This window comes from Cibotium barometz, chromosome 41 (assembly GCF_041138505.1).
Source record: "Cibotium barometz isolate CiBa-2024 chromosome 41, ASM4113850v1, whole genome shotgun sequence".
In the NCBI taxonomy this organism is placed as follows: domain Eukaryota; kingdom Viridiplantae; phylum Streptophyta; class Polypodiopsida; order Cyatheales; family Cibotiaceae; genus Cibotium; species Cibotium barometz.
This window is the reverse complement of record NC_141086.1, coordinates 1,489,456-1,561,544: the sequence shown is the minus strand read 5'-3', so window position 1 is coordinate 1,561,544 and position 72,089 is coordinate 1,489,456. Positions and strand designations below refer to the sequence as shown.

Here is a 72,089-nt window from a genome sequence, read left to right as displayed (position 1 = left end):
TAAACAGATCGTCACTAAGTCATCTCATCACTAAGTCATGGTCTTCCATAAAGACATTAATAGATCTAGGAGATTAAATAATACCCTTGATCTTCAAACACATCGTCACTAAGTCATCGTCTTCCATAAAGACATTAATAGATCTAGGAGATTTAATAATACCCTTGATCTTCAATGCATACTCATTGATAGACATGTTCTTCTTCTCCACTATAAGAAAATCCTATTTTAGTTGTGACTTCTTTGCCTTTGTGCTTGTTTGGAACATCTTCACAAAGTTTTTCCATAATGATATAAGGGACCTTAACCTAAGGGTCTAGATTTTCAAAAATTTCTGGATTATGGTCCAATTAAGGTTCCTATGGGCCAATAGGATTAATCCAAGTGTTGGGATGAGAAAAATCAAATGAATAAAAGAAAATACCCAAAAATGAGTAAATGCTCACATAAGATGAAGAGTTGGCTGAGTACAAGGTTTATTAGTTAAAAATTAAGAGATATTACTAAAAAATGAAACTGGTCCAAATCTTGTCCAAATTCAGTCAAACTGAACCTGGAAAATTCTAGAGCCCAGTTGGACTCAGTTAGTGGCCTCCCTCGCCTATAAATAGACCCTCACTATTTTGTTTCTCATCTGCGAGCTATACCATGCCAGTATTACATTAAAATAATCATATTTTCTATTATCCCTTAAAATCCTTTACTTTTGGGGAGCTTGGAGCTTCTTTATCTCTCAACAGAAACTAGGGAGATGAACATCATAGGGAAACAAAGGTGGAAATCTATGTTCCCATCCCATACACTTCAAAAGGCTTAAGAAAAAGCAAACCCAACCTTCCTCAAAGGACAACCTATGTTCCAAGAGACATTGCAGGTCTCTCTTCTTTCCTCTCATCTCAGGTCCAAATCCATATCGGCACCTTGCTCTAAGGTAGCCCAAGTCTATGGAATGACCTAAAAGATTGGATGGAGGGATGTCTCAGAGCAAGCATGTATACAAAACCATAGAGCCTGACAGATCTGATGAATCCGAGGAGGAGGAATTTCATATACCTCATAAGGTAAGAGGAACCCCCATGGTTCGAGTTAATAAACTTGGACAGTACTTCAAAGGCGATGAACTCAATGCAACTTTACCAACAATAACCTTTGATAACCTCCAAGTTAGTGCAATATTGGATGGGGGAGCCAGAGTGAGCATTGTTACCAAGCAATGCTGGGAGAGGAAAAATGGGGAGCACCTGCCTTGGATGACACCCGATTGCTAGTTAAACTTGCTGATGGAGCCACGACCCATTGGTCTATTAAGGGATCTTAAAATTAAGATTATGGGAACCACCTACTGCCACACTTTTGTGGTGATGAATTTTGGACATTAGCCAGTTTCATATGACTGCATCCTCAATAGACCCTTTATGAGATAATCGAAGATGATCCATGACTGGGACACCGACCACATTTACATTCGAAGAAAGGTTCTTACCTTCAAGATCAATATATGCATGTGGAAGGTACACCCCATGAGTGGTATACCATTTGCAGAGAGCACTTGGTGTCACAACTACACGAGCTACTGAAGTTCATCTGTGCCAAACATGCCATAAAACGCTGGAAGATGAAAGGGAGAGTGAGGATTGCACACTGCCCCCCCAGAGCCAGAAAACTCTGAGAACTAGATGCATATCCTCGCTACTCTGGATATCTTACCTCAATGGGCTGGTACAAGGTTTGCCACGATAGATGGGCAAGATCTTACGTCATTATACATGCTTAGTTCAGCATATTTTTGCAATATAGCCAACCAAGAGCTTGAACAGTCTATTGGAGCAAATCCATCAAGGAGTACACGCTCCCGTAGAACTCATAGGCTAGAAGGATTCCTTGGGCTGGAAAGGTATGTCTTCCCAAACTACTTAGAAACCCATTGATTGAAATATGTGGGTGTTGTGGAGGCACATGAGCATTTCAATGAAATGTGGCAAAAAGAGTTTGCAAACCGCTCTCTTTTGGTCCACGCTATTGTCCCACAGCCAGTTGAACCCATTCAACCCACAGTCCCCAAAAAGATTTTTCCGCTCCGCACATAAGGCACGCAATAAAAGTTAGCACTCGTTGAGAAAGAAGCCAAATAGACCAATTAATGAGGAAAATGTGAAAGGAGAAGAGACAAGACACAGGTGCCCAAGCACTTTAAGACCTTCCAAATGGTCGACCGATTTGTCCAATATGACTCGGCTCAAAGGTCTGCTTAGTGGGCAACCTGGGACCTCATGTGACGGTTCAGCTAAGGTCAAGGAAGTAAACTTAGCAGGCCCGGGTGAAGACCTGAGGTCGGTATTTATTGCAGAAGACATTTTAAAGGAAGAAGAGACCAAGATCATCACACTCCTGATAGACTTCCAGGACTATTCCACTTGGAAGTACACGGATATGAAGGGTGTACCTCCAGAAGTGGTCCAGCACACCATTCCAATGGTTGATGGAGCCAGGCCGATTAAACAACGAGCTTATCCCATGAACCCTAAGTACACCAAGATAGCCCGTGAAGAGATTGAAAGACTTACGATGTCAGATTTATCTATGAAATCGAGCACACGGAGCCAATCGTGATAGTGCCCAAAAAGAATGGAAAAGTTAGAGTGTGTGTTGACCTCAAAAAGGTCAATGCTGCCACCATTAGGGGCCACTATCCCCTACCATTCACCGAACACGTGCTAGAAAGAGTAGCGGCAAAGGAAGCTGATTGATCCTTAAGGACCAGCACAAAACAACCTTTGCCCACCACTGAGTGGGGTACATATGCATACTGAGCCATGTCCTTTGTATAAGAATATGGCACAATGGAAAGAGATAGCAAGACAAAGCACAATAGACAATGCAATAGATACACAATGGAGAGAATTTAAAATTCTAATTATACTAAAGAGGTACAAGTGATGGTGCTGTCCACCCTTCGCTCTTAAGTAGAGCTTAGATGACGATCTAGACAGACTCTGGAGGATGGAGTATGTACAAATTGTAGAAGGGGGTGATACTCACAAGCATTGGTGGATACCTTAGCTCATGGCAACCATGTCCATATATAGTACTGTAGGCGGTGTGGTAAACACGTATACGATGAGGGTGGTTACATTGCTAGACATGGTCACCACCTGTGTATCAAGAATGCGGCCCACTGACCATCAACCGCTGCCCACTAATGATGGACCTGGTATCCGAGGGAATATTCTAGAGAATATTCCTCATACCATCTCATCGGGGTATTCTGCCCCCCCCCCCCCCCCCGAACCCCCGCCAGGGGGGCTGCTAGTCCCCTTGGGAGCACCCAGTCAGGGCGATGCCCCAGACCCCAACTAACACTCGTACCCGTGACCATCTCCTAACCAATGGTCACAATAATCACCCCATCAGCATCGAAGCCGAGGCTCCCACTAAAGGCATATGCACCATGGCTACTCCTCATAATGGTGGGGCCTAACAAATGTGCATTATACATCAAAGTCAGATACATGGTTAGAGGCAGGCATTGAGTGTATACTAACACCCCCCCTCATTATACATCAAAGTCAGATACATGGTTAGAGGCAGGCATTGAGTGTATACTAACACCCCCCCTCAATGTCCACCTGAAGATGAACTAGGTTTTTGGTCCAACGCCAAGTTGATGAAGATGCCGAGTGAGCTGATCCTTCCCAAGAGCCTTGGTGAAGATGTGGTGCATTTTTTCTATGTAGAGCAATACTCCAGGTCCACTATCTCATCCTCTATCAGCTATCACACATAATGATACTTAATCTCAATATGCTTCGTGCGAGCATGAAACACAAGGTTCTTGGAGATAGCCATGTAACTCTGAGTGTCGCACCACAAGATTGTAGCCTCCCTAATCAGAACTACCATGTCAACCAAGATTCTCCTAAGCCATACTACCTCACATGTAGCAAAGCAAGGTGCCTTATACTCAGCCTCTGTGGAAGAAAGTGCCACTGTAGGTTGCTTTTTGTTGGTCTAAGAGAAAGCACTGGAACCAAGCAAAAAACAATATCCAAAAATTGATTTCCTAGAATCACAATCTCTTGCCCAATTTGAGTCACAATAACCTATCAGAGTGTCACCCATGTTGTAAGTGATGTCATACTCAAGAGTACCTCTAATGCACCTAAGTACCCTCATCCCTTCCTTCCAATGACTCTCTCGTGGCTTGTTGGAAAACCTGCTCAACACACCAACTATGAAGCTGATATCAGGTCTAATGTTAGTGAGAAAAATCAAACTCCTCACCAACTTCCTGTACTTCCTGATGTCAACAAGTGATGAAGAATCTTTTTTGCAGAAAGCTTCATGTTTACTTCCATTGGCGTAGACACATGCTTATAGTTTGTCATCCCAAATGCTTTAAGAATCTCCCAAGCATACTTTTGCTGCGAAATGAAGATTTTACTTGACTCTTGCAAGACCTCAATCCCCAAACAGAAATGTATAAGACCCAAGTCTTTCATCTCAAACTCATGGCTCAATATATCCATTGTCTTCTAGATCATCTCTTCATGTCATCTGAAATGTTTAAGTCATCTACATACAAGACAACCAAAACAATCTTGCCATACCTTTTTAGAACATACAAGTTAGCATTAGAAGCACTTCTTATTATAAACCCAATCTTTTTGAAAAATTGGCCTATCATGTGATACCAGGCCCTTGGGGCCTGTTTCAACCCATACAATGCCTTCTTCAACCTGTAAACTTTGTTTTCTGATGTGGGCATCTCAAAACCTAGTGGTGGCTGAGCTACATATATCTCCTCCTTAAGATGGCCGTTCAGAAATGCTGATTTGACATCCATGTGAAAGACTGGCTACTTTTTGTGAAAGACTGGCTACTTTTTGTGAGAATCCAAGGCAAGTACCACCCTGATAGTTGTTATACAAGCTCTGGGAGCAAAGGTTTCATCAAAGTCGAAACCCTCTACCTGTGCAAATCCTTGTGCAAATAACCTAGATTTGTATTTTTCAAGTGAGCCATCAGCCTTATACTTAGCTTTCCAAACCCATTTGGTACGAATTAACTTTATGTTTAGTGGTCAGTCAACTAGCTCCCAGGTGTTGTTCTTTATGATGTTGTTATACTTAGACTACATCGCAGCTTTCCACCTTGGATTTGCTAAGGCTTCATCCAAGGTGGCTGGCTCCTTCACTATTCCCATTATCTCAACCATCAAGGCCATATGACAATGAGATCAGATGCTCTTCTCTGCTCTTCTATTCTCCTTGAGATCTGTGTGTTCCATCTGCTGAAGATTATGGCTTCTCGAGTACTTGATTACGCTCATCAAAGAGCTGTTGTGGCCACTTTAGAAGTGGCTTTCCTTGTGGTGCAGTAGCAGGCTGTTGTGATATGTGAGAGTTCATCCTCTCTGAAAACTCCTCCTCCTTGAGAGGAAATTTGACTGGTGGGTTGGGCTCATGGTGGACTATTTCTTTGGCTAATAATAGATTGGACGGACCTCCTTCCTCCACTGAGTGTGGTTGTTCTGCAAATACCACATCTTGGCTGGCCATAATCTTCTTTGCCTTTGTATCATAGAGCTGATATGCCTTCGACTCTTGACTATATCCAAGAAAGATACACTTCTTGCGTTTGGCATCTATCTTGGTCCTAGATGCACCTGGAATATGCACATAACATTCACAGCCAAATGTTCTGAAATGAGAAACTGAAGGTTTCTTACAAGAGTAAGCCTCTTGAGGTGTAACATCTATGAGTGCCTTTGTGTAGCTTTGATTGAGGACATAAACTACTGTGTTGACTGCTTCAACCCAAAATGTATTGGGCAAACCCTTTGCCTTCAACATGCATCGAGCCATCTCCACCACCATGACAGCTCGATTGCAACAACACCATTTTGCGAAGAGGTGTGTGAGCAGTGGTGCTTAATGCCATTCTCCTTGCAGTAGAGCTGTCAAATTCCATTGAAAGGAATTCCCCTCCTTGATCTTTACAAAACTTCTTCACCTTCTTTCATGTCTCATTTTCCACAAGCTTATGCCACTGTTTGAACTTGCCAAAAGCTTTAGCCTTATCTTGAAGGAAATAAACCCACATCTTCCTACTGTAATCGTTGACTAATAGCATAAAGTAAGAAGATCCCCCTAATGCAGTAGTAGACATTTTACCACAAAGATCAACATGTACCAGCTCTAGAGGAGTCTTTGCCCAATTGCTGCTTTCCTATGGAAATGCCTTGCGTTGTTGCTTGCCCATCATACAAGCTTCACATGGTTCCTACAATTCTGAAAATGTAGGTAAATTGGCTATCATACTCCTTTAGCACGGCAAATCCAATGTGACCAAATCGTTCATGCCAAAGCTGGCTTGTGCTCTTATCTGTAGACACTGTAAGGGCACTCATCTCCTAGAGATTGTTGCACCTTACTCCTTTGCTGACTACCTTGCCCCAACAACATCTAGAATTTATGCTTCAGTTTTCTTGAAGCGTACTTCAAGTCCACGATCTATCATTGAAGCAACTGATAGTAGATTTCTCTATATCTGTGGTACATAGAGCACATCTAACAACTTCTTCTCTTTACCTGTAGCTACCACAAAAGATATGGCTCCAAACCCTTCGGTCGGACATTTAGCATTATTCCCAATAACAACACTGATGGACTAGGAACTATACTAGCCCTTCTTACTGGTCATGTTTCGGGATGCTCCACTATCCCACATCCAAGAATCATCAACTGGAGCCTGAGTAGATGAACGTACCTCTTCAATGGCAACCCAAAGTTCAAGATTGGTCTCATTCTCGAGTTTCCCCCACCAACAAACTTTAAAGGTGTCCAACGCGTCATGGGACATGTCGGCTATTATCGACGATTCATTTTCATGTACGCTGATATTGCTAGACCACTTTACGGCCTCCTTATTGTTTTCGAGTGGACTGAAGAATGCCAACATGCTTACACAACTCTCAAAAAAGTCTTGGCAACGCTCCAATCCTCAGATTCCCCAATTGGGATCTCATCTTCCATGTCCACATTAATGCCTTAGAATTTGCTATGGGAGGCATGCTAGCGCAACCAAGCGAACACAAGATGGACTTTCCCATTATTTTTTTCCAGTTCCGCCAACTCAAAGAAGCTGAGAGAAATTACATCACAACCGAGAGGAGGGATTAGCGATGGTTTACATGGTTAAGAATTTTTACCATTATCTTTCGGTGACCAATTTTGTTTTCTTTGTAGACCATCAAGCCCTTTTGTACCTAGTAAATAAGCCCTATATGACAGGTAAAATCAGTAGGTGGCTCCTTATTTTGCTTGAGTTTGACTTCACTATCACGGTAAGGAAAGGCTCTCAGCATGTTCTTGCAGACCACATGTCAAGGATCCCCAACAGTGAACAACCAGTGGGGGTAGATGATGATTTATGCAAGATTCTCATAGCTAGGTTATGGTGACTCACTTTAATGGATGACGTTACTAAGTATGTCAAACGATGTGATGAATGCCAACGTGTAGCAATTCCTCGTTTCAAGGATCACATGCCCCTAAACCCCATCGTGTCTTTACAACCATTTGAGAAATGGAACATAGACTTCGTAGGACCCATTAGTTTGGCAGCCAAATACACTCAAACCTCGTACCTGCACCTATATAAACCCCCAACACCCCGTGGTAGAGACACTCAACACTCTGTTCTACCCATGCCCGACACTTTGTGTAGTGACTGTACCTGAGAGTCTATACCTAACACTTTGCACAGGACTGTACTCGGCAGCCCTCTGTACCCTCTTCTAGCAAGCCATTTTTACCCATCTCCAAGTAAGCCCTTTTGCAGAAAATTTCTTGCCTCATCTCACCCTTGTGAGTAGAGTGTCCTTAGCTGCTCTCTCCCCCCCGCATGTGAATAGACTTAAGGGAGGACTTCCCTTTCTCTCCCTCTAGTTGCAACCTCCTTCCTTGAAAATTCAATTTAAGGACACCTTCCCCCCCATTAGTAGTGGCTTTAGTAAGGGCTTTTTGGCTCTTAAGAGGTGGTTCCGACCTAGGAGTTTTTTGCTCATAACTTGAGAAAATGAGCTCGGATTTGTGATCCCACTGAAGCATTGGATTTGGAGCAAGGTGGGCTACAAGAAGGCGGGTAGAATGACTCCTTCACAAAAACGTCAAAATATCACCTCAAGAGACGTGCACAACGGGGAGTTTAGAGAGAGGTCACTCTAGATGCAGCCCCAACTCTCCCCTTGGGGACCCCACAAGGAATTAATGACCAGGCTAGCTTGGTCATCATTTAAAAAAGAGTTTTCTCATTAATCTTTAATGATAAAAATTAATAAATTAAGAAAGAAGATGCCACTTTCCTTTATATTAAAAATTCTATGAAATTATTGTTTTCTCATAAAAGTGATGTTGTCTATCATGTTCCATGGTTTAGTTTAGAAACTGTTATCTTGATTAAGTTAAAAAGTATAGGTACATCTTCTCCTCGCCTTAATGCTAACCCCGTTTCCATGCTTGTGTAGCCGAGCAACGACGTTAGCAAGGCTCGGAGTCGAAGGTATCCCTCATACCATTGGGAAAATGAGGTTTGCCGATGGAGTCGAGTATTGTGATGCTGCCTAGTTCTGCGGGCCCAGGCTAGTGCGGTGAATAAGCCCTCCTTAGCACGTAGACATCCCTTTGAGGGATGGGAGGATCGAGCGATGGAGCCTGAGAGGGCGACAGGCCGCCGACTTGGGTCCTCCGCCAGCTATCGAGACGATTAGGTGTATGATCCCATAGGGATTGCCTAGTCTATAGAGGTTGGAAGGCTGAATTCTAGATCGTTCGCGGTAGAATAAAATAAAGAGCCTAGATTTGGCTATGAATAATTTTGAACATTGTATCTAATTTTTTTAAATCAAATCCTTTGTTTGCAAGAATTGTTGTATTATTGATAAAGACATTGATAAAGACTATTTAAACAAACAATGTGCAAGGTCATTAATTAAGAAACTTGTTTATTTATGTCAAATAGTGTGGTAGGATTAACTAGAAAACAAATAAACGTGTGAATTGGGTGGAAAGTGGGAGGATGGAATGCCTTGATAGAAACATCCTATGGACGAGTGGACCTAATTAGTCGGGTAGCTTTCCAACAAATTAATTGAAGTTCCATATTAGATAAATAGGTCCCTGGTGGGCAACCCTACTCTAGAGAACTAGGTCAGTGGGGTTGTGCCTTGCATATATGAGGAAAACAGCATTGTTTCTAGATGTCAAGAATAGAGGCTTCCTAAGTTAAAGTCGATCACTCTATCAATGGTTTGATTTTAGGAATCATTTAGAAAGACCACGCTCCCTCTTGCGCGATAGAACTAGGTCTTATCTACTAATTGTATCCTTGTATCTTTACATGATCAAGGTGTCGATGAGTAGGAAACTTCTCCAAGTTAGACTTAGTAGACTACCTTAAAGGTTTTTCTCTATTTAGAAAGGGGGGGACCTTACAGAAAAATAGGCACATTGTAGAGATAGCACGAGCATTGATGAGACATAGAAGAATATGCCGCATAGCTATTAGATTGAAGTTGTTTCTACAACTGTTTATATCATGATTAGGACTACTATTGTAGCCATACATGATGTAATACTAGAGGAGAAACTCAATGGCAAGAAACCTAATTTATCCCACTTGAAATATTTTGGATGTATTACCTATGTGCATGTGCCAGATGAGTTGAGTACAAAGCTAGATCCAAAGGTTGAAAAATGTGTGTTTATTGTATATTCCCTTGAGAAAAAGGGATATAGATGGTATAACCCTACTACATGTGGGCTGAGGGTAAGTAGAGATGTTGTGTTTGATGTATTACCTATGTGCATGTGCCAGATGAGTTGAGTACAAAGCTAGATCCAAAGGTTGAAAAATGTGTGTTTATTGTATATTCCCTTGAGAAAAAGGGATATAGATGCTATAACCCTACTACATGTGGGTTGAGGGTAAGTAGAGATGTTGTGTTTGATGAAATGAGTAGCTAGTATTTTGCTAAATAAGATGTTATTGGGGTTGATGTAACTGGAAATGTGATTGCACAGAATGCATGTCAGCAATCACAGAGTCATTGATTGGATTTGGAGAGTTCTCTTCTGTTGGGTCTGTTGATAAACCATGGAGTGGAAGGCTACGTCATAATAATCATCATGGGAATGTAGTTGGTACATCACATAAAGGTAAAGAGAAAGTGGTTGAGTCCCTTGGTATGCTTGATATTTCTGCAGGCCATTCTTTTGTTGATGGAGAGTCTAGTGGCTCAGAGTTGAGCCTTGAAGAGGAGCTTGGCATTCTAGCAATGAGGAAACCTGGTGTAAAGAAGGCTTTGGAAGCCATGAATGCAAAGTTACAAAGATGTGGAAGAGTCAAAAACCATGCGCAAAGGTTGACTTATGATGGTTATGTGTGGCACATCACTATGCTTACATGGAAAAAGTTGTACAAGTTGTAGAGCCCACACGTTTTGATGAGGTGAAACATAATAGTGATGGTAGCATAAGTAGGTACAAGGCTAGATTGGTAGCCAAAGGATATGTACACACACATGGTATTGATTATGAGGAGACATTTGCCATGGTTGCAAAGATGTGTGTAGAAGGTGATAAAGATTAAGGTTCCATCCCAAAGAGACCCAAGCAATGGCCAAGAGACCTCCGCCAAGAGAATCTAAAGACCGCTAAGTATCTCAAGGGCGACAGACCCTTTTTCTTTCTTTTATGACCTAAGGAGTACCCCATGAAGATGAGGGCATCGATCTCGAGGACCCATAGTGTACCCCAGAGTCCTACCAACATCCATCAAGGTGATAGATTCCTCAAAGGTCTTTTTCTGAAGCTTTTAGACATCAGTGTTCACCCCATGGAGACCAAGGCATCGGCCCCAAGGTGCTAAGACAACCCCAGGTCCTACCAAGCATTTCTCATGGCTGTAGACATGTCATGTCTCAATTTACTTTGGATATATATTTTTTTAGGGTATAATTTTTTTATAAATTTTTATTACTCCTAGCACCCAGCTCATATCTAAGAGGTAGCTACCACTAGGGATAACTAATATACCTTGAAAGCATAAGAACTTGGCATATTCCATTGGTATATATCCTACACTGTCTTTAGATAGAAATATCTTTTCCTAAGTCTTCTAAGACTCTAGAATTCACTCACCATATTTTAACAACTAATCAAAAACTTAAACCAGCCAACATTGTACGAACATGCAAACTATATATTCAAAAGATAAAGGCACTTAAAGAAATAAAGATTAAGATTTGAATACACCTGTTGTAGTGCCCTGTTGATGTTGTTCGTTTGCATTGATGCATTGCTGATTTTGTGCAGATTGCTCCTCCTTGATCTTTGTAAGCGTAGCATGTCTCCCCCCTTCCTAATTTGTTTGCACGATAGGTGGACTATTGGGGCGTGGTTGATGCTCTTGTTTTTTTCACGGAGATCTCTGCAAAATTTTTATTAACAAACAAGAAAAGAAAAGAAAAGAATAAAATTTGCCATCGGTGCCAAACACCGAATATAGCCGAGGGGAAAAACCCAGTGGGAGAAAAGTGCCCTGGCTTGTCGATCTTATTGTGGAGTCACTGAACTTACCCTTGCGCTGGTGGTGGATTCGTGTCCTCGTCTGCTGGAAAGATGATATCAATTTCCTCAGGATGCAGAGATAACCCCTCACAAAAACCTGCCACTGGAGAAGGTGGTAGAGGAAGGAGTGCTTCCTCACTAAAGTATGGCATTGGTTCTATGGGAAGGTTAATCAGACAGTTTCGATTTTGGAACTGTGCAATGTAGGTACTCATATTGATCCAATATTGACATGTGGAGGCTTGGGGAAGGAGGGCTTGCAAGATCGGTGGTTGCAAGTCATTTAGGCTTGTATCCCTCCATTGTTGTGCTTGAACCTCCTCAGGTAATCTACGTTGATTTGGTCCTCTCTCTGGTATTCTCACATTAAGAAGATTATGGCGTTGGGGTGTAACTCCCACAATTTGCTTCATTAAGCCCGTGCCATATCGTCTAAAGTAAGAGCGGCATATCCAACAAATTTGTGAAGCTTCTTCTAATACAAGCCGTGCACACTCTTGACAATGTGGAAATGGGTGATGCTGTTGATAGAATAATGTGACAAAGTGATGCCCACAGCAACTTTCACCTAAGGGAGCATAGAAGTACCTAGAATGTGTTTGAAATGGAGGAGCACTATAACCCCCGCGATGATCTGGTCGAGTACTATCAGGGTCAATGCATGGTGGACATGTATCTCGCCAAATATCCATCAGGAGTTATCTGGACGTAGAACAATGAAATTTAGAACACTCATATCCATCATGACAATTCCAATCAAAAACAAGATTATCTCAAAGAAAACACATCTTCTAAAGGCATAAGGAACTACATTATTCAAACATTGATTTACCAAAGAGTTTTAATTGTAGTGTTAATGCCTTATCTTTGGTTTTTGGTATATCCTTTTTAAGCGGTGGAAACTTTAGCAATTGTCTTGGAATTTGAGCAAGATAAGAGGATTTAGGCATTGAAATGCTAGAATCTATGCTCAAATGAGACTCATTTGGACTTGACGTAGGTACACAAGTTGATGGTTGAATTGTGTAACAAGGAGAAATCGGAACAACCGGTGTTTCAATACATGTTGTAGGAAGATCAACACAAGTAGTTTTGTAGGTGCTATCACAGCCACCTTTTCTTTCTTGAAGAGTTTGTGTTGATTTCTTTTGCACCCATTGATATGGACAATCAAGGGTGGCTTTTGGAATCTTTCTGAAACACTCTTTTACCCCTATCAAAGCATGGCATTTTGGAAGCCAAATTGCTGTTGCACCCTCATAATAGCCTTGTGCTTTGAGCACATTTTTTGGGACCCATCGAGTAACAATCCGAGGTTTGGGCTTGGAAATGATGTGCTTCTTAAGAGGCTTAGCAACTGGACTAGATGTTACCAATTTGTACGCAGCTTTGGGTAGCCACATTGATAATTCCTTCTTACCTGGCCTTCTTTGAGCAGCAACTAGAGTAGTTGGAACATGCCAGCCATGGCCCTCACTTGAGTACTCATCAATTATCCACATCATTTGTTTTGGAGCTTCAAGAGCAGATTTTGATTGTGCTTTGTGTAAGGTAGAAACACCACTCTTTTTACAAGATAAAGCTCGTGGTGTAGCAGATCCCAAGATGTAATCAGAATCTATTTGCAACTTGTATTGTCTATTCTTCCAATCTAATGAGCAATTGGTAGCACTTAACCACGATCTACCGAGAACAACCTCTACTACTGCCTTGGACTTACGTGCCACATAAAAGGACACTGACATCTGGTGATTTTGAATGGTCATCATAATGACACATTTTCCCTCTATAGGGTTATCTTCCCCTGAGAAGCTTCGTAGGTCCACAGGAATTTGCACCAGTGGTGGTTGACCCAAGGCTATCCAGGTGTCAAACGAGAGAACATTATAATCTGCACCAGAGTCAATTAAGGCAGAGACAAAGTAGGTAGTCTCATGAAGATGAAGGCACACTTGAATATTGAATGGTTCGACATATGGCTCATCAGTAGCCAACTGTATGGCTAACATAGAAGCTTTGCGACGCTCCTTGGCTTTTGCAACTCTAGCTTTAGCCTCCTCTTGAGCCTGACGTTTGAGTAGGTCAAGTGCTTCTTTCCGTGTTTGTGCAGCATGCATCTGTTGAAGCATGGCTTCAGTTAATGGTTCATTGTATTTCTTGAGACGACTTCCATTAATGAAGTTAGGCATTTGCTCACCTTCTAGTGTCTCTAAACGCACTGCACCACTTGGGGTAAGCTCATTAATCACAAACGGTCCTAAGCCACGTTTTTTGAGCTTTCTCTTATGCTTCTTAAGTGTGTACAAGAGAACCAGGTCTCCTTTTTTGAATCGGCCAGTTGTTACATTTCTATCATACCATTGCTTTTGTCTCCTCTTCTCGGCATACATCCCCATTACCGCCAATAAGCGGGTCTCATCAAGCTTTTCCAATTCGTCAACACGTTGTGAAAGCTCATGACCAGTCCAATCCAATTGTTTAGCTACTCGTAGAGTAGGTACAAGAAATTCAATGGGAAGAATTGCATCTAGCCCAAAAGCAAGTTCAAATGGGGTTGTGCCCACAGATGTTTTATAGGCTGTCCTATATGCCCAGAGAACTGAGTGCAACTTTTGCTCCCAATCAGTCCTATGTCCCTCAACAATCTTTGTGAGTGCTGTGCAGAGAATCTTGTTAGTACTCTCAGCTTGTCCATTGGTCTGGGGATGATAGGGTGCAGAACGCTTGTGAATTACCATAAATTCTTGAAGCAAAAATTCTATGACTTCATTTACAAAGTGTACACCTTGATCACTAACGATCTCAATAGGTAAGCCATAGCGTGTAAACACGTACTCATACAAGAACTTGGCTGTGGTTCTGGCATCATTTTTTACTGTTGCCTTTGCCTCTACCCATTTAGTCAAATAGTCGGTTGCGACTATAATATATTCTGCATGCGTGTTACGAGCTGGAGGTTTAATGGGACCGACAAAATCAATACCCCATTTTGCAAAAGCACGTGTGCTTAACATAGGCCGCAATGGCATATTGTCCTTTGTGATGGGAGGTTTGGTCCTTTGACAATCGTCACAACGTTTCACATATTCTTCGGCATCCATTTGTAAGGTTGGCCACCAAAGCCCAGACCACCTAATCAACTTAGCTGTGGTATTGCCAGAAAAGTGTCCACCACCAACACCTGCATGTGCATGAGTTAAGATTTTCAGATAGTCAGCTTCACATACACACATGCGTAAGTTGCCATCCTTGCCCCTCTTGTAGAGTTGGCCCTCTATTAGCATATAGTTTGCCGCTTCAATTTTAATAGCCTGCTTTCGATGTTTAGGAATTGTTTGTTTCAAATGACCATGCTGAAGATAGTCCACAATATACTTACTCCAACTTGGTGTAGTTGAAATTTGGAATAATGTGACATTATGAATTGGCTTCTGAATTTTACATGAAGCACAGTTACGAACAAATGTTTCAGCATCTGCATGCATGGTAGGCCACCATTGCCCATCTTGAGATATACGTCGCACGCAAGTGGTAGCTGATGCATGGATTCCATCGATACCCGCATGTGCCCATTCCAAGATCTCCTCATATTGGTCGGGGTTAGGTATAAGCCTCAACACTCCATCATTACCCTGATGATATAATCTCCCTGAGATTAGCTTGAATGGTCACCATAGGTCCACATTAGGACCCGCTAGTTGTATTTGCCCACTTGTCAAAATTTCTAAAATGGATTCAGACCATCTAGGAGCTGTCTCTACAAGGAAAAGTGTTGAATCTAACATATCATCATCCACACCCACAGGAGCTTCGCCAGAGGTGATTCGAGACAAATGATCTGCCCTTAGATGAGTTGTTCCTTTTCGAACTGCAACTTCAAAATCAAACTCAAGAAGGATGATAAACCACCTTACTATTCTTCCAGTTGCACAAGGTTTATTCACCAAATATAGCAATGCTTGATGGTCCACAAAAAATATGAATTTGTTTGCCAAAAGGTAATGGCGAAACTTTTTCACTGCATATATCATGGACAATCCTTCTCTTTCTGTTGTGGTGTAATTCCTCTCAGCATTGTTCAACTGTCGACTAGCATATGAGATTGGGAAATCCTTATTGTGTTCTCCCGATTGAGCCAAAATACATCCAATTGCAAAGTCGGAAGCATCAATGTGGACATGAAAGATTTGGTTCCAATCTGGTGCCCGTAAAATGGGTGCAGTCACTAATGCTTGCTTCAACTTTTCGAAGGATTCCTCACACTCATCCGTCCAATTAAACTTTACAAGAAGAGCATATAACGGTCTGGCTAGGACAGCATACATGTAGATGAATCTACGGTAATAGCCACAATGTCCCATGAAAGTTTGTACCCCTTTAGGGTTGATAGGCCGAGGTAATGAGACAATGACGTCAATTTTATCCATATCTGTTGAAATCCCATTGCGAGAAACAATATGGCCCAAAATTTTCCCTTGTCTTACCATGAATTTGCACTTGTCAGGATTCAAGCATATACGATAAAGTTGACACTTTTGAAACACAAGTCTCAGGTGTTTTATATGATCATCACGCTCTTGTGAGTGAACACATAAATCATCCATGAAAATCTCAAGAAATTGCCTAAGGTACTCCTTGAATACATGACTCATTAACCGCTGAAAGGTTGCGGGTGCATTTGTTAGACCAAATGGCATAACACGATAGGCAAAGATGCCATCTTCAGTAGCAAAGGCTGTCTTGTGTTGATCCTTTGGATCAATTGACACTTGATTGTACCTGGAGAATCCAGAGTACAATCAATTGACACTTGATTGTACCCGGGTGCATTTGTTAGACCAAATGGCATAACACGATAGGCAAAGATGCCATCTTCAGTAGCAAAGGCTGTCTTGTGTTGATCCTTTGGATCAATTGACACTTGATTATACCCGGAGAATCCATCCAAGAAACTATATGCCTTTTTCCCTGCAACTCATTCCAGAACATGATCCGTGATTGGAAGTGGGTAATGATCACGCACAGTAGCTACATTTACCTTCTTGAGGTTGACACATACTCGAAGTTTTCCATTTTTCTTGGGCACCACTACAATAGGGGAGACCCATTCAGTGTGTTCAATCTCATAGATAAATTCTGCCTCTAAGAGCTTGTCTATTTCTTCCTTTATCTTCCGTGCGAAGTTTTCATTGTAAGTATAAGGACGTTGTTTGGAGGGTTTTGCATCCTCTCGCAATGGAATTGTATGCTGACATATGCTTGGATCAACTCCTTTGAGGTCTTTATAACTCCAAGCAAAAACATCGCGATACTCCTTTATTGTTTGTATTAATAACTTCTCCTCATCTAAGGACAAGTCTGTGGCAATCCACACATAGCGAGGCTCTTCTCCTGGCTTAGCAATATCAATCTTTTTTGCATCCTCTGGACCATCGTATGAAACCCCTGGCACGCTTGGTTTTTGTCGCATGGGCTGTTGAAGAACAATCTTCCGATCTTGAAGAGTGTACTGTGTGAAATTGGGAGGAACATTTAGATCTTGTTCTTGTCCACTTGAGTCTTCACTCATTGAAGACCATGCGGTTTTGAGCTCTCCTTTGCTATCTTGCATCGGATTTTTTTGTTCAACCGTTGTCTTTGCACTTCCCACACTCTTTTTTGAATCGGTTTTAGACTTGAGTTTTGGTTTTTGTTTCTTCGTCTTTTTACGATTTTTGCTAACAGTTGTTAGCTTTTCCCCTGCTTGGAATCCATCTGATCGTTTGACTTGGTCTTTGATACTATCTTGTGCTTGGACATAGTATAGATATCCGTTCTTTCCTGAGAAGTGAGGTGGTGGTCGAGAGTTTTCACTCTTAGACTCCTCCTTTTCTTTCTGCAGTCTCTCACGTTGTTCACGCTCATCTTGTCTACGGGTTCTTTTATGGCTCTTACAGCATTTACGTTTAGGTCGGCTTCTAGGGATCTCTACCTGAACCTCCCTTCCTCTCAAGAGTAGGCGTGCCTTTCCGAACTCTTCCTCAGGGATTGTCACCTCATTATTAAAATCAGAGTCCTATCCATCTTCCTTATCAGCATCATTAGCAGATTCGAGTGTTAAGTCCTCTACTGAGACTTCCTCGACATGCAGAGCTGTTGTGGATGTATCCCTATAGTACAAATCATCTAGAAGGGCACGTGGTTGTACCATTCGTAGAGGAATAATATCATATCCATCTGAGTCACAGAATTGAATTGGCTTCGGTAAAGCACATGTCGATAATGTTGCAAGGACATGACTCCATTCTAATGGATCAATTAAATGCTCAGGGAAGGGTTGTGGAATGTATGCCTCGTATGATACACTTCGATTACCCTTAAGTCTCTCAGTGTTGAAATCCCTACATGAGGCTCCGCACATCCATAGATCTTCTCGCCCATCGGACAATGTAACTCTTGAGCCCTCAGATGAAGCAGAATCAAACTCATCTATTGGAGACCTTGTTACATCACAATATGAGTGATTCCTTAGGTTGACCCTTGTGATGAAAGAATCATGTTGGAGGTACAAATAATTGTATCCCCAATCTTGAATCATTTGAAATTGTCGCATGAATGGTCTACCCAATATCACTTCGTAGTTTGGATGTTTTCCAAAATCCACTACTGCAAAGGTGTGCTCATATTCAATCCCACACGTGGTGACCAATATGTTCTCAAGGAGCCCAAGGGGATGTTCTAAGCTTCCATTTGCTAGCTGCAAGCGCATCCTGGTATTCCTAATAGCTGGTTTGCCCCATTTTTCCCAAATGGACCTTGTCACAATGCCCACTCCTGCACCACTATCAAGTATTGCAGTTGAAGATACTTTTCGCACTTCTAATGGGAGGGTAGCATTTCCCTGATCGTCCTCACAAAATTTTCCTACTTTGTTGATAGGAACTGGCAATACATGCTTTGTCTCAGGGTGCATAGTACACTCATGGTGACCCTTTTGTAGCAATACCTGCTCTGACAAACATGTGGCAATATCATTCCACAACTCAGGTCGAATTTTTATCAAATCAAGCAAAGGTAAGGTACAAGCCACTGGTGCTGACAAAATAGCTTGCACCATACTTATATCCTTCTCCTTTGTCAACCTTTTATGCATGGAGGGTATCCTCAAGGTTTGAGAACAGTTCTCATATTCTCCCAGATATGATGGTAATGTTTTCATTGTCTGCTTACTTCTAGGAGAAACAATTGTTTGAACTTCCTCCTGGATGCTTGGGTGTCTAAATTTGTTTTCCGTGCCCCTGGTAAAATCCACCTCAGAGAATGGAGGCGAACTAATAGAAGACATGTTCTCATTAACTTTCTCATGAACTGCAGCCCACATCTCATTTGCCATGTCCTCATTAGCATCAATAACTTCATCATTGCATGGGAAGACAAGGCTAGGTGGTGGCAGATTACCCCCTTTCAATTGGGTGTCAATTGGTGTAGACCTTTTGCTATGAGCTTGTGAAATGAGTTCACTTTTCATTTCCCGACTTGACGACACTTCTGGTATGGTTTCTAATGTTGGCTTAAGAGAGGTTGGGCCCCGAGGAATAGGTGGTGGTGGTCCCTCAAGTATTAACTGAGCTTCCCTAATGAGTTGCTGATGTACAGCTAGATTGATCTTCTCCTCACGAGGGTTTGGGTATTCTTGAAGCTTCTTGGGTAGCTCAGATAAAGCTGCAATGCGACTTCTATGAGCATCAATGATGGCCTCTAGAGTCTCATTCACACTAGGTTAGCTATCTGGTCTGGATTTACTAGCGCGCTAGACCCTGAACTTTGGTCGTCTCCCCACTGATCTCTAGGTTTCACCTCTGGGCCAGAACCATCTTGGAACTTGAAGTTATCGGTGAAATCCATAGCATCATGGCAACACTCATTGAAATTTGTATGTTTCTTTGCATAGAGATGTGTATGCAGTGTTGAATTTTTGAGTCCTTTTAAGAAGAGAGAAATTAATCGACTTTGGGCGGGCTTCTCATCTTCAGGGCAACGATTAATGTACTGCTTCATTCTATTTACACAGTCTCTAACACTCTCATTCTCGCCTTGTTTGAAAGAGTAGATGTGTGCTACCATGTCATGTTGTATTCCCATCAAGGAAAAAGCAGCAATGAATCTCTCTTCCAAAACTCGTAAAGAAGTTTTGTCTGAAGCCTCTAATGCCTGAAACCAAGCCAGGGCTTTTCCCTCAAGAGTGAGTCCAAACCCTTCAATTTGAGTATGCTTATCAGCCACTTGCTCAGCTCGAACTGCTTGCCTAAATGCTGCTACATGGTCGTATGGATCCCCCGACCCTTCATACTTCTTTACCAGTTTCTGAAGAGTTGATGGCCTTACTTGTCTTGAATACTCATCATAGGGCCTACGGCCTCTTACTCTCAGTGGGAATTGTTCCTCTCTTTGGAAAGATGGTCCACATGTATCCAAAATTGGTGTGGGTATCCTATTACCAGCCTCACCAAACCCCTCCAAAGATCTTGTCACCCTCATTTCAGGATGTGCATTAATAGGAGGCCTAGTTGGCTCCCCTACCCTCCGATTGTCATAGTGAGAAAGATGTTGGTGTGATGTGACCTGTGGTCGCACATTTGGTGTAGGACGATATCTTGGTGCTAGAGTTGGGCTACTAGCAGTGGTCCACTTAGATGTTGAAAGTCCCTCTCTAGTGAACTCTCGTAGGGGAGGAGCAACAGTTTCTCCAAGAAAGGCTGTCTCTCCTGGTTTGGCTGTATTTGTTAAGAACACTTCCATGAATAATGGTTGTCCTTTCCACGTGAGTTCCCTAATCTCTTTCCAATCTAAGGTTCGGTATTCATTGGCCCATTTATCAACTATTCTGTTCATGTGTCCTGCAAGCTTCTCAACTACCACCACATGAGCTAGAGGAAGATCCAACTGTGGCAATCTAGTTGTGGCATAATATCCCTCTAACGAGTCCTTATAGACCTCTTGAAGTGGGTCATCCTGTAAGACCTTTGTCACAGGAATTTGTCGTACAAACTCCCATTGGCATTCAGCCCCCTGATCCAGTTTACACTTGCCTTTCCTATCCCTTTCACAATTTAGATCTACAAGAAGTAAATCATCTATGGATGGTTTTGAGGACTGGGCATTGGAAGGTCCAGGCATGTCCGGCTCAATGAGCCAGTCATCTCTAAACTCCCTTGCTCTGGAAAGTTCTGATAAGTCTAAGAACTCGGTTTTAGAGAGCTCCCCTAATTTGTCTACCTTTTCTGGATGGTAGGTGACTTCGTAGCGAACACCATCTCCACCCATGTACATGTTACCCTGGTCATTGACTAGAGGTGCTCTATCAAGTTCTGAGAAAATGTCTGCGATCTTAACAAGATACCGTTGTTGTGGGTCCCTAAAGATCTCAGCTCCTTGAGCATTTGTGTAGACATATTGGAGTCTCACATTGAGTGTTAACCCCATGGTGTCGGCTTCAAATGGATTAAAGGATCTTGAGGGTGTCCTATTTGGGGCTACGGGATGACTATTTGTCGGCCCTAGATTGTCCATGGACAATGAACTAGTTGTTCTAGAGGAAAGGGTATCGGATTGGGATTCAGAAAGGGTTTCAGCAATATCTGCCAAATTGCCTACCGATTGGGTCCCACTTTCTTGCGTAGGTACTCTAGAAGGTGCCCTGGGCCCTATGGCAGAATCTACAAGACGTCCTGACCGCAAGTGCATAAGGTCAAATTTTTTTTTGTTTTTTTATGCGTTTTTGTTTTGTTTTGTTTTTTTTAATATATATATATATATATATATGTATATATATTTATATATTTTTTAACCTACCTAATCACTAAATGCACTAAAAGGAGTATGTGCGGTGTAACTATCTATCCTATTTTTTTATTATTATTTTTTTAAATGATTTTTTTAATATGATTTTATGTTTTTACTTCATTTTTTTTAAATTACAAAAATTATGAATCACACTAAAAAATACTAAGTATGCACAAAGTTACAAAAATTTAAAAAATGAAGAATTACAGAATATGCAAAAAAATGGACTCCTAAAAAACACTTAAGTTATAATTTTATTTTATTTTTTTTTTAAAATTTTCTTTTGTTTTCTTTTGTTTTTTTCTCCTTTTGTTGGTTTTTTTTTAACTAATAAATTTCGTGCCAAATATAAAAAATATGAATTTACTAATTATGCATCATTTATAAAACTTCTAAAAAAGATAAAAATAAAAAATGCAAGCTACTTTAATTATGCAAGACTTTACAGAAATTGAAAAAATGAACAATGGTTTCAAAATACAAAAGTAAAAATTGTTTTTTTTTCTCTTTTTTTTTAAAATAAAAAATAAAAAAAATAAATTTATTGTTTTATGGTTTTTTTTTCTTTCTTTCTTTTCTTTTTCTTTCTTTTTCTTTTTTTCTTAAATTGATTTTTTTTCTTCCTTTTTTTTAATCTCTTTTTTCTTTTTTTTCCCTTCTTTTTTCCTTTTTAAAAAAAAAATATAATTTTTTATATTTATTATTATTATTTTTATTTAAAAATAAAAAAACATGAAAAATTAAAAAAATAAAAAAAATAAAAATTTGCACCTACCTTATCCCTCGCCGCTCGCCAAATTCTTCGCCGGCGCGCACGTGCCTCCTCACCGCTTTCGCCAGCTGCAGTTCTTCTTCTCACCACTCGGTCGCCTTCCACAGCTGCTCTGCAGCCCTTCTTTAGCCACTCTTCTTTCCGCCCTTCAACGGCCCTGCACCAGCAGCCGCCGGCCAGTCAACTCCCCGCCAGCCTTCGCTTCCTTTGCTTTCAGCTGTGGCCCGCCACCACCGCCTTTGCACCGGCCAGCCCTTCTGCTTCTTAGCTACCTTCGTTTGCTTCAGCTGACACCACCTTTGGCCACGTCAGCTGCAGCCAACCTCTACACTGCCTCCACGCCGGCTAACGCTCTGCAGGCTGCGCCCACTGCAGACGCCGTCTAGTGCAGCACTCCGTCGCCTTCCACACAGCCAGTCTCCACGCTTTGTTTATGTCCTTTGTTCTGCGCTCGCTACAACCTCCACGCCTTCAACGCCTCAACGCCTCCTCTCCACACCTTCTCCACTGCTCTTTCTTCTTGCGGCCACCTCGACTCCACGTCCAGCTGCCGCCCACTGCCGTCTTACAGCTGCAACACCTCCAGCCAACACTGCTCGCCGCCTACACCGACGCCTTCTTCCACCTGCTGTCGTCAGTATATAACATATATATATTTATATATATTTTTTGTTTTAAAAGCCGCCTTCACTGCCATCTCCAACACCGTTTTCCAGCCACATGTAATAGATATATATATATATATCTATCTATCTATTTTTCTTTGCTATGCTTGATGGAAACGCCTCCCCACACAATAACAACAAAACAAAACAATAAAAGAAAAGCTGCCTCCAACACTTCCTATCTACCACTCGCAAACCCCGTCACCAATGCAACAACAGAAAGTGCTTAATTCCGATTAATGGCGAGATTTCTCTACCGCAATGAGGTTTTAATTAATTTTGTTTTTTGTTTTTTTGCTTCTAATCAAAAAACCGAAAACACACAAGGCGCCCTTGAGATCACACACTCAATGCCCTAAACCTCAAAACAAAAAGAAATAGTGGTAGTAATGCAAGCTTCTCAACCGGTTTTGAGTCTTCTCCCCGGCAGCGGCGCCAATGGAGAGACGGAAAAACTCTCTCACTTGTAGCAAGAGTAGTATGATCCACACTTAGCTCAATCCAATGGGATTTGCATCCCTTTCGGAGCTAGGGATTCAACCCGTACCGGTGCACAAAAGCTTATCCATTTGATGGAGAGAATGCTAAGAAAACTACTACTAATGACATAGACTCAACACACACTCAAGCTCAATCTTGCTATTGCTCACTCAACTCCACATTCCACTCATCCATACATCCAATCAAGAAGAAAGCTTAGCTATTGCTTACACAAGATCAAAGCATTCTTCATTCTCTAATACTCATTTCCCTAGCATGCACACAATCCTTGAAGTTATCAATAAGAAACAAGCACACTAGAGAATTGACATGAGAAGAGAGACAAATATCAACTCATTGCATTGAATTAACAAAAGAATAGAACTTACAACAATGTAGATGGGGAGAGAGAAGAGCTTACACCTCTATGGAAGAAGAGGGAGAGCTAGTCTCAAGAGAGCTCAAACATGAGTTTTCCCAATGTGTCCATGCTCTCAAATGAGCCACCTTTTATACAAAAATTCTAGAACTCCCAAAAGTTCCCATGTGGGATTATTGTCAAGCCCTCTCCCACATTCATCTACAAAGTGGAACTCTTTTCAAGAGCCCTCAGTGTCTTTTTTGTTGCATCCTTGTATTGATCTTCATTTGTCATGCAACAGCAACTATGAGAGTTGTGATTTGCGGTGGTTGTAGCTAAAGGCTACTTTTTACATGAGATAGATGTAAAAAATGTGTTCTTGCATGGTGACTTGTAAGAAGAAGTGTATATGGATCAGCCACCTAGTTTTGACGATACAGGTCACCTAGAGTATGTATGTAAGCTTCATAAGGCTTTGTATAGGGTGAAGAAAGCTCCACGAGCATGGCATGACAAGATTGTTGAGTATCTTTTCACTATTGGTTTTCATATGGCAGATGCAGATCTCTTTGTATGTGCGCAAGAGTGATAAGGGTATTTTTATCATCGCCATCTATGTAGATGATCTTATTTTTGGAAATGACAACTAGGAAGAGATTGAGCATGTGAAATTTCTTCTCAAAACAAAGTTTGACATGAAAGATTTGGGAGATCTACACTACTTTGTGGGCATTGAGTTCATTCGCACACTTAATGGTATTTGGTTGTCATAGAGATAGTATGTATTGGATATGTTGTACAAGCATGGGATGGCTGGATGTAAGCCAATCTTGGTGCCATTAGATCAAAATGGCAAGCTCAGTGTGAATGCAGGTTATTTGTTAGAGGACCCCACTATGTACAGGAAAATTGTGGGGAGTTTGATTTATGTCAGCATGCTAGATTTGATTTACATTGTTGGCTTAGAGAGCTAATTTATGCAGGTTCCACGCAAACCACATCTTGACAGTGTGCGATGTGCGATGAGCACTTCAGTATTTGAGGGAAACTGTTGATTATGCATTGTTTTATGTAGCAGGTGTACCATTGGACCTATATGGGTACACAGATGTAGATTGGCCAGGTAGCATCTCAGACAGGAGATTTACCAATGGATTTATGTTTTCATTGGGGAGTGTTGTTGTGACATGGAGAAACAAGAAGAACCACACTCTAAGATTCCTGCTCAGCCTGAATAATGAAAAAGCTTTTACCTCAATCCCCCTGTAATCATTCCCTATTTCAAAATACAAGAAAATATTGTTTTTCCTTGTTTTTGCCTAGAGAGAAGAAAAATTCTAGAGAGAGGTAATTCAATATTAAGATATTTTTAGATATAAAAATTCAAGCCACCCTAACAACATGGAGCCTATTGCTTCGATATGGTTTCCCTACCTCTACCCCATCTAATCTCATTGAATTATCCTTACCAGATGGCATCTGCGCCTACCCTTATCTCCCCCTCCTCTCGAGCGAGGCATTGCAGTACCTCCGCACCGCTGGGCTGGCATGTTGTCCATGACACCTATACATCTCCCTCCTCAATGATCCTGTACCACCCTACTCTCATCACCCGGCCTCCTCATTCTTTACCACCATTGCTTCACCCAAATCGAGGTCATGGAGGCCACTGGCATATGCCAGTTTGATGATACACACATTGCTTTTCCATGGGAGTTCAGCGAAGCCGAGGTTGCAATTGCAATTTCTTCTATGCCCACGGTCCTCAAGTTGCTGCTTCTGCAGCCCGATGAGACAATGATGATGGCATAGCAAGGCATCTTTCCACCTCCAAACCCACAAACCTCTTCACCACCACCCCCTCCTCCACCATTAGGACCCTCGTCTGCATCTCCTCACACACAAACCCCACCCCCACCACCACCCCCACCACCCCCCTCAAGCACCTCCACACTTCCACTTTTGGGTGCCCCAACTTCTTCTCCCCCCCTTCACTTTCCCACTCCACCCCCATCACCCACACCCCCCTTGCCACCTTCACTATCCCTTAACTTGGGAATGCACACAGCATTTAGGGATATCCCCTCCACCTCCACTAGACCCCCACCTTTCCTCGACGCGAGCCTTACCACACCCGACCTTCATCATCGACCCCCCGTCCACCCTCATCGCGCTGGCTCCGCCACCCACCAATCCACCACTCGAAGAAGGGGAGATCCTGCCACACCACCACCATTTGAGCGCAAGGAAGTCAACCCTCCGCCAAACCCCTTGGTGCAATCCCTTGGACCACATGGAGTTCGAGCAGGCCACCATCGCCATCTTGCTGCTCAGTCGATAATTCCAACATCCCTCGCATCACCGACCACCTCGATCTCCATGTCCTCTGCCAATACCTTGATGCCAAGCACACAACATGGAAAGCGTGATCACCCACCCCAAACCCATTGGCACGGTTACCACTGGTCACCTGTTTTGCTGCTCGTCCCACCACCTTTGATCTCATGGGCGAGCGGTCGGCCTGCTGGTGATGGCATTTCCTCTTAGTAGACCATTTGTTTGGGAGGTCTATTGCAATGCGCCCCGTGCACTGAGGATCAACCGAAATCACCTCCCCATCCATAGATGGCAGTGGGCTTGGGAAAATTTCCACGACGTACAACAAAAGAACCCAAAGTTGCAATTCAACTTCCCTTGGTTCATGACCCTGTCACCATCGCAAAATCCATGTACAAAAGAAAACATGGTCAGGCGCTTCAACAATTTCATCCACCGTTATACGACCAGGTCTCCCAAACCCACCAGCAGTGATTGCAACCATCCGCTTCTTCAACCTTATCATCACTTTGTTGGAGTCCTTCCCGACATGGGACCACTACTTCAAGGGAGCCCAAGGCATCTCCTTTGACATCAACAAAGGGCCCACACTCAAGCAACTGTTTGGCTACTACGAACGCATCATGTGGATGCCTGCTTGTTGGTGGCTTGACATTGTGGACAAGCTACGACGTCTTCCATCGTGCCCTGCCCTCTCCGACCTCGAGATGGGACTTTGTCCACACATACTCTATCTACTACAGATAGCTTTTTTGACCAGATGGACTTGCAATCGGGAGGGGGGTATGTTAACCACTCTGGTTAACATGACCTTTCATGCGGCTACCACATTACCTTTGTAATCCATCTTTTTTGTAACCACACTAAGCGCCAATTGTAAAATGAGACAAGGGATGACCGAGCTTACGGCTTGTGTAATGCGAGTTGTAGGAATTGATGTACATAGAGCTAATTAAACTAGGAAGAATAGGTTTAGGCCCCCATTTGTAATTGGGCGGCCGGCCATTGTAAAAAGTGAGCTCATGTATATAAGACATTTTATGGAATATGAAAAGGGATAATCCCATTTGTCTCAATTGATTCTTGCCTTCGCTCTCTCTCTCTCTCTCTCTCTCTCTCTCTCTCTCTCTCTCTCTCTCTCTCTCTCGATCTTATGGTAGTTTGCTTGTGATTGTTGGTGTATGTGGATAGGAATGGTATTCCTCTCCCTTCTCTCCTTCTCTCCCTTCTCATTTCTCTCCACCTTGCCTTGTTTGCATATACAATTGGAATGAGGTAGAAGTTGAGCTCTCCATAGCTCCTTCCCTCTTGATCCTACCTAGCTTACTTGGATCTCTTTGGGTGACACAAAGAGAGTGTAGAGTGAGCCCCTAGTGGCCTCACATCGGGGAGTTAACCCTAATAGGGTTAGCCAAGTGGAAATCACTAGATTCAACCCTTTGCAAGCACTCTCAACTTCTTCTCTCTTGTGTTTGTGTGAGGTAGCATGTTAAACCATTAACAAATGTGTACATATGCAATACATTTAAAAATAGTGTGAAAAATTTGGTTTTCTACCAATATATTTCTCCTCTAGAGTCAACCATGCACCATTGCTATGGGGGTCGTGTTCATAATGTAAACTATAGTCACAAATTTCTTCAGCCCAATAATGTTGATACATTCTCTTCTTAGCCCCCATCAATGCACAAGAAACCTTTGTAATGTGCCTATTCTTTTTCTTAGCAACACGATTTTGCTTGTGGAATGTATTTATGTTAATTGCCTCAAAATTCCATAATTTCTCAAGTACTTACTGAAATCATTTGAGAAGTACTCTCCCCCTCCATCTAACCTTAGACACTTAACCTACAAGCCTATTTTCTTTTCAATTAATATTTTGAAATTTTGAAAGAGTAAACACTTCACTTTTATCTTTCATGAAATAGGCCCACACCTTCCTTGTGTGGTCATCAATGAAAGATAAATAGTAACGATATCCTCCCATTGATACCATCTTTGTCGGCCCCCCATATATTTGAGTGTACCACATTAAGTGCTCTCTTACTTACATTCCTATTGTGTGGAAATACATTATTTGTTTACTTTCCAAACTGACATGCTTCATATACTTTATGTATTCCATCCACCTATTATGTGGAAATACATTCTTTGTTTGCTTTCCAAACTGATATGCTTCACATACTTTATGCATTCCATCCACCTTAAATTTTGGCAAACTTGTAAATTATTCTACATAGACTTCAATCACATGACCAATAAGTTTGGGCCAGATATCGGCCATAACACCTACACCTTGTGCAAACATAGCAACTTTTGCCTCATGCATGCTTACATCCAAAGTAAATGTTATGCCCCCTCTTTTTCAACTAGATGACATTTGTTATTAAAGTTGTCAGCATAGCAGCCCTCAGGGTTGAAGCATACCTACAAACCTTGCTCAATAATCTACCTTAACACAAACCAAATTCTTTGTTATATTCTAGGAACATGAAGTATATCAGCCAAGTACCTCATCTTGCCATCCTGCATAGCCAATGGGACATTCCTAATGTGAGAAATAGGATGAGCTTTGTCATCCATGTCTCTACATAACCTAGTTTTTCTAAATTTTTGCCATCTCTAAACCACTCACCATGACAGGTCATGTGGTTAGAGGCTCTCAAATCCATATACCATACATCATCATCGTTTATGGATACATATGTAGTCACACTGAATTCAACATGTGTTGTATAGTAAAGAAATTCTCACATATATCTTTATCCTACTTGCTTGAAGATACATATATATTTTTTTACAGCTTGCCACTTCTTATCACTCTACTTCTTGCAACATTCTGCTGCAAATTGACTTCGTTTGCCACATCAAAATAATCCTTTATATATCTTTATCCTACTTGCTTGAAGATACATATATATTTTTTTACAGCTTGCCACTTCTTATCACTATACTTCTTGCAACATTCTGTGGCAAATTGACTTCGTTTGCCACATCAAAATAATCCTTTATACCCAATCCTGATTGCTATCTTTGCCAATTGCCTCGGCCTCTCTAGATTCCCCTGCCTTGAGACTTGCCTCTTTCACCTGTGTGTTTGCTTGCTGTGAATCATTGGATTGCTATTGTCCATAATTTTTATTTCCAAATCAGCCACCATCTTGGCCTCAATCATGACCTCTACCTCTACATGAATTTCAATAAAAGGCCTATTTTGAAGTGTTCTTGCTTTGGGAGGAAGAGTCTTCACCTAAATACTTCTCTTAACCTCTACCTCTACCTCTACCTAAATTTAAGTAGAAGGATTGTTTTGAAGAATTCTTGCTTTGGGAGGAAGAGTCTTCACCTAAACACTTCTCTTCTATGATTTAACATAGACACCAAATCTTGAAATTTGAAAACATTCTCTCTTATAGCAAATAGAGCTCTTGAACGGCTTCAATTCTTTGCCAAGCGCATTTAAACAGATCGTCACTAAGTCATCATCTTCCATAAAGACATTAATAGATCTAGGAGATTTAATAATACCCTTGATCTTCAATGCATACTCATTTTGAAGTGTTCTTGCTTTGGGAGGAAGAGTCTTCACCTAAATACTTCTCTTAACCTCTACCTCTATCTCTACCTAAATTTAAGTAGAAGGATTGTTTTGAAGAATTCTTGCTTTGGGAGGAAGAGTCTTCACCTAAACACTTCTCTTCTATGATTTAACATAGACACCAAATCTTGAAATTTGAAAACATTCTCTCTTATAGCAAATAGAGCTCTTGAACGGCTTCAATTCTTTGCCAAGCGCATTTAAACAGATCGTCACTAAGTCATCTCGTCCACTAAGTCATCGTCTTCCATAAAGACATTAATAGATCTAGGAGATTAAATAATACTGCATTTAAACAGATCGTCTCACTAAGTCATCGTCTTCCATAAAGACATTAATAGATCTAGGAGATTTAATAATACCCTTGATCTTCAATGCATACTCATTGACAGACATGTTCTTCTTCTCCACTATAAGAAAATCCTATTTTAGTTGTGACTTCTTTGCCTTTGTGCTTGTTTGGAACATCTTCACAAAGTTTTTCCATAATGATATAAGGGACCTTAACCTAAGGGTCTAGATTTTCAAAAAAATTTGGATTATGGTCCAATTAAGGTTCCTATGGGCCAATAGGATTAATCCAAGTGTTGGGATGAGAAAAATCAAATGAATAAAAGAAAATACCCAAAAATGAGTAAATGCTCACATAAGATGAAGAGTTGGCTGAGTACAAGGTTTATTAGTTGAAAATTAAGAGATATTACTAAAAAATGAAACTGGTCCAAATCTTGTCCAAATTCAGTCAAACTGAACCTGGAAAATTCTAGAGCCCAGTTGGACTCAGTTAGTGGCCTCCCTCGCCTATAAATAGACCCTCACTATTTTGTTTCTCATCTGCAAGCTATACCATGCCAGTATTACATTAAAATAATCATATTTTCTATTATCCCTTAAAATCCTTTACTTTTGGGGAGCTTGGAGCTTCTTTATCTCTCAACAGAAACTAGGGAGATGAACATCATAGGGAAACAAAGGTGGAAATCTATGTTCCCATCCCATACACTTCAACCCAACCTTCCTCAAAGGACAACCTATGTTCCAAGAGACATTGCAGGTCTCTCTTCTTTCCTCTCATCTCAGGTCCAAATCCATATCGGCACCTTGCTCTAAGGTAGCCCAAGCCTATGGAATGACCTAAAAGATTGGATGGAGGGATGTCTCAGAGCAAACATGTATACGAAACCATAGAGCCTGAGAGCTCTGATGAATCCGAGGAGGAGGAATTTCATATACCTCATAAGGTAAGAGGAACCCCCACGGTTCGAGTTAATAAACTTGGACAGTACTTCAAAGGCGATGAACTCAATGCAACTTTACCACCAACAATAACCTTTGATAACCTCCAAGTTAGTGCAATATTGGATGGGGGAGCCAGAGTGAGCATTGTTACCAAGCAATGCTGGGAGAGGAAAAATGGGGAGCACCTGCCTTGGATGACACCCGATTGCTAGTTAAACTTGCTGATGGAGCCACGACCCATTGGTCTATTAAGGGATCTTAAAATTAAGATTATGGGAACCACCTACTGCCACACTTTTGTGGTGATGAATTTTGGACACTAGCCAGTTTCATATGACTGCATCCTCAATAGACCCTTTATAAGATAATCGAAGATGATCCATGACTGGGACACCGACCACATTTACATTCGAAGAAAGGTTCTTACCTTCAAGATCAATATATGCATGTGGAAGGTACACTCCATGAGTGGTATACCATTTGCAGAGAGCACTTGGTGTCACAACTACACAAGCTACTGAAGTCCATCTGTGCCAAACATGCCATAAAACGCTGGAAGATGAAAGGGAGAGTGAGGATTGCACACTGCCCCCCCAGAGCCAGAAAACTCTGAGAACTAGATGCATATCCTCGCTACTCTGGATATCTTACCTCGATGGGCTGGTACAAGGTTTGCCACGATAGATGGGCAAGATCTTACGTCATTATACATGCTTAGTTCAGCATATTTTCGCAATATAGCCAACCAAGAGCTTGAACAGTCTGTTGGAGCAAATCCATCAAGGAGTACACTCTCCCGTAGAACTCATAGGCTAGAAGGATTCCTTGGGCTGGAAAGGTATGTCTTCCCAAACTACTTAGAAACCCATTGATTGAAATATGTGGGTGTTGTGGAGGCACATGAGCATTTCAATGAAATGTGGCAAAAAGAGTTTGCAAACCGCTCTCTTTTGGTCCACACTATTGTCCCACAGCCAGTTGAACCCATTCAACCCAAACCAGTCTCCGAAAAGATTTTTCCGCTCCGCACATAAGGCACGCAATAAAAGTTAGCACTCGTTGAGAAAGAAGCCAAATAGACCAATTAATGAGGAAAATGCGAAAGGAGAAGAGACAAGACACAGGTGCCCAAGCACTTTAAGACCTTCCAAATGGTCGACCGATTTGTCCAATATGACTTGGCTCAAAGGTCTGCTTAGTGGGCAACCTGGGACCTCATGTGACGGTTCAGCTAAGGTCAAGGAAGTAAACTTAGCAGGCCCGGGTGAAGACCTGAGGTCGGTATTTATTGCAAAAGACATTTTAAAGGAAGAAGAGACCAAGATCATCACACTCCTGATAGACTTCCAGGACTATTTCACTTGGAAGTACACGGATATGAAGGGTGTACCTCTAGAAGTGGTCCAGCACACCATTCCAATGGTTGATGGAGCCAGGCCGATTAAACAACGAGCTTATCCCATGAACCCTAAGTACACCAAGATAGCCTGTGAAGAGATTGAAAGACTTACGATGTCAGATTTATCTATGAAATCGAGCACACGGAGCCAATCGTGATAGTGCCCAAAAAGAATGGAAAAGTTAGAGTGTGTGTTGACCTCAAAAAGGTCAATGCTGCCACCATTAGGGGCCACTATCCCCTACCATTCACCGAACACGTGCTAGAAAGAGTAGCGGCAAAGGAAGCTGATTGATCCTTAAGGACCAGCACAAAACAACCTTTGCCCACCACTGAGTGGGGTACATATGCATACTGAGTCATGTCCTTTGTATAAGAATATGGCACAATGGAAAGAGATAGCAAGACAAAGCACAATAGACAATGCAATAGATACACAATGGAGAGAATTTAAAATTCTAATTATACTAAAGAGGTACAAGTGATGGTGCTATCCACCCTTGCGCTCTTAAGTAGAGCTTAGATGATGATCTAGATAGACTCTGGACGATGGAGTATGTACAAATTGTAGAAGGGGGTGATACTCACAAGCATTGGTGGATACCTTAGCTCATGGCAACCATGTCCATATATAGTACTGTAGGCGGTGTGGTAAACACGTATACAATGAGGGTGGTTACATTGCTAGACATGGTCACCACCTGTGTATCAAGAATGCGGCCCACTGACCATCGACCGCTGCCCACTAATGATGGACCTGGTATCCGAGGGAATATTCTAGAGAATATTCCTCATACCATCTCATCGGGGTATTCCGCCCCCCCGAACCCCCGCCAGGGGGGCTGCTAGTCCCCTTGGGAGCACCCAGTCAGGGCGATGCCCCAGACCCCAACTAACGCTCGTACCCTTGACCATCTCCTAACCAATGGTCACAATAATGACCCCATCAGCATCGAAGCCGAGGTTCCCACTAAAGGCATATGCACCATGGCTACTCCTCATCATGGTGGGGCCTAACAAATGTGCATTATACATCAAAGTCAGATACATGGTTAGAGGCAGGCATTGAGTGTATACTAACACCCCCCCAAGATGAACTAGGTTTTTGGTCCAATGCCAAGTTGATGAAGATGCCGAGTGAGCTGATCCTTCCCAAGAGCCTTGGTGAAGATGTGGTGCATTTTTTCTATGTAGAGCAATACTCCAGGTCCACTATCTCATCCTCTATTAGCTATCGCACATAATGATACTTAATCTCAATGTGCTTCGTGCGAGCATGAAACACAAGGTTCTTGGAGATAGCCATGTAACTCTGAGTGTCGCACCACAAGATTGTAGCCTCCCTAATCAGAACTACCATGTCAACCAAGATTCTCCTAAGCCATACTACCTCACATGTAGCAAAGCAAGGTGCCTTATACTCAGCCTCTATGGAAGAAAGTGCCACTGTAGGTTGCTTTTTGTTGGTCTAAGAGAAAGCACTGGAACCAAGCAAAAAACAATATCCAAAAATTGATTTCCTAGAATCACAATCTCTTGCCCAATCTGAGTCACAATAACCTATCAGAGTGTCACCCATGTTGTAAGTGATGTCATACTCAAGAGTACCTCTAATGCACCTAAGTACCCTCATCCCTTCCTTCCAATGACTCTCTTGTGGCTTGTTGGAAAACCTGCTCAACACACCAACTATGAAGCTGATATCAGGTCTAATGTTAGTGAGAAAAATCAAACTCCTCACCAACTTCCTGTACTTCCTGATGTCAACAAGTGATGAAGAATCTTTTGCAGAAAGCTTCATGTTCACTTCCATTGGCGTAGACACATGCTTATAGTTTGTCATCCCAAATGCTTTAAGAATCTCCCAAGCATACTTTTGCTGCGAAATGAAGATTTTACTTGACTCTTGCAAGACCTCAATCCCCAAACAGAAATGTATAAGACCCAAGTCTTTCATCTCAAACTCATGGCTCAATATATCCATTGTCTTCTAGATCATCTCTTCATTGTCACCTGAAATGTTTAAGTCATCTACATACAAGACAACCAAAACAATCTTGCCATACCTTTTTAGAACATACAAGTTAGCATTAGAAGCACTTCTTATTATAAACCCAATCTTTTTGAAAAATTGGCCTATCATGTGATACCAGGCCCTTGGGGCCTGTTTCAACCCATACAATGCCTTCTTCAACCTGTAAACTTTGTTTTCTGATGTGGGCATCTCAAAACCTAGTGGTGGCTGAGCTACATATATCTCCTCCTTAAGATGGCCGATGTTCTGCAAATACCACATCTTGGCTGGCCATAATCTTCTTTGCCTCTGTATCATAGAGCTGATGTGCCTTCGACTCTTGACTATATCCAAGAAAGATACACTTCTTGCGTTTGGCATCTATCTTGGTCCTAGATGCACCTGGAATATGCACATAACATTCACAGCCAAATGTTCTGAAATGAGAAACTGAAGGTTTCTTACAAGAGTAGGCCTCTTGAGGTGTAACATCTATGAGTGCCTTTGTGTAGCTTTGATTGAGGACATAAACTACTGTGTTGACTGCTTCAACCCAAAATGTATTGGGCAAACCCTTTGCCTTCAACATGCATCGAGCCATCTCCACCATGACAGCTCGATTGCAACAACACCATTTTGCGAAGAGGTGTGTGAGCAGTGGTGCTTAATGCCATTCTCCTTGCAGTAGAGCTGTCAAATTCCATTGAAAGGAATTCCCCTCCTTGATCTTTACAAAACTTCTTCACCTTCTTTCATGTCTCATTTTCCACAAGCTTATGCCACTGTTTGAACTTGCCAAAAGCTTTAGCCTTATCTTGAAGGAAATAAACCCACATCTTCCTACTGTAATCGTTGACTAATAGCATAAAGTAAGAAGATCCCCCTAATGCAGTAGTAGACATTTTACCACAAAGATCAACATGTACCAGCTCTAGAGGAGTCTTTGCCCAATTGCTGCTTTCCTATGGAAATGCCTTGCGTTGTTGCTTGCCCATCATACAAGCTTCACATGGTTCCTACAATTCTGAAAATGTAGGTAAATTGGCTATCATACTCTTTTTCTACATCTCCTTTAGCACGGCAAATCCAATGTGACCAAATCGTTCGTGCCAAAGCTGGCTTGTGCTCTTATCTGTAGACACTGTAAGGGCACTCATCTCCTAGAGATTGTTGCGCCTTACTCCTTTGCTGATTACCTTGCCCCAACAACATCTAGAATTTATGCTTGAGTTTTCTTGAAGCGTACTTCAAGTCCACGATCTATCATTGAAGCAACTGATAGTAGATTTCTCTATATCTGTGGTACATAGAGCACATCTAACAACTTCTTCTCTTTACCTGTAGCTACCACAAAAGATATGGCTCCAAACCCTTCGGTTGGACATTTAGCATTATTCCCAATAACAACACTGATGGACTAGGAACTATACTAGCCCTTCTTACTGGTCATGTTTCGGGATGCTCCACTATCCCACATCCAAGAATCATCAACTGGAGCCTGAGTAGATGAACGTACCTCTTCAATGGCAACCCAAAGTTCAAGATTGGTCTCATTCTCGAGTTTCCCCCACCAACAAACTTTAAAGGTGTCCAACGCGTCATGGGACATGTCGGCTATTATCGACGATTCATTTTCATGTACGCTGATATTGCTAGACCACTTTACGGTCTCCTTATTGTTTTCGAGTGGACTGAAGAATGCCAACATGCTTACACAACTCTCAAAAAAGCCTTGGCAACGCTCCAATCCTCAGATTCCCCAATTGGGATCTCATCTTCCATGTCCACATTAATGCCTTAGCATTTGCTATGGGAGGCATGCTAGCGCAACCAAGCGAACACAAGATGGACTTTCCCATTATTTTTTTCCAGTTCCGCCAACTCAAAGAAGCTGAGAGAAATTACATCACAACCGAGAGGGAGGGATTAGCGATGGTTTACATGGTTAAGAATTTTTGCCATTATCTTTCGGTGACCAATTTTGTTTTCTTTGTAGACCATCAAGCCCTTTTGTACCTAGTAAATAAGCCCTATATGACAAGTAAAATCACTAGGTGGCTCCTTATTTTGCTTGAGTTTGACTTCACTATCACGGTAAGGAAAGGCTCTCAGCATGTTCTTGCAGACCACATGTCAAGGATCCCCAACAGTGAACAACCACCAGTGGGGGTAGATGATGATTTATGCAAGATTCTCATAGCTAGGTTATGGTGACTCACTTTAATGGATGACGTTACTAAGTATGTCAAACGATGTGATGAATGCCAACGTGTAGCAATTCCTTGTTTCAAGGATCACATGCCCCTAAACCCCATCGTGTCCCATTTGAGAAATGGGACATAGACTTCGTAGGACCCATTAGTTTGGCAGCCAAATACACTCAAACCCGATATATAATTGCTGCCACAAATTATTGCACCAAGTGGGTAGAAGCTCGTGCAACCCGCAAGGCTAATGCTCGATCAACGACTAAATTCCTCTATGAATCAGTTGATCACATGCTTTGGTTTCCCTCTCAAGCTTGTCAGTGACAACAGGAGGACACATTTCATTAATGAGGTAATTAAATTCCTTTTACAAGAGTTCCTTGTCACCCACAGGAAGTCCTCCCCATATTACCCCCGTAAAGCAAATGGCCAAGCTAAAAGCAAATGGCCAAGCTAAAAGCACTAACAAAATCCTGTGTGCCATTCTTACCAAAACCATGGAGTCTAGCCACAACGATTGGAAACAGAAGTTTCCGGCTGCACTTTGGGCTTATTGAACTTCATACAAGGCTGCAACCAATACTACCCCTTTCAAGTTAGCTTATGGTATTGAAGCAGTCATGCCCATGGAGTTCTTAGTCCCTAGTCTACATGTCGCACGAAAAACTCATCAAAAATGCCTTGAGCTGTCGCTTATTCGAGCTTAAAAAGCTTGACGAAACATGCCTTTTTACAATCTACAACATGATTGTAGAGAAGTTAAGGCACAAACAATGGTTTGATGTGACCAGCTCAAGGATAAATAGATAAATGAGGGAGACATGGTCCTCTTATTCAGTACCAAAAGACATGGTCCTCTTATTCAGTACCAAAAGACATGGTCCTCTTATTCAGTACCAAAAGACATAAGAAAAATCTCAAGCTCAGAGGCTTAGAACCTTTCCTAGTCTCTTAAAGGCTAATATGGACCTCTCACAGAGGCCACTTTAACAACGAAAGAAGGACCATGAGGATATGAAAAAAACTGCACAAGAAGAGGCCAAGGAAAGGCAAGGCAAGCGTAGGCAAAAGCATATCATGATCAACATGGCCCAATTGGTCGACTTAGAAGAAGAAGAAGATTGGGAGGTGAAGCCAGCTCTGACCACATCGACAAGCTTTGTCCAAAAATTAGCCCTTGTTGATACAAGGTCTAGTCAATTTGATGTCATATGAAACTTGGTGTTCCCTTTTGGGGAACCCACACTAAAATAAACCCCTACCACTATCACAACGGTTGCATCACAGCATGTTCATTGCATTGGCACAGTTACACTCTCATTTCACATTGGAAATAATCCCTTGGAAGGAAAGTTTTATGTGATGCTTGTAGCAACAATGCATGGAGAGATCCTCCTAGGCGGCAAAGGATGGATGGGACATAACCGATGCCACATTGATTGGCTGCTCTCATGATAGATGAGGAGCCAACCCCCGCTGCCTTCCCAGACCAAGCACTCCCCACTCCACCACCCACTATTATTCAGTCACCTCACCCTACCAATCCATCCCCCTAAAAAAGAGGCCGTTACTCATGCCAACCACACAAATGTCCCTAAAACCACACCACCACCATGCACAGTAGCAACTCGCACTCAGATCGCCACTTCGCAAGTTGCTACCCCATCAAGCCACACTAACCCAACTAACAAAGCTAACACCACTAAAAAAAGTCCCCAAAGTTCATCATCTCACCTGTGGGTTTCTAAGAAGCTCCTCATAGGACAAGGCTACTATGAAGGTGAATCACACTTGTGGATCCCTAAAAGATCTCACTTGTGGATCCCTAAAAGATCTCACTGTCCCCCTCGTCCACATGCATCCAATGCTTCTTATCCCTCACGTCGCCAACCAATTCGCCAACCTCAAGCCTATAGGGAGGCCTATAGGGAGAGGGCCAAGCATAGGCCCAAGAGTTATATCCCTAAACCAGACCCTCCATGCCAACCTTCAAAATCATCTCTTCAATGGATTCGAAACCTCTTCTCCGTGCCCAACACTTCTATGAGGGCAATCCTCACATTTGGATTCCTAAATCTCCCCAATACAAACCCCCACCTCGTGTCACTCCATCGTCCCTTACCCTGAAATGGATGCCCAAGGCATCACCTGCCATAATGACTGCTTAGGATAAAGGTAAGCAAAAACTCCAAGCTAATTGTCATGCTACTGCTGATAGAATTCCTTACAGATATACCTTCAACGTTAACAAACCCCCCACCACTCATTGTTGTAAGGCTACCACCAGAGGCTACAAAAATGCCATCATCAGCTCCATCAGCCTTAGGTACTTCCTTTTGCGAACTGCTCCCAAATTCCTCAAGGAAGTAACTCCCACTTACTCACCAACACCTAACTGGAATCGACTCCTTGTCTTGGCAAATTGGACTTGCGAGACGATCAGTACAAAACCCGCAAAGTGGTGTTGGCAACATAGCCTATGTGTACAAAACCTGTTAGTAGAGGGTGCACAAAAAAAAGTCACAGGCATTCCAACTTTCCCACGCCCGTTCAAAGTTTGCCATGGCCATTGCCTCTTCAACAAGTTCCCATGCCCGTTCGATTTAAGCCCGTAGTCGTGCCAACCCCTTATCCAGGCCCACGGATGTTCCAAGTCTCCCGCGGACGTTCCTTCCTGATTTCATGAGCAAAAGCCCATTTGCTCATGTTCCCGTGCCTATTCGCTAAAATCTCAGGCCCGTTCGCTCACATTGGCCAACTACCATGCCCGTTTGCTTCACTTCCCGTGGCCGTTCCTTGACAGTCACATGTCCGTTCCCTGGACTTGCCACATCAATGCCCTTCTCCCAGTACTATAAATATGCCCCCCCCCCCCTCTCTATTCTCTAACTTTTGCCTCTCCCCAAACTCTTGAAATTTTTTCTCCCAAGTTCTTACACTGACCTACTAGCCCACACAATGTCTTAAGTCTCTGACCTCCCAAGAAGTCCTCCATCACACTACTATCAGGAGGAAGAGGCTGCAGGGTGGCCGCTTTAAAGAATATGCAAAGCACCCGACCAGTTTTCTCACTTGGGTGAGGCCTTGATGAAGTAGATCAATGGACACATTGTCCATTCTCTTATGAAAAATAATCATAAGGTGGAACATAAGCTCCTTTACTTCACCGAACCCTACTATAGAGCTATTGCTTCAGATCCCGCGATGGTACACAGAAGTTTGATCCGCTCAGCTTGGGAACACTACCCACTTTGGAACCATGGGGCCCTGACCTTTACAACACATTGTTTTTCACATAGAGCTATGGCACCAATCAACACACAGGCGAGGTCTTGGACATCGAAGGGTAGAGGCATAAAGGTGCAGCTGAGAGGGTGGAGTTGATGCGTGATGCTTTGGCATTTCCTCATATGATCCAGCCATATGTCCGCCTCAACAATGCAACAAAGCTCACCAGCAGAGGCCTGTATAGGGGAAACCCCAACAAGGATGGAGTCGAGTGGGGGAACATAGCACAGGAGGATTTGGTTATGCCTATAAGAGCTTTGCAGTTTCTACTTACTACCAGGTGGACCGACCGATTCAACCACTACAGTATGACCACATTGGCTAGAGTCCACCAGAGCTAGATGGTGAATTGGGCCGACTATCTCTTCAGAGAGCTACACGCAGTTTTCTTGAACCCCCAAGGAAAGCTAGCTACTGCTGCAACCTTATTGACTAGGGTCCTCTATTGTGGTGTTGGAAGAAGAATTGCCAAGGACAACCCAGCTAAGCGGGCCAGATGCGGCGGTGATCTCTCTACCCTCACCATCCACTTCTCCCAGTGAAGAGGCCCCATCACGCGCTAGATGTCATAGAATAGGTTCTACCGCCCCCCAACCCAAGGCCAACATAGGAGGAACTTGCAACAGCTACAAAAGCCAGTAAGAAGGCCAAAGAGGAAGAGGAAGAGAAGAGGAAACCATATTTTTTCAACAGAAGCCTGTTTGAAACACTGCCTCCTGAAATATTCCAAGAGATGCCATCATATGCAAAGGCTGGCTCTTCCTCCCCCAGTGCCACATAGAACACCGTGAACACTCTTCATTGGGTGCGCTCGAGCAGTTTCAGTTCCAGTCAAGCTTATGTAGAGAGCATACATGCAGCCCATGGAGATGTTCCAAACTTTGCACTTGGCTTCTCACATATGGCACGCGAGCTCATCACCCAAATGATAGAGTGCATCTACAGGCAACAAGAGGTGGTGCAGATGTCCCAAAACGGGAGAGGCTCTTAGCCAAGGCCCAAGAGGGTGCAGTGTCTAAAGACCTATAGCAGACATACCTTCAGTTTATGGAGCTCCATAAGAAGTTTGATCAGCAACCGAGCAATTGGGCACTGCAATTGCTCACATCACTGAGCTCCAACAGCAAGTCATAATAGCCCATACAACGGTTGAGAGAGCTCATCTCACGAGCTTACCGTAATTGAAGGTTGGTGCTCAATTACTGTAATGTTTTTTATCATGATGAGTTATATTTTGTGATTAGCGTGCATCTTAACATCATGAGATGAATGGATTGCTGTAGTTCATTGGAGATTTGAGGAGTCCATATGCAGATGCCATCAATTGGGGCTTTGCTTCTTGCATTGCGGGGATGGTGCAGTGATCGATTCGGGTAGCTGGGCGTTGGAGTTATAAAAAAGCAAAGGTTACCACATGCCAGTCGAGGGGTAATAGTGACAAAGGCTAATATGGTAGCAGCCATCCATAGCAAGGCAATCGAGGAGAACATAGGTATCGTTTATCTAGCCAACTGATGGATGGATGTGAGGATCAACAGAGCACGCCTTAGTTAAAGAGGTATTTCGCCATATCCTATGGTTAGAGCTTACGCTAACTATTGAGTCTCGACTTAATTAATGTGTATTACCTTAATTACAAGGATCCTACTTCATTGTGATGTAATTAGAGATTGGTATTATTTTAATCAATCAACGTTTCCTATAAAGGACCGTCAACTTAGTGTACATTTGTTGAAAGAATAAACTTTTTTTTTTAAAGGGGACAGAGATTAGAATTAATGAGAAAAACTCCTAAAAGGAGCATAAAGAGGATATACAATATCAAAGGGGGGCTCAAGCCTACAGACCTGAGGCCGTTACAAAGCAAGGATGCTCTTATTTAAATATGTATTTATAATGCAATTTTGAAGCCAAAAATATTAGAAGGTGGGCATTAAGATAGCTTTGAAATAATGTGCAAAGAGATCAAAAAGAATGAAAAGACACAAAAATAAATTTATGTATATTAATGTAAGTATGATTGTTTGTTTGTGTGTGCAAGTGAGAGAGAGAGAGAGAGAGAGAGAGATGCTTGCATTGAATATTATTAAGTGTTTTTTTTCAAACTATAGGTTTACTATTTTGGATAGATGCATGCTCCTTCAATTGGTCTTTAATACACAAAGACTTTACAAGGTTAGATTACTTGAACTATCTATCTTTTCAATTATAGTTATAATTTTATATTGAGCTTATAATTCAAATAACATAGTTTAGCCTTTTCTTTCAAACACTTAGATAAATATCTATCTTTTTCTGTTTATCTATCTTATCCTCTCTCTGTCTCTCTAATTCCGAGTCTCTAATCAATTTAATAATATATATGCTATAATGTTTTCTAAATATTAATCTTCTTAGCTCCTAGCATGTTGCTAAAGGTCAAGGATGGAGAAGATGATTGGAGGTGGTGCATGATTGTGAAGAAACAACCAAGAGACTTGCATTAAATAGTAAAAACATTGAATAAGAATAACTATATATCTATGATTTGACATTTTCGTAAAAAATAAAAAATAAAACCAAATAATATATTTTCAGGTACAAATATTAGAGAAAGAGTTTTCATACCCAAAATTGATAGAACTTCCATTTGAAATGAGAAGAAGACAATTTCCAATAAAATTGGCATTCTGTATGACAATAAACAAATCACAACGTCAAACATTGTCAAACCTAGGATTATATCTATCAACTCCCGTCTTTACTCATAGACAATTATATGTTGCATTATTTCAAGCAAAATCATCAGATACCTTAAAGATTTTCTTATTTAAAGAAGAACGCATAGAGACAAAAACAAAGAATCTTAAAGAAAATACAACAAAAAATGTAGTATATAAGGAAATCTTCGATATGACAAGAAAATGTAGTATATAAGGAAATCTTCGATATGACAAGATAATGAATAAAAAGGTAAAAGTAACAATATATAAAAATAAAAACGTATAAACAATAAATTTATTATTTGTTAAACCTCATATTAACCTTGCTTTTAAATCTCAAATCACGAATTATGGGAAAACAATTCTCCATTACAACAAACTCAAGTTGCTCAATAGAGGGTAAGCATTTTAATTTTAGAATATACAAAAAAATTAAACTAATAAAGCTTTTTACGTAGATTCGTATTCTTGGAGTGCTCTCCAATATCAGCAAACTTAATTGGAAAGCTACTAAAATATGCAAGCAAATACGGGTTTTAAAAAACCATAAATACGTTAAAAAATATTAATAATAAAAAAGTTTACTTAAAATATTTATTTAATCTATTTTGCAGATATCTTCCAAATAAGGAGGAAAGAATTTATGCAAAAGTAAAAATTTTCCCCAGAGACAGTTCACTGTGCAGTAAAAAGTAAAAAGTAAAAAGTAAAAAGTAAAAGGAAAAAGAATTTATGCAAAAGTGAAAAATTTTCCCCAAAGCCACAGAGACAGTTCACTGTGCAGTAAGAATTTATGCAAAAGTAGAATCCGGTGGTATAGATATCTACGTGCAGTGAGTGCGCACACAAAATAATATTTAGCTGTTCACACACACATCCATCATTCATGAGAAAAAGCTGTCAGGAAAGCAACAGCACTGGGACATCGTGCTTGACTCGGAGAAATTACCTGGAAGGAGCCTTCCTTGACTCGAAGAAATTACATGGAAGGATGACTCGAAGAAATTACCTGGAAGGAGCCGGTTGAAACCATTGCGGCGAAGTTTTAAAAGCCTGTCTCCTCTAATGGAGACGAGAGGCCTCTCACTGACATAGCGCTAAGAGAGAGAGAGAGAGAGAGAAGCAGAGGAAGAGAAACGTAGTGAGGGGAGAGAGAGAGAGATATGTTCAGGCAGGTTTTTAGTCTCTTGGCAGGGACGATAGTTTTTAGTGTGGGGGCAGGAATGATGATTTTCGGAAGACACAAGCGACGCCCCCCGAGCACAGAAGCTACTCCGCCCCCAGCTCTTGCTCATCAGCCTTTGCATTCGTCTATAGGCACCCATGCGGTGTTTATCAGCCATCGTGGGATTCGCGTGAAGCGTGGATCAAAGCCGTGGGATCAAAGCATTTCTGGACATGGCGGAGCTCCCTGAAGGAGACGATGTTCGCCCTTTCATGCTGGCGGCTGCCCGAAAAGCAATCATTCAAGTGCCCATCTTTACAAGCAATTACGCAGAGTCTAGGTGGTGTCTGGATGAACTTGTGGAAATGCTGAAGAGCACCAAGAGCTCCAGTAAAGCCAAGCTATTTCCGGTCTTCTATGACGTGAAGCCAGAAGACCTAAGAAACAAGAATGACGGGCCGTTTGCAAAAGCTATCAAGGACCATCGAAGACGAGGCAAGCACAACGAAAGCACGATCAAGGGGTGGGAAGATGCTCTGTGTGCTGCCTCATGGCTCGAGGGCTTCCGCCTGGAGACCTTTAACAAGTACGAAACTACTTCTGATCTGCGACCGTTTTTTGTAGTTTATCTTCTCACTTATATCACTAATCTATGCGATGTTATCAAATTATGTGCAGACGTGAAGGACAGTTGCTGGAAGCTCTCGTAGAGAAGATAGCACAGGAGATGCAAAGCAGGATTCCCGAGTTGGTTTGGATGAGAGGGTCCATGATGTGGTCGAGCTGTTTCATTTGAAAGAAAAGGGAAGTGTGTACTTTGTGCTGCTTTGGGGCATGGGTGGCATTGGCAAGACCACTCTTGCTCGCGCTATTTACAGGAGACTTGGAAAGGAGTTTCAAGCAGCAAGCTTTGTGGAAAATTGTCAAGATGGTAAGACACTGAGTCAATTACAGAATCAGTTGCTCGAAGATTTGCTGCTTGAAAAGAAGTTCCAAGGGGACGATGCAGGAAAGAAGAAAGTGTGTTTAAAAGCTGGATTAAGGGAGGAGGTCTTGATCATATTGGATGATCCAAAGAACTTTGAATCCATCGAGGAAATCATAGATCTGACATCCCTTCAACCGGGAAGTCGAATGCTTGTAACATCCAGGAACCAAACAGTATTTCCTCACGGCAATGATTTCTCTGATGTCTTCAGGGGTGAACGCTACGAGGTACAAGGCATGGACCGTGATGACTCCTTGCGACTTTTGTGTCTGAATGCTTTCAAGAAGCCTTCGCCAGATCTAGGTTTTGAAAAGCTAGCAGAGAAAGTACGCGAAGCATGTGCTGGTCTTCCCCTTTCGCTGGAGGTGCTTGGTAGGCATCTTAGGGAGAGGAAGGAAAAGAGATTCTGGGAAGAAGCAATCAAGACTCTAAGTAGTTGCACCACTTCAACGTTCAAACACATAGAGACTTGTTTGAAGGTTAGCTATGAGGCTCTTAGTAAGCATGAGCAGGAAATGTTTCTAGATGTGGCTTGCTTCTTGATTGGTTCAGACAGGCAGAGTGCCGAATACTTTTGGGAAAGCGATGATTTGGTAGAGGGTTCGATAAGTGGTCTAGAGAGCTTGGTAGATCTCTGTCTAGTAAAGGTGGACAAAAATGGGTGCTTGACGATGCACGATCACTTGAGGGATTTGGGGAGAGGCATTGTCAAACAGTCAGGCAAGTGGAGTAGGGTGTGGGATGATACTGACTTGACGCAAGTGCTGCGAAGTAACCAGGTGCGCTATCCACTTCTCTATTTACTTCTGTTTTCAGCACACATTTATGTTTGCAAACAATGCCGTAGGAAGCAAAGGCAATACAAAAACGAAAGACTACAAAGATTCAAATTGGCTGTTGTGAGTGTCCAGAAAGCAACTTGTTATACTGTTCATCCTTAACTTTTTACTCTTTGATTGGTTGCTTTTCCTTTTTTCCATCTTTGCACTTGCACTTGTTGTTTTGAAGCTTGTTTCTGGTGTGGAGGGTGGGTGGCTCTCCCAGTATTTCCATTTCAGTTGCTCTACACTAGATCTTACAATGTTTGTGCAATATCCATATATTTAACGGGTGCCTCAGTTATGCAGTCGATGGGAACTACATTAGTGAACGTAGATCTGTACCAAGCATCTGCATTATGCTCCTCCAATGCCAGTACTACAGTACATGAGCGATAAAACACGATCCATGCAATGATGGTTTAATTTGTGGTTGCAGGGTCTTGATCAAATCCGTGGGCTTGCCACTTCCCAGAAAAACTTGAATGCGAGTTTGCTTTCCCAAATGCGATCTTTACGATTGCTTTTTCTGCATGGAACATATCTGGAGGGTGATGATGAGGGGCTAAAAGCATTGGAAATAAGGTGGTTGAGATGTGCTCCTTCTAAAGAATTATTAGGCTTGGAGTTTCTTACTGTGTTGGAATTCTGGTCCACTATGTACTTTGAGGTATATAGTCATTATTATTATTTTTTAATGTTCGAGTTGATCTGCAAACGTTCCTTGAGCAGCTGAAAATTTGACAATACTTGCAGCTGTTAGAAGACTTTGGTCTTCTAAAAGTTTACATGTCCTGAACTTTGATTCATGTACTTTACAGATGAAACTTCCTTCTTCCTTTGGCCAGCTGAAAAATCTACGGAGGCTTGACATGGATAAGTGCTCTGAGCTGCAGAAGCTTCCAGAAGATTGTGGGTCTCTTGAAAGCCTAGAAGTGTTTTATGCTAGGGGCTCAGCAATCACGAAGCTTCCTTCTTCCTTCGGGCAACTGGAAAAGCTACGGGAGCTTAACATACGTGAGTGTTCTAAGCTAGAGGAGCTACCGGAAGATTTTGGGTCTCTTGAAAGCCTAGAAAAGTTTAATGCAAGGGGCTCAGCGATCACGAAGCTTCCTTCTTCCTTTGGCCAGCTGAAAAATCTACAGAGGCTTGACATGGATCAGTGCTCTAAGCTGCAGAAGCTACTGGAAGATTTTGGGTCTCTTGAAAGCCTAGAAGAGTTTCATGCATGGGGCTCAGCAATCACGAAGCTTCCTTCTTCCTTCAGGCAGCTGAAAAAGCTACGGGAGCTTAACATGGGTAAGTGCTCTAAGCTAGAGGAGCTACCGGAAGATTTTGGGTCTCTTGAAAGCCTAGAAGAGTTTTATGCATCGGGCTCAGCAATCACGAAGCTTCCTTCTTCCTTCAGGCAGCTGAAAAAGCTACGGGAGCTTAACATGGGTGAGTGCTCTAAGGTAGAGGAGCTACCGGAAGATTTTGGGTCTCTTGAAAGCCTAGAAGAGTTTAATGCAAGGGGCTCAGCAATCACGAAGCTTCCTTCTTCCTTCAGGCAGCTGAAAAAGTTACGGGAGCTTAACATGAGTGAGTGCTCTAAGCTGGAGGAGCTACAGGAAGATTTTGGGAAAGCCTAGAAGAGTTTAATGCAAGGGGCTCAGCAATCACGAAGCTTCCTTCTTCCTTCAGGCAGCTGAAAAAGTTATGGGAGCTTAACATGAGTGAGTGCTCTAAGCTGGAGGAGCTACAGGAAGATTTTGGGTCTCTCGAAAGCCTAGAAGAGTTTAATGCATGGGGCTCAGCAATCACGAAGCTTCCTTCTTCCTTCACGCAGCTGAAAAAGCTACGGGAGCTTAACATGGGTGAGTGCTCTAAGCTGGAGGAGCTACCGGAAGATTTTGGGTCTCTTGAAAGCCTAGAAGAGTTTCATGCATGGGGCTCAGCAATCATGAAGCTTCCTTCTTCCTTCGGGCAGCTGAAAATGCTACGGGAGCTTAACATGGATGAGTGCTCTAAGCTGGAGGAGCTACCAGAAGATTTTGGGTCTCTTGAAAGCTTAGAAGAGTTTAATGCAAGGGGCTCAGCAATCACGAAGCTTCCTTCTTCCTTTGGGCAGCTCAAAAAGCTACGGGAGCTCTAAGCTAGAGGAGCTACCGGAAGATTTTGGTTCTCTTGAAAGTCTAGTCTTCTTTTATGCATGGGGCTCAGCAATCACGAAGCTTCCTTCTTCCTTCGGGCAGCTGAAAAAGCTACGGGAGCTTAACATGGGTGAGTGCTCTAAGCTGGAGGAGCTACCGGAAGATTTTGGGTCTCTTGAAAGCCTAGAAATGTTTAATGCAAGGGGCTCAGCGATCACGAAGCTTCCTTCTTCCTTCGGGCAGGTGAAAAAGCTACAAGAGATGGACGAAAGATTTTGGGTCTCTTGAAAGTCTAGAAAAGTTTTATGCACGGGGCTCAGCAATCATGAAGCTTCCTTCTTCCTACGGGTAGCACCTAAAAATATTTGCATAAAAAATTTTGGTGAGTTTTTGTTCTTTATTATAAAAATATTTATGTTTGACAAATTTATGTGATAAATTTTTACTAGATGTTTTTGTGGATTTTATTTAGAGTATTTTTTTTTCAACGCCACACCTAGCGGTGCTTATAGCAATGTTTATAAATACCGTCGAGCGGTGCTTATAATAACGATGAAACGTAAAACACCACTATAACTTCAATAAAAAGCATTGTTAATCCCTCATCTTGTTATAGTGAATATTATCACTCGTTGATTCCAAGCTCAGCAACAAGCGGATAAGCCAGTTAGGAAGCATGGCCAAAGAAGAAAAGTTAAGAAGATTGGGAATGGAGATCACCAAGTGAGCATTTAGAATGGCTTTGATTTAGTTAGTGAAAACCGCTTCAATTGAATCTAGTTATGAGGATACAATTCTCAAAGTTCAAAATATCAAACCAATAAGAAAAGTGATGTGCATACTACTTCCAAGGGGATGAGAAATACCCAAATGTTGAAACAAAAAGTGAGAGATTGGAATTGGGCAGGGCCTTGTCGTTCTTTGGAATGAGATCATCTCATGCACTTGTGCTTAACGTATGCTTGGATTTGATGTAAATGTACTCTTGCTTTGTTTACACACACATGCGCTCACATGCTCATTTGGTTGTGAGATTTTTATAAAGAATTTGCTCTTCATTTTCACACTCACTCTCACGTGTTCATATTGGTCGCTTTTATAATGGTTTAAATTTTATCCTTATCTTTGTTTTTTTTTTGTTTTTTTGTAGTCAAAATTGTGTTGCTCATTTCTTTTCCTGCACCTTGTGCCTCTCTACTATTTGTTGTTAGTGTTTTGCCATGCAGTGTGTGTGTGATGGAGTAGTCAGTAAGGACCCAGCAGTAGACGTTCAAACTAGAGCCATAGACCTAGATCTATAAGAATTGGAGGGAGGTTGAGGTCAAGGAGGCCACCACTAGGCTCGCTACCAAGTTTTCCATTCTCAAGTAGCAAGTTGGCCTCGCAAAGATTAAGGCCACCAAGATGGCACCTCACTCTTCTGTGTACGTTTGTTCCCTTCTCTCTCTTGCAGTCCAGTGTTGACGTGGCCCAATTCACTTTATAGTCACTTCTCTGTCTCGTTATCTTTTTCTCGCTTGCTGGTAGGTGCTAAAAGGAGGTTGTCATGATGCTCGCTCCAGTCTGTTTATGCTTTTCTTTGCTTGTTTGTTGCAGCTATGAAAGTGGAAGCATGCTTAAAGGTACCACCCAAAATAAGATCCATGGGTATAACCAATTGTCCGAATCCCTCGAGACTCGTGCTCTTTGCAAACCAAAGAAGTTATGTGATTTGTAGAGACGGATCCATTTAAATTTGTGTTTCCTTATCTGGAATTTGTGTTCTTGTATTGTGCTCATGGCAAATCTATGCACCACACAACTCAGTGCCCAACAATGTGTTAGAAATTACATAGAAAATTACAAACAATAAGGCCTAAATACCATGCAAACAACTCCATTAATAAATTCAAGTACTGAGATGATACCCAAAAAAAAGACCAAACCACCATTGAGGGCTATCAATAAGGCCCAAACACATCTATAGTGCTTCTATTGACAAGGGTTGCACGAGATTGTGGATTGTCAAAATCGAAATGCTCCAAATGTGGAAAACCTTGCGTTTCCAAAGCCTATGTATGATAAATGCAGTGTTAAGCATTTATTCATTGATTGCCCAAACCACCTAGTTGCTGCAGGCATCCATCAACATGGTTAGTATACAAAATGGATAGTTAGCTGCAGTGCCTTGAATATGCCCACATGCTTCCAAGAAAAGGCACACATACCTCGTAATAAAGTAAAATCCAGGTCCAAATTGGTTGAGAAACATGTACCGCAGTAGAAAGCCAAAGAGTCCTTACAAGCCCAACAACTTTTTGAAACACATACAAATTTGTTTGAGGAGGAAAACTATAAACACCTTACTCATTTGACATGAGTGAGATTTGTTTTTCCTACTCTTCTTGTGTCTTTAAAAAAAGTCTTGAGATTGTAGTTCCCTTTTTGGATGAGCCTAGTTCTTGAGTTTCTTTGACTATTTTAAGGAGTCCTCCCCATGCAATTTTTATTTGTCCTTGTGTTTTGAGGATTCCTCCCCATGTAGTTTTTATTTGTCCTTGTGTTTGAGTTAGTATTTGATGATGTATTGTCAAAAAGTACTAACGTGAATCTAACCCGAAACCTAAGACTTAACAACATGGAAAAGCACATTACCAACATAGTTGCAATACCTTGATCATGAGTGCAAACCACATATTTTACTTGATGTCCAAGTACAAATGGTCTCTAGTTAGGATCAAGAGGAATTGATGAGACGGAGGTGTTCCTATTCTTGAAACCAAGGGAGAAAAAAGTGGACAATGAGAAAAAAAGAAAGAAGGTTATGTTTGACCATCTATCTAAAACACCTGCCTTTGGCAATATTCTTGTTTGCAAATCTCAAAATTGGATAGTGTGTAAGTCTATCAATGTAAAGATCTATTCCAATACTTGAAGAATAGGTAGATGTATTAACATCAATATTGCATACTGGCTCATTGATTTCATTTGATGAAATCAAAGGTAGAAGATCTTCATTTGTGGTGCATTCTTCAAACTCTGAATGATTTTATTGTACCTCTTTGTTCTCATTGTTTGTTGTGTATTCTTTTGATCCTTTGGATCATGATTGGATCCTAGGTGAAAAATAAATGCAAAATACATGCACGGTTAGCCACATTGAGCATAAAGCGACAATTTTCTCTCAAAAGGAGAAATGAAATTTGATTTTAGTATTGAATTTGAGAATTCAGAGGATATACAAGAAGAAATGGAAGAAACACCTACTCTAGAAAAAGATATCAAGACTAGAACCTACTCAAGGATTACTAATAACACATGTATATGAGAATACTATGTAGATTCCAAATGTTCAAATGCTAAATGAAGAAGACTTGAGGCTAAGGAGGATGATTTATCTAAAAGCACACAACTGTTATGAAGAATGCCAAGCTAAACTAAACATAATTATGGACCACAACCTCATCACAAAGGATCTTCGGAAATGCATTAGCCAAGCAACATTGTTGGCAACAAAATGTATGGATCCAGCTTATGAGCTCTACAAAAGCTCCAACCATGGGTTACATGAATTATGACATTTTGGTTGATGGCACAAACATTGTCTACCTTAGTAGTTGTCTTTCACACAATAACTTGTGTGAAAGAAGAGCAAAGCTTCTTCTCAAAAACTCTCATCAATAAAAACCACTATGAGCCCTAGCCTGACCTTGCCACCATCACCAACCTCTCTCCTTACCACATCAACAACCCCTCTTGTTAAAAGCCCAATAATGAGAACAAATGAACAGGAGTCAAATGCTCATCGACATCTATATCATCAAAATAAGCTTTACTATGTCAAAGCCACTAGCGTTGTCATTAACATTGTTTCCTACTAAATCATCAAAGGAGCAAGGAACAATAAGAAACATTGTATATTCTAAGACTTTATCTCTCGAAAAAGGGGAAAAATTGAATCACAATACTTCCAAGGCGTGTAAAGGTGATTAGAAAATAAAAACATTAGTAGCATAAGGCTACTATAGGGGCAAGATGCAAATCTGGCCTACCATACAAATCAACACCTTCTTCTCAATGAAAACCACCAAAGAAGATAAACCCATAGCATAAGGCTACTACAAGGGCAAGATGCAAATCTGGCCTACCATACAAATCAACACCTTGTTCTCAATGAAAACCACCAAAGAAGATAAACCCATAGCATAAGGCTACTACAAGGGCAAGATGCGAATCTGGCCTACCACGCCAATCAACACCTTGCTCAATGAAAACCATGGAAGCCACCAAAGAAAATAACCCCATAGACTTATACATACAAATCTCCACAAGCGTTTCCAAAAGATTTGCCTATTTAACAACTGCGAAGAAAATTCTACAAGCCCATGCATTTTACCAAAACAACACTAAAATTTGGATCTCTAAGTGGAATACCAAATTCCATATGCCTACAACAAAGAAATCAACTAAACAAAGGCAACACCCTAAAGCTTCAAAAAGGTAAAGCAAATATGGGTGTTCAAAGATCCAAAGGTAAAGCAAATATGGTTGTCCAAACATTAACTTCAATCTCAAGAATATTATGATGGCAATCCCATCATTTGGTTGCGTAAAGCATATAAACCACTGAAGGCCTCATTACCAGCTTCAACCTCAAATGCACAATTTAATTCTAAGAAATAATAGAGGCATAAATAGTAGCAAGAAGTCCAAAAGAACCCTATTAAACCAATTCAAGAGGTCGTAAGAACCTGCTTGTGCAAACAAAAACAACATTAGGCCATAAAGCTCATCTTTGCCCATGGTGACCATCGATTTCAACTAATAGAAGGCTCACACAATTCACTGATTTTAAGCCTGTGTTTTTAAGTGACCATGGAAGGAACAACCATAAAAACTTCCTTGATTACTAGAATATGACAACAAAGTTTCTTGAGGCACAACATCTACTTGATCCATCGTGTTAAAGAATCAAGTAAGGATAGGATTTGATTAATCACTCCTTTGTTTGATCTATATAGTGTGAACCCAACTAAATGAGCTGGCACTATAACTATGCCAGTCTCTAGAATGGCTGTCACATAGCGTGTCATCCCACTGGCCACATATCACCCATGATCTCACCAACCATGCCAGTGGTGTAAGTGTGGGGCCTATCCCCCAGGCGGGTCATCAGTGTCCACCGCCTCACTAGATGAGCTCGATATCTCAACACTCCCCCTCGATTCAACTCCATCTCATGTACACCGAGCGAAGCCCTGAATCTGTGAAGCTTCTCTGTACCCAATGCTTTGGTGAAGATGTCAACTACCTGATCCTGTGTGCTGACATAAACAAGGTCAAGGTCTCCTGCCAAGACCTTCTCTCTGACAAAATGGTAGTGGACCTCTATATGCTTCGTGCGAGCATGAAAAACTGGATTCTTGGCCAACTGTATATAGCTAATGTTGTCATAGAAAATGACAACTTGTCTATCCACTGATAGATCCAAATCTGCAAGTAGCTTTCTCAACCAAGCTACCTCACATGCTGCCATAGCAGCACCTCTGTACTCAGCCTTTGTACTGGATAGAGCAACCGTAGGCTGCTTCTTGCTGCTCCAAGTCACAGCAGCACTCCCCAAAGAAAACATGAAGCCACTAGTAGATCTTCTATCTGAGATACTACCAGCCCAATCAGCATGTGCGTATCCATGTACACATATCTCTGTCCCAGTTTCATAAAATAGTCCACAATGCAAAGTAGACCTCACATACCTCAGTATGCGTCTCAATGCATCCAAATGCAGCTTCTGAGGAACCTACATAAACTGACTCACTAACCCAACAGCGTAGCTCAAATCTGGCCTGGTGATCGTCATATAGATCAAGCTTCCTACTATGTGCTATAGATAGTAGGATCCTCCAAAATCTCTCCTGAATCTGCACTCAACTTGCCATTCTGATCCAATGGCACTGAGATAGGCTTACAGCCTATCATACCATACTTGGACAACATGTCCAAGCCATACTGTCTCTGCAGTAATCCAATACCATGTGGTGACCTAATCACCTCAATGCCCAAGAAATATCTGAGCTCCCCCAGATCCTTTATCTCAAACTTTTGTCTAAGCAAGATCTTTACATCAAAGATCTCTGCATCATGGTCCCTCGTAATGATCAAGTCATCTACATAGATGACAACAAGGACAACCCCTCTATCACCATGTCTCACATAAAGCGAGAAATCTGCATTGGCTACATGAGAACCAATAGTGATAAGATATTCAGAAATCTTGTCAGACCATACAAGGCTTTCTTCAACCTGCAGACATGCTCGGGGCGACTCACATCCTCATAACCAAGTGGCTGCAACATATACACCTCTTCCTGCAAATCCCCATGCAAGAATGTATTCTTTACATCCATCTGATGTAAAGACCATTGCTTTGACGCAGCCACTACTATCACAACTCTCACTGTTGCCATCTTGGCAACTGGGCTAAAAGTTTCCTCATAATCAATGCCATATGTCTGCGCATATCCTTTGGCTACCAATCTAGCCTTGTACACCTGCTTATGCTTCCATCATTGTTATGTTTTACTTTGTACACCCACTTGCATCCAATGGCTTTCTTGCCTTCAGGCAATTGCACTAAATCCCAAGTCTCATTTCCATATAGTGCATCCAATGGCTTTCTTGCCTTCAGGCAATTGCACTAAATCCCAAGTCTCATTTCCATATAGTGCATCCATCTTCTCATCCATATCTTTCTCCCAACACACATTTCCAACAGCCTCATCAATGCATGTGGGCTCTACAACCTGCACAACCTTTGCCATGTATGCATAGTGATGTGCCACATAACCATCATAGGTAAACCTTTGCACAGGATTCTTCACTCTCCCAGATCTTCGTAGCTTTGCATTCATGGCTTCCATAGCCTTCTTTACACATGGTGTTCTCATAGCTGGGATCCCAAGCTCCTCATCAAGGCTCATCTCTATGCCACTAGACTCTCCATCAACATAAGAATGCCCTGCAGAAATGACAGGCATACTAAGGGGCTTAATCACTTTCTCTTTGCCTATATGTGATGTACTAATCACATTTGCAGGACTGGTACTATGATACAGCCTGCCACTCCATGGTCTATCAACTGAACCACTAGATGAGGACTCTCCTGGTCCACTCAAAGACTGTGATTGCTGACTTGCATTTTGTGCAACCACATTTCCACTCACATCAGTCCCAATAGCTTCTTTTTCAGTAGCATACCAGCTGCTCATCTCATCAAAAACAACATCCCTGCTTACCCTCAACTCACGTGTAGCAGGGTTATAACACCTGTATCCCTTTTGCTCAAGGGAATATCCAATAAACACACATTTTTCAGCTTTTGGATCCGGCTTAGTTCTCAGCTCATCTGGCACATGCACATATGCAATGCATCCAAAAAATTGTAGATGAGACAAATCAGGTTTTCTGCCACAGTAAACCTCTCCTCTAGAGTTACATCATGTATGGCTGCAGTTGGGGTCGTGTTCATGATGTAAACTGCTGTAGAAACAGCCTCAGCCCAATAGCTATGCGGCATATTCTTCTCTTCCATCAATGCTTGCACAATCTCAGCAATGTGCCTGTTTTTTCACTCAGTAACTCCATTTTGCTGCGGAGTGTATCTGCATGTCTAAACTATCTCCGAATACCATTTTTCTTCAAAAATTTAGAGAACTCATTGGAGAAGTACTCTCCCCCTCCATCTGACCTTAGGCACTTTACATATTTCCCTGTTTGCTTTTTAACCATAACTCTAAAATTCTTAAAGTGAGTGAACACCTCACCCTTCTCCTTCATGAAGTATACCCACACTTTCTTTGTGTGGTCATCAAATGTCACATAATACCTGCAGCCTCCCATAGACATGGTCTTCGTAGGACCCCATACATCTGAATGCACAACATCTAGTGCATTTCTGCTCACATATTTGTTACGTGGAAATACATGCTTTGTTTGCTTTCCAAATTGGCATGCTTCACATATTTTCTGCATACCTTCAACTTTAAACTTGGGCAGCCCTGTCACAATTTCTTTAGTCTGCATAGACTTCATTCTCTATACATTCACGTGTCCAATTCTTTTATGCCAAATGTCTGTGTCTGCAACAATTCCTGAACCATTTGCAAACATCGTAGCACTCACTTCAGGCATGTTTACATTCAACGTAAACATTCTGCCCACTTTGTTTCCTTTTGCAACCAACCTGCACTTGTCTTTAAAGTCTTCAACATAACAACCATCAGGGTTAAACCGAGCCTGCAAACCCTGCTCAATCATCTGGCCAACTGAAACCAGATTCTTTGTTATGTTTGGAACATGAAGTGTATCTGCAAGTGTATCTGCAAGGTACTTCACTTTGCCATCCTCCTGCATAGACAATGGCACATCTCCAACATGGGCAATTGGATGAGCAGTGTCATCCCTTGTTTCCACAAAACCTGGTCTTTCAAGGTTCTTCATCTCCTTGAACCACTCCCCATGACTTGTCATGTGGTTCGAAGCACCTGAATCAATGTACCATACATCATCTTTATGTGCTGCTTCAACATTTTCAGACAACATGGCATTAACGACATGCTACATAACAAACAACCTTTCATTATCCTCATTATTTCTGCTCGAGGATGCATAGTTGTTTTGCTGCAATTTTCCATTTTGCATGTCAGCCTGCTTCTTATAACAATCTACCTGCACATGTCCAAGCTTACCACAATAAAAGCATCCACGTGTATCATTATACTGCCTTTGCCAATTTCCATGACCTCTTTGACTCCCCCTGCCTCTGAATTGGCCTCTTCCACCTGTGTGTTGTTGTTGTTATTGTGAATTCTGGGACTGTTGTTGTTGCTGCTCCTGGCCATAATTCTGATTACCTGTTCGGCCACCTCCTTGACCACATCCACGACCTCCTCTATCTCGTTTCTTCTCAGTAACAATCTGGGTTATGCCATCATTTGACATCTTGCCAGACATATAAATTTACCAAAAACAGCACTCTGGTTTGTCCTGCACACTGTATTTTCTGCAGCGGTACTATAGTACACTCAAATGTCACAACCAGTGACCTCAATGTGCATACATACACCCAATGGCAATTGTTGACCTCCTTGCAGCGCACACAGTGTCTGCACAGCCAATCTGTCTTCTTGCAGTTCTTAAAACAGAGTTTTGCACAGAGAATCGATGACTTACCCGCAGTGCTCGAAATCGCCTGCTTTCTAAAAAACGGAGGTCCTGACGCACTTGAAACGCGTTTTCGGCCCGAAAAATTTCTATCCGAGAGGACAATATAGTTACCCTATAGCTTTACTCCCGCAAAGAAAGCTCCTCAATCAGAGATCGTTTGCCGGTGCCTCCCGTAGAGCTCCCGACAAGGGTGTAGTCGTCGCCAACACAAATAGGGAAGTTGCAACCCAACTCTTACTCAGCTCATGTGGTCCATTTCTAATCTCCACTTTTAGAGGCTTCATCATCTCTATTGGGCATAGTTTCAAAGAATTTATTGATTTAGAGTTCACAAAACTATGTGTGCTCCCCGAATCAACAAGTATGTGAATGGATCTGCCCCCAATCTTCCCCACAAGCCTCAAAGTGTTGGAACCTTTGCATCCCTATTTAGCTTCTTGTGAAATGGCACATAGCATGGATGTCCTTTCTTTTGTTTTAAATTCTACCCAATCCTCTCCACCCGGATTAAATGGAAACTCTTGAGAAGGATCAAGACTAGGATCTTCCATCACCTCATTTGCACAATCTTGAAATTCAACCTCATCCATATAATCCAATGGTGCCTCTTCATCTTCAACCACCTCAAAGATCATGTTAGCTCTTACCTACTTTGCCTTGCAAATCTTTTTATGCTCGGGACTCCATTTCTCATTGCAAAGGAAGAAAACCCCTTTCTTCCTCTTCTCATTCATCTTTTCTTGTGACAATCGCTTAATCACTTTGCCTTGAAGGGAAGAGGATTTAGCATCACTCTTGGGAGGAGGTTTGGCCATAGAACCACTTTTTTGACCCTTAGTGACTCCAATGTAGAACATCCATGGGTAGTGTGTGGTATGTCCCATCTCCCACACTCACGTTGTACACACCCCTTGAAGAGCCCTTCATGGGATCCAAAACTATGGGCTGCTTTCCAAGCCTAGAACCCAAAACATGCCTACTCTTGAAGGTAGATTTGACTTTCCTTGCATACAACCAAGATTTCCATGTGGATTTGGTGCATGGTCAAACCTGTCCACACTTCTTTATACACCTAAAATACGCTCTTTAAGAGTTGCAAACCTTTCATCCATCTTGTCCACCATTTGATGCATCAACTTGGCATTCTCATTGCCTTGATGCACAATCTCACTACTAATGTAGAGCACCTCCTTTTGGGCATCTCTTTGTGCATCCTTGATTGCATCAATGAGAGAAATCCTTAATATATCCAAAGTGATGTTTCCCAATGAGATTTAATCATGTCTACTAGTATGCACCGGTATTCCTTCATTCCCACTAATGTCATGTAGAGGTACCCTTTCTTGTTGCATTGCCCTTGAGTTTTGCCCATGTTTAACAATAGAATGTGGTGCCACATTTTGACCATGTAGATCCTCACCTAATGGAGCATCACCCACATATACCATGTCATCACGAACGACCTCATTGGCATCATCTTGAACTTGGTTCTCTTCCATGGGCACTTGTGCTTAAGCTTTTGATGGCCTTCCATGATTTTCCATGCTACCAAGTGGTTAGTATAGGAAACAGAAACCACATTAGGAGTTCTTTAGTTTTCCATGTTTGTCTTGATGGAGGAACACTCCTATCACCCTGAATCACCACTTTGAGCACCCATATACCTCTCTGTTTTAACTTTTAGTTGAAACTCAACTATGTGAGTTTGACCATCCAAATGGTAACCGATTTGGGAACTTGTTGGCTCATTTAGAAGCTCTTAGGTAGTAGTGATATTAAGCTATGTAAACACCTTGAATTCAGTCCACACTATTTTTGACTGAATTAGGGTTTTCAGTCTGACCAAACTAGCCCCTTTGCACCCTAAAATGGCATCCAAATCAACCACTTGACAGCTTGTTAGATTTGCCTTAAGATTCCCTTTAAAGGCTTCCCAAAGCCCTTGAGAGATCTTGAGTGGTTGGGGACTGAATTACACTTTTGTACTCATCATCAATGCTGCAGAGAGTGTAGGAAAATCACCAAAATTTGGCCATAGTCTCCTTGCAATACGGACTAAATCTCAATCATAGTCTACTAGCATTTGCCCAATGTCCAATCATGACATAATGTCCCAAGTAATCACCACCAAAATCATACACTTGCACATGCACTCTTATGCTTTTATCATTACCAAAAGTGTCCATGGCATGCTCAATCAAGTAATATTTGGCTTCCATAGCCTTGGCATACTTGCAATGTAGTCGAGTTGTGTGTCGAAAGAGTGCTTTACGCTTGCCGATCTCCTAGCCAAGACTTTCCACCCTCATACCAACCTAGTCTGAATCTAGGCACAAGTTGGGGCCAAGTCTTCACATCCAATGTACCTAATCCCCCTCCTTGCCACTTTTTCAAAAGCACTCACGAGACAAGGGGAGTTTATGCCATGCTCCCTGGGTCTCTCCTCCAATGCTCGAGGTTCCCTCACAAGCATACTAAATGCTAGGAATTAAAGTGAGAGTACAAGTGAGTTGTATGTGGATGTAACTTTGAAAAGACAAGGTAGGAGCACTTACAATGTATTTAGCATGACTCATGCTATTTTCATATTATGCATTACAATGAGCATGTACTCATGCTTTCCCTCAATCATCCAAAGTAGTTTTCCAATTCTGGTCATGCCCTTTAGATTTTGGAGCGGCTACCCCAAATTTTGGTCCATGGTGACCCATAGGCCCCCAAAACTTAGAACAAATCAAAAATCAAGGAAATTTCCAGCATCCCACGATCAGCATGCTTCATTTCTTGATTAAGAAATCAAGAAAATAAAGAAAGTCAAGAAAATTTCCAAGAAGGTCAAGAAAGATCAAGAAAATCAAGAATTCCAAGAAACTTCCAAATTTTCTTGAATCTAAGATGGACATGGATCAAAGATAAGGCTTTGATACCACTGTAATGATGGACATGGATCAAAGATAAGGCTATGATACCACTGTAATGATGGGGAGAGAAAGAAAGACAATGCACTCATAATGGATTACCACATGCACTCATAATGGATTACCACATGCACTCAAGGGAGTACCACCATACCCATGGAAGCTTGGAGCTCTAAGAAGTATGATTTGATTAGTCAAAATGATTAGATGCCCCTAGTTACAATTTGTTCACTTATATACTTGCCCACCTTTTCACACTTATTAATATTGAGCCCCCTACTTGCCCAGCCATATCCATTCCCATGGGCTTCCTTTATGTTCAAAACCAAGCTCCCTTTATTACATCTAACATGCCCATCTTCAATAATAATATATGTCCATTTAATATATGAATTTATGGTCTTTTTTGCGGTGTAAAAATTAAAATTTTTAATAAACAAGCTGTTTTCCCTTAGAATCTTAAAATTATGAGTCCAAATTTAGAATTTGTGCGTGATTTTACCCTAGTATAGGATTTTACAGCATCTAAAACAAACACCACATCGAGCCTATACTCAAATTTTTAGTTATTTTCAGTTAACATATGGTAAACGTAAACCTTAATAAGTGCACGACTGGGTGTTCGATCAATGGGCAATTTGCACCCCTACAACTAGGAAGACACCCTGGATATTTTCGCCCAAAAAAATAAAATTTTCACCTTCTGGCACTTTGGTATGCATATCAAGACCGGTGTCCTGAAAGGTACATGCGTACCACAGCTTTTGCCCATGCACAGGCACCATTCCTTTCCCCAGGCCCATCCAGGCCATAGGTCAGTGTACTTTCACCGTACACCGTCCTTTGGACCCACGCTTTGCTCTTCCTTTCCCTGCACCCCGTACCTGCACCTATATAAACCCCCCAGCACCCCATGGTAGAGACACTCAACACTTTGTTCTGTCCATGCACCCGATACTTTGTGTAGTGAGAGTCTATACCTGACACTTTGCATAGGACTGTACTCAGCAGCCCTCTGTACCCTCTTCTGGCAAGCCATTTTTGCCCATCTCCAAATAAGACCTTTTGCAAAAATTTTCTTGCCTCATCTCACCCTTGTGAGTAGAGTGTCCTTAGCTGCTCTCTCCCCCCCGTGTGTGAATAGACTTAAGGGAGGACTCCCCTTTCTCTCCCTCTAGTTGCAACCTCCTTCCTTGAAAATGAGTTTAAGGACACCTTCCTCCCCATTAGTAGTGACTTTAGTAAGGGCTTTTTGGCTCTTAAGAGGTGGTTCCGACCTAGGAGTTTTTTGCTCATAACTTGAGAAAATGAGCTCGGATTTGTGATCCCACTGAAGCATTAGATTCGGAGCAAGATGGGCTACAAAAAGGCGGGTAGAATGACTCCTTCACAAAAGCGTCAAAATATCACCTCGAGAGACGTGAGGTGAGTGGTTTAGAGATGGCAAAAATTTAGAAAAACTAGGTTATGTAGAGACATGGATGACAAAGCTCATCCTATTTCTCACATTAGGAATGTCCCATTGGCTATGCAGGATGGCAAGATGAGGTACTTGGCTGATATACTTCATGTTCCTAGCATATAAAAAAGAATTTGGTTTGTGTTAAGGTAGATTATTGAGCAAGGTTTGTAGGTATGCTTCAACCCTGAGGGCTGCTATGCTGACGACTTTAATAACAAATGTCATCTAGTTGAAAAAGAGGGGGCATAACATTTACTTTGGATGTAAGCATGCATGAGGCAAAAGCTGCTATGTTTGCACAAGGTGTAGGTGTTATGGCCGATATCTGGCCCAAACGTATTGGTCATGTGATTGAAGTCTATGTAGAATAATTTACAAGTTTGCCAAAATTTAATATGGATGGAATGCATAAAGTATGTGAAGCATATCAGTTTGGAAAGCAAACAAAGAATGTATTTCCACATAATAGGTGGATGGAATACATAAAGTATATGAAGCATGTTAGTTTGGAAAGTAAACAAATAATGTATTTCCACACAATAGGAATGTAAGTAAGAGAGCACTTAATGTGGTACACTCAAATATATGGGGGGCTGACAAAGATGGTATCAATGGGAGGATATCGTTACTATTTATCTTTCATTGATGATGACCACACAAGGAAGGTGTGGGCCTATTTCATGAAAGATAAAAGTGAAGTGTTTACTCTTTCAAAATTTCAAAATATTAACTGAAAAGAAAATAGGCTTGTAGGTTAAGTGTCTAAGGTTAGATGGAGGAGGAGAGTACTTCTCAAATGAGTTCAGTAAGTACTTGAGAAATTATGGAATTTTGAGGCAATTAACATGTAGATACACTCCACAAGCAAAATCGTGTTGCTAAGAAAAAGAATAGGCACATTACAAAGGTTTCTTGTGCATTGATGGGGGCTAAGAAGAGAATGTATCAGCATTATTGGGCTGAAGAAATTTGTGACTATAGTTTACATTATGAACACGACCCCCATAGCAATGGTGCATGGTTGACTCTAGAGGAGAAATATATTGGTAGAAAACCAAAATTTTCACACTATTTTTAAATGTATTGCATATGTACACATTTGTTAATGGTTTAACATGCTACCTCACACAAACACAAGAGAGAAGAAGATGAGAGTGCTTGCAAAGGGTTGAATCTAGTGATTTCCACTTGGCTAACCCTATTAGGGTTAACTCCCTGATGTGAGGCCACTAGGGGCTCACTCTACACTCTCTTTGTGTCACCCAAAGAGATCCAAGTAAGCTAGGTAGGATCAAGAGGGAAGGAGCTATGGAGAGCTCAACTTCTACCTCATTCCAATTGTATATGCAAACAAGGTAAGGTGGAGAGAAATGAGAAGGGAGAGAAGGAGAGAAGGGAGAGGAATACCATTCCTATCCACACACACCAACAATCACAAGCAAACTACCATAAGATCAAGAGAGAGAGAGAGAGAGAGAGAGAGAGAGAGAGAGAGAGAAGGCAAGAATCAATTGAGACAAATGGGATTATCCCTTTTCATATTCCATAAAATGTCTTATATACATGAGCTCACTTTTTACAATGGCCGGCCGCCCAATTACAAATGGGGGCCTAAAACTAGTCTTCCTAGTTTAACTAGCTCTATGTACATCAATTCCTACAACTGGCATTACACAAGCCGTAAGCTCGGTCATCCCTTGTTTCATTTTATAATTGGCGCTTAGTGTGGTTACAAAAAAGATGGATTACAAAGGTAATGTGGTAGCCGCATGAAAGGTCATGTTAACCAGAGTGGTTAACATACCCCCCTCCCGATTGCAAGTCCATCTGGTCAAAAAAGCTATCTGTAGTAGATAGAGTATGTGTGGACAAAGTCCCATCTCGAGGTCGGAGCGGGTGGGGCACGATGGAAGACGCCGTAGCTTATCCACAATGTCGAGCCACCAAACAGGCATCCACATGATGCGTTCGTAGTAGCCAAACAGTTGCTTGAGTGTGGGCCCTTTGTTGATGTCAAAGGAGATGCCTTTGGCTCCCTTGAAGTAGTGGTCCCATGTCGGGAAGGACTCCAACAAAGTGATGATAAGGTTGAAGAAGCGGATGGTTGCAATCACTCCTGGTGGGTTTGGGAGACCTGGTTGTATAACGGTGGATGAAATTGTTGAAGCGCCTGACCATGGTTTCTTTTGTACATGGATTTTGCGGCAGTGGTGACAGGGTCATGAACCAAGGGAAGTTGAATTGCAACTTTGGGTTCTTTTGTTGTACGTTGTGGAAATTTTCCCAAGCCCACTGCCATCTATGGATGGGGAGGTAATTTTGGCTGATCCTCAGTGCACGGGGCGCATTGCAATAGACCTCCCAAACAAATGGTCTACTAAGAGGAAAGGCCATCACCACAGCAGGCCGGCTGCTCGCCCATGAGATCAACGGTGGTGGGACGAGCAGCAACAACAGGTGGCCAGTGGTAACCGTGCCAATGGGTTTGGGGTGGGTGATCACGCTTTCCATGTTGTGTGCTTGGCATCAAGGTATTGGCAGAGGACATGGAGATCGAGGTGGTCGGTGATGCGAGGGATGTTGGAATTGTCGACTGAGCAGCAGGATGGCGATGGTGGCCCGCTCGAACTCCATGTGGTCCAAGGGATTGCACCAAGGGGTTTGGCGGAGGGTTGACTTCCTTGCGCTCAAATGGTGGCGGTGTGACAGGATCTCCCCTTCTTCGAGTGGTGGATTGGTGGGTGGCGGAGCCAGCGATGAGAGTGGACGGGGGGCCGATGATGAAGGTCGGGTGTGGTAAGGCTCGCGTCGAGGAAAGGTGGGGGTCTAGTGGAGGTGGAGGGGATATCCCTAAATGCTGTGTGCATTCCCAAGTTAAGGGATAGTGAAGGTGGCAAGGGGGGTGTGGGTGATGGGGGTGGATTGGGAAAGTGAAGGGGGGGAGAAGAAGTTGGGGCACCCAAAAGTGGAAGTGTGGAGGTGCTTGAGGGGGGTGGTGGGGGTGGTGGTGGGGGTGGGGGTTGTGTGTGAGGAGATGCAGATGAGGGTCCTAATGGTGGAGGAGGGGGTGGTGGTGAAGAGGTTTGTGGGTTTGGAGGTGGAAAGATGCCTTGCTATGCCATCATCATTGTCATCGGGGGCTGCAGAAGCAGCAACTTGAGGATCGTGGGAATAGAAGAAATTGCAATTGCAACCTCGGCTTCGCTGAACTCCCATGGAAAAGCGATGTGTGTATCATCAAAACTGGCATATGCCAGTGGCCTCCATGACCTCGATTTGGGTGAAGCAATGGTGGTAAAGAATGAGGAGGCCGGGTGATGAGAGTAGGGTGGTACAGGATCATTGAGGAGGGAGATGTATAGGTGTCATGGATAACATGCCAGCCCAGCGGTGCGGAGGTACTGCAATGCCTCGCTCGAGAGGAGGGGGAGATAAGGGTAGGCGCACATGCCATCTGGTAAGGATAATTCAATGAGATTAGATGGGGTAGAGGTAGGGAAACCATATCGAAGCAATAGGCTCCATGTTGTTAGGGTGGCTTGAATTTTTATATCTAAAAATATCTTAATATTGAATTACCTCTCTCTAGAATTTTTCTTCTCTCTAGGCAAAAACAAGGAAAAATAATATTTTCTTGTATTTTGAAATAGGGAATGATTACAGGGGATTGAGGTAAAAGCTTTTTCATTATTCAGGCTGAGGAGGAATCTTAGAGTGTGGTTCTTCTTGTTTCTCCATGTCACAACAACACTCCCCAATGAAAACATAAATCCATTGGTAAATCTCCTGTCTGAGATGCTACCTGGCCAATCTACATCTGTGTACCCATATAGGTCCAATGGTACACCTGCTGCATAAAACAATGCATAATCAACAGTTTTCCTCAAATACTGAAGTGCACATCGCACATCGCACACTGTCAAGATGTGGTTTGCGTGGAACCTGCATAAATTAGCTCTCTAAGCCAACAGTGTAAATCAAATCTAGCATGCTGACATAAATCAAACTCCCCACAATTTTCCTATACATAGTGGGGTCCTCTAACAAATAACCTGCATTCACACTGAGCTTGCCATTTTGATCTAATGGCACCAAGATTGGCTTACATCCAGCCATCCCATGCTTGTACAACATATCCAATACATACTATCTCTATGACAACCAAATACCATTAGGTGTGCGAATGAACTCAATGCCCACAAAGTAGTGTAGATCTCCCAAATCTTTCATGTCAAACTTTGTTTTGAGAAGAAATTTCACATGCTCAATCTCTTCCTAGTTGTCATTTCCAACAATAAGATCATCTACATAGATGGCGATGATAAAAATACCCTTATCACTCTTGCGCACATACAAAGAGATCTGCATCTGCCATATGAAAACCAATAGTGAAAAGATACTCAACAATCTTGTCATGCCATGCTCGTGGAGCTTTCTTCACCCTATACAAAGCCTTATGAAGCTTACATACATACTCTAGGTGACCTGTATCGTCAAAACTAGGTGGCTGATCCATATACACTTCTTCTTGCAAGTCACCATGCAAGAACACATTTTTTACATCTATCTCATGTAAAAAGTAGCCTTTAGCTGCAACCACCGCAAATCACAACTCTCATAGTTGCCATCTTTGCAACCATGGCAAATGTCTCCTCATAATCAATACCATGTGTGTGTACATATCCTTTGGCTACCAATCTAGCCTTGTACCTACTTATGCTACCATCACTATTATGTTTCACCTCATCAAAACGTGTGGGCTCTACAACTTGTACAACTTTTTCCATGTAAGCATAGTGATGTGCCACACATAACCATCATAAGTCAACCTTTGCACATGGTTTTTGACTCTTCCACATCTTTGTAACTTTGCATTCATGGCTTCCAAAGCCTTCTTTACACCAGGTTTCCTCATTGCTAGAATGCCAAGCTCCTCTTCAAGGCTCAACTCTGAGCCACTAGACTCTCCATCAACAAAAGAATGGCCTACAGAAATATCAAGCATACCAAGGGGCTCAACCACTTTCTCTTTACCTTTATGTGATGTACCAACCAGATTCCCATGATGATTATTATGACGTAGCCTTCCACTCCATGGTTTATCAACAGACCCAACAGAAGAGAACTCTCCAAATCCAATCAATGACTCTGTGATTGCTGACATGCATTCTATGCAATCACATTTCCAGTTACATCAACCCCAATAACATCTTATTTAGCAAAATACTAGCTACTCATTTCATCAAACACAACATCTCTACTTACCCTCAACCCACATGTAGTAGGGTTATAGCATCTATATCCCTTTTTCTCAAGGGAATATACAATAAACACACATTTTTTAACCTTTGGATCTAGCTTTGTACTCAACTCATCTGGCACATGCACATAGGTAATACATCAAACACAACATCTCTACTTACCCTCAGCCCACATGTAGTAGGGTTATAGCATCTATATCCCTTTTTCTCAAGGGAATATACAATAAACACACATTTTTCAACCTTTGGATCTAGCTTTGTACTCAACTCATCTGGCACATGCACATAGGTAATACATCCAAAATATTTCAAGTGGGATAAATTAGGTTTCTTGCCATTGAGTTTCTCCTCTAGTATTACATCATGTATGGCTGCAATAGGAGTCCTAGTCATGATATAAACAGTTGTAGAAACAGCTTCAATCTAATAGCTATGCGGCATATTCTTCTATGTCTCATCAATGCTCGTGCTATCTCTACAATGTGCCTATTTTTTTGTAAGGTCCCCCCCTTTCTAAATAGAGAAAAACCTTTAAGGTAGTCTACTAAGTCTAACTTGGAAAAGTTTCCTACTCATCGACACCTTGATCATGTAAAGATACAAGGATACGATTAGTAGATAAGACCTAGTTCTATCGCGCAAGGGGGAGCGTGGTCTTTCTAAATGATTCCTAAAATCAAACCATTGATAGAGTGATCGACTTTAACTTAGGAAACCTCTATTCTTGACATCTAGAAACAACGCTTTTTTCCTCATATATGCAAGGCACAACCCCACTGACCTAGTTCTCTAGAGTAGGGTTGCCCACGGACCTATTTATCTAATATGGAACTTCAATTAATTTGTTGGAAAGCTACCCGACTAATTAGGTCCACTCGTCCATAGGATGTTTCTATCAAGGCATTCCATCCTCTCCACCCAATTCACGCGTTCATTTGTTTTCTAGTTAATCCTACCACACTATTTGACATAAATAAACAAGTTTCTTAATTAATGACCTTGCACATTGTTCGTTTAAATAGTATTTATCAATGTCTTTATCAATAATACAACAATTCTTGCAAACAAAGGATTTGATTTAAAAAAATTAGATACAATGTTCAAAATTATTCATAGCCAAATCTAGGCTCTTTATTTTATTCTGCTGCCACGAATGATCTAGAATTCAGCCTTCCAACCTCTATAGACTGGGCAATCCCTATGGGACCATACACCTAATCGTCTCGACAGCTGGCGGAGGACCCAAGTCGGCGGCCTGTCGCCCTCTCAAGATCCATCGCTCGATCCTCCCATCCCTCAAAGGGATGTCTACGTGCTAAGGAGGGCTTATTCACCGCACTAGCCTGGGCCCGCAGAACTAGGCAGCATCATAATACTCGACTCCATCGGCAAACCTCATTTTCCCAATGGTATGAGGGATACCTTGGGCCGACTCTGAGCCTTGCTAACGTCGTTGCTCGGCTACACAAGCATGGAAACGGGGTTAGCATTAAGGCGAGGAGAAGATGTACCTATACTTTTTAACTTAATCAAGATAACAGTTTCTAAACTAAACCATGGAACATGATAGACAACATCACTTTTATGAGAAAACAATAATTTCATAGAATTTTTAATATAAAGGAAAGTGGCATCTTCTTTCTTAATTTATTAATTTTTATCATTAAAGATTAATGAGAAAACTCTTTTTTAAATGATGACCAAGCTAGCCTGGTCATTAATTCCTTGTGGGGTCCCCAAGGGGAGAGTTGGGGCTACATCTAGAGTGACCTCTCTCTAAACTCCCCGTTGTGCACGTCTCTCGAGGTGATATTTTGACGCTTTTGTGAAGGAGTCATTCTACGCGCCTTCTTATAGCCCACCTTGCTCCGAATCCAATGCTTCAGTGGGATCACAAATCCAAGCTCATTTTCTCAAGTTATGAGCAAAAAACTCCTAGGTCGGAACCACCTCTTAAGAGCCAAAAAGCCCTTACTAAAGTCACTACTAATGGGGGGGAAGGTGTCCTTAAACTGAATTTTCAAGGAAGGAGGTTGCAACTAGAGGGAGAGAAAGGGGAGTCCTCCCTTAAGTCTATTCACATGCGGGGGGGAGAGAGCAGCTAAGGACACTCTACTCACAAGGGTGAGATGAGGCAAGAAATTTTTTGCAAAAGGGATTACTTGGAGATGGGTAAAAATGGCTTGCTAGAAGAGGGTACAGAGGGCTGCCGAGTACAGTCCTGTGCAAAGTGTTAGGTATAGACTCTCAGGTACAGTCACTACACAAAGTGTCGGGCATGGGCAGAACAGAGTGTTGAGTGTCTCTACCACGGGGTGCTGGGGGGTTTATATAGGTGCAGGTACGGGGTGCAGGGAAAGGAAGAGCAAAGCGTGGGTCCAAAGGACAGTGCACGGTGAAATTACACTGACCTATGGCTTGCATGGGCCTGGGGAAAGAAATGGTGCCTGTGCATGGGCAAAAGTTGTGGTACACATGTACCTTTCAGGTAAGAGACAGCATGGGCATCCACACGGTGATCTGTGTGGATCATACGCTAGGGTGGTTGACCTTTGGTCCTTGTGTGGGTTCTAATCTTGGAAAGTAGCCCATATTTTTGGATCCCATGAAGGGCTCTTCAAGGGGTGTGTACAATGTGAGTGTGGGAGATGGGATATACCACACACTACCCATGGATGTTCTACATTGGAGTCACTAAGGGTCAAAGAAGTGGTTCTATGGCCAAACCTCCTCTCAAGAGTGATGCTAAATCCTCTTCCCTTCAAGGCAAAGTGATTAAGCGATTGTCACAAAGCAAAGATGGATGAGAAGAGGAAGAAAGGGGTTTGCTTCCTTTGCAATGAGAAATGGAGTCCCAAGCATAAAAAGATTTGCAAGGCAAAAGAGGTAAGAGCTAAGATGATCTTTGAGGTGGTTGAAGATGAAGAGGCACGATTGGATTATATGGATGAGGTTGAATTTCAAGATTGTGCAAATGAGGTGATAGAAGAGCCTACTCTTGATCCTTCTCAAGAGTTTCCATTTGATCCGGGTGGAGAGGATTGGGTAGAATTTAAAACAAAAGAAAGGACATCCATGCTATGTGCCATTTCACAAGAAGCTAAAGAGGGATGCAAAGGTTCCAACACTTTGAGGCTTGTGGGGAAGATTGGGGGCAGATTCATTCACATACTTGTTAATTCGGGGAGCATACATAGTTTTGTGAACTCTAAATCAATAAATTCTTTGAAGCTATGCCCAATAGAGATGATGAAGCCTCTAAAAGTGGAGGTTGCAAATGTCCAAAACTTGAGAGCGTGAATGACAGTATAAAGCTCCTTGTCAAGGGTTGGCCACCAATGAGATTGAGTGTTGTCGAGCTTTCTACTCTCGAAAGCAACAGGTCTACCATCTTGGAATAGAGCAGCCTCGATTGCATAGTCACTGGCATAAGTCTCAAGAACATAAGGCCTACTAGGATCGGGTAGTGCTAAGATAGGTGCTTCCTTGACTTTATCTTTCAAAAGTCTGAAGGCCATATCCAGATTGTTATTCCAAGTGATAGGCTGATTCGACGTACGTCCACGACCTTTCAACAAGTCGGTCATCGGTAGTGTGAGCTGAGAGTACTCCCGCACAGATTTCCAAAGAAAAACAACAAAACCGAGAAAAGAATGAAGTTGTCTCACTGCCTTTGTGTGGTATAGGTCAGGCTAGAACCTTCTGAGTTCGGTCATAGTCAATGCTCAACCTGTCTCTAGTGATCTTGTGTCCCTAGTAAATGATTTCTGTCATAAAAAACTCACATTTACTTAATTTAGCATACAATCGATTTTGTCTTAAAATAGTTAAGACAATCGTGAGGTGTTTAATGTGATCCTCAAGAGTACGACTATATACTAAAATATCATCCAAGAACACAACCACGAATCTTTCCAAATATTTACAAAAAAAATCATTCATCATTTGCTGGAAAGTGGCTAGAGCATTGGTTAACCCAAAAGGTAATACGAGAAACTCGTAATGGCCATACCTAGTCCGAAAGGCGGTTCTTTCGACATGCCTTTCATGAATACGTATCTGGTGATAGCCAGTATGTAAAGCTATCTTTGTGAAATACTTCGCTCCGACTAAACGGTCAATTAGGTCATTTGATCTAGGGAGAGGATAACGGTTCTTGATTGTCAGCTTGTTCAATCCCTTGTAATCTACACACATTCTCCAGGTGTTGTCCTTCTTTCTCCTAAGTGACACAGGTGCACCCCAAGGTGATTTACTTGGATGGATCTGGCCCATTCTCAAATAATCTGCAAGTTGTTTGGTCAACTCATCTTCCTCAGCTTGTGGCTGTAGGCGTACCTCACCTAATTTCTGCACAAGTTTGTAGTTACTAAAGTTTTGTGAGCTGCCAGGATCTAGAAGAATGTGGATTTTATGGCCATTCACTTCTCCATAATCTCGGAGAAGATCATGCAAGCCAAAAACTTTAGAGTTGAACATACAATCAGAACAGGAACTAGGGTGAGAAAGTACACTGACTGAAGTACCTGTTGAAGACAACTGGTTGGCTGCCTTTGGCTTGGGTCGTGTGTTGGTCTTTGCACCCTTCTTCTTCGGGCACTCCTTACGCATATGTCCTTTTTCTTCGCAGATGAAGCATTGTCCCTCCTTCTTGAGCTTCAAAGCCTTCAGGAGACGGTTTTTCTTTGTTGCACATGGTTGAAGTAGAATTCTTCGAAGGTTGGTCCAAAGACTTTCCTTCTGTCGTGCTAGCTATCGGTGCGGAGAACTTCCTTTTGTGCTTGTTTCCCTGCTCGGTCACACGGGTTTAGATTTGGAAGAGACAATTGTATCATTATAAATATGAGCAGAATGAATAGCCTCATCCAAAGTTTTACAATTGTTGTTTTTTATCTGTAAACGGTACGAGTCAGGTAAACCGGCTATGAAGAAACCCAAAAGAGTAGTAGAATCCATCTTCATAGCTTTCATCTACATGTCTCTAAATTTCTAGAGGTAGACCTCATAAATGAAGTTTTGTGAGGTCATGGTCAAATTAGCAAACTGAGCAATGATATCGTAGTCATTCTCCTTCTTGATGAAGAATTCTTTCTTGAAGACTTCTTCAAACTGTGCCTAGGTTGTTGGTTTAGGTTTGAGTTCTTTCCACCAAAGCAAAACTTTGCCTTGAGAGGAAACCTGCTGTCTGCTAACTGAATCTTTTTGCCATCGTCATATGGATGAAATTGGAAATGGACTTGCCACTTATGTAGCCATGTGTCCACAATCTCCTTGGTACGCTACTTTTGCTCGCTCCCAAACTATTCCGGAGTAATTTGGGCCTAAAGCAGATACCAAGGTATCCATACCTGAGATAGTAGATAGGGTAGTGGTCAATAAAGGGATGGAATTCTGTAAAGCCTGCATCTGCATGGCGACGTGTGCCTAGTGTTCCGAGAAAGAAGCTTCAAAAGCAACTTTTAACTCCTGAAAATCAAATTTGGATACAAAATCGTCGAAAAGATCGAATGGGTTCCATCTCGGATTCTTGGGTCGACATCTTGAAGAGGGCAAAATGAGAGAAAAGCTTGGCTTTGAACAAGGAAGAGTGCTAGAGAGTATGAGGAGAAGTGTGGCAAAAAGCCCAC

At 41.9% G+C, this 72,089-nt stretch overlaps 1 pseudogene across 1 annotated transcript; it reads left to right on the top strand.

Annotated features, from left to right (window-relative positions):
- Positions 1–43,401: 43,401 nt before the first annotated feature.
- LOC147614592 (disease resistance protein L6-like) lies at positions 43,402–47,878 on the top strand (annotated as a pseudogene). The gene is made up of 4 exons (XR_015262880.1): positions 43,402–44,265; positions 44,366–45,446; positions 45,925–46,155; positions 46,307–47,878. The product of XR_015262880.1 is annotated as a disease resistance protein L6-like (transcript).
- Positions 47,879–72,089: the final 24,211 nt, after the last annotated feature.